Source organism: Mytilus trossulus, unplaced genomic scaffold (assembly GCF_036588685.1).
Source record: "Mytilus trossulus isolate FHL-02 unplaced genomic scaffold, PNRI_Mtr1.1.1.hap1 h1tg000211l__unscaffolded, whole genome shotgun sequence".
In the NCBI taxonomy this organism is placed as follows: Eukaryota; Metazoa; Mollusca; class Bivalvia; order Mytilida; family Mytilidae; genus Mytilus; species Mytilus trossulus.
This window is the reverse complement of record NW_026963311.1, coordinates 719567-780514: the sequence shown is the minus strand read 5'-3', so window position 1 is coordinate 780514 and position 60948 is coordinate 719567. Positions and strand designations below refer to the sequence as shown.

At 33.0% G+C, this 60948-nt stretch overlaps 1 protein-coding gene across 1 annotated transcript; it reads left to right on the top strand.

Moving 5' to 3' along the window:
• Nucleotides 1-9604: 9604 nt before the first annotated feature.
• Nucleotides 9605-25592, top strand: LOC134701030 (uncharacterized). The gene is made up of 6 exons (XM_063562173.1): nucleotides 9605-9847; nucleotides 22610-22728; nucleotides 23070-23124; nucleotides 23854-24040; nucleotides 24525-24633; nucleotides 25310-25592. The coding sequence occupies exons 1-6, from the start codon at nucleotides 9724-9726 to the stop codon at nucleotides 25475-25477; spliced, it is 762 nt and encodes a 253-aa protein (XP_063418243.1). The 5' UTR covers nucleotides 9605-9723; the 3' UTR covers nucleotides 25478-25592.
• Nucleotides 25593-60948: the final 35356 nt, after the last annotated feature.

Here is a 60948-nt window from a genome sequence, read left to right as displayed (position 1 = left end):
ACAGGGCTCCGGTACTATAGACAGACCCTGGGATTTTATGGAACACCCTCTAGAAGAAACATGTTGAACAAACAACAGAGGATCCTATGGACCGACCCGGGGTTCCCAAAGAATTCCCTATAGCAGATGCGCGATTATTAAACAATACGGGGTCCTATAGACCGCCCAGGGGATCCTATAAAACAACCTGTTATATATTCATGATTAACAACCAACAGGGCATCCTATAGAACGCCCAATACATATATACAACTATTAAACCACAGGGGGTCATATCGACCGCCCATGGGAGCATATATATAACTCCCTGTAATAGATACATGATGAAAAAACTACAGGGCTCCCATAGACCGACCCTGAGGTTTATGGAACACCCTCTACAAGAAACATGTTGAACAAACAACAGGGGATCATATAGCAGATACACGATTATAACATAACAGGTTATCCTATAGACACAACAGGGGATCAATTAAAACGCTCTCTAGTAGATAAATCTAGTGAATACATGATAACCAAACAATGGGATCCTATAGACCGCCCCGGGGATCCTATAGAACGCCCTATACAGATACACAACTATTAAACCACAGGGCTCCTATATAGACCGACCCTAGCATTTTATAAAACACCCTCTGGAAGAAACATGTTTAACAAACAACAGGAATCATATTCACCGACCTGGGGATCCTATAGAATAACCTGTTATAGATACATGATGAACAACCAACAAGGGATCCTATAGACCGCCCCAAGGATCCAATAGAACGCCCTATAGCAGATACATAATTATTAAACCACAAGGGATCTTATAGAACGCCCTCTAATAGATACATGGTGCACAAACAACAAGGCTCCTATAGACCGACCCGGTTATCCCAAAGAATGTCCTTCGGAGATTCTACATGGAACGCCCTATAGCAGATACACAACTATTAACCTATCCCGAAGACCGACCCTTGGATGTTCAGGGGATCATGTAGAACTCCCCGTAATATATACATGAAAAACAAACAACAGTCTAACCTATATAGAACGTCCCATAGTAGATGTATAATATTCAAACAAGAGGGGACCCTGTATAGCGTCCTTTAGTAAATATATGTTCAGACAACAGGGGATTCTGTAGACCGCCCAGGGGATCCTGTAGAACGCCCCTTAGTATATACACGATAAATAAACAATAGGGGATCATATAGAACGTTCTATAGTAGATATATAATGTTCAGACAACAGGGGATCCTATACATAATAAACAAACAATATATGGAATTCTATAAAACGTTTTATAGTAGATATATAATGTTCAGACAAAAGAGTATACTGTAGAACGCCCTATAAAATAAACACGAACAACACCAGCAGGGGATCCTATTTTAGATATTTAACGTTGAGAAAAAAGGAGATCCTGCAGACCGCTCAAGGGATCATAAAAGCCTTATAGTATATACATGAAAAACAAACTACAGAGGGACCTACAGAATTTCCTATCTCAGATGGATTATTTTAAACAAAAGAGGATCCTGTAGAACGACCTGTAGTATAAACATGAAAAACAATCGATAGGGGCTCTTATAGGACGTCCTTTAGTAAATGTATAATGTTCAGACAACAGGGGATTGTGTAGACCGCCAAGTGAATGAACAACAAACAACAGGGGATCCTATAGACCGTCGTATAGTAGATAAATAATGCTGAGAAAAGAGGGTATCCCGCACACCGCCCAGAGGATACTGTAGAACGCCCTATAGTATAAACACGAACAACAAACAACAGGGAGATCATAGAACGTCATATAGTACATATATAATGTTGAGAAAACAGGGGATCCTGCAGAACAACCAAGTGGTCCTGTAGAAAGCCTAATAGTATATACATGATAAATAAACAACAGGGGAACCTCTAGAATGTCCTATCTTAATTGCATAATTTTCATAAACAACAGGGGACCCTGTAGACCGTGCAATGGAATCATGTAGAACGCCCTATAGTATAGCCTTGAAAAACAGTCTTCTGAACGTCCTATAGTAGATATATGATGTTAAGACAACAAGGGATCCTGTAGAACGCCCTATAGTATATACTTGAAAATAAACAACAGGGGATCCTAAAGAACGTCTTATAGTACATAACTAATGTTGAGAAAACAGGGGATCCTGTAGACCGCCCAAGGGAAACTGTATAACGCCCTATAGTATAAACATGAACAACAAAAATAAACAACAGGGGGTCTTATAGAACGTCCTATAGTAGATATATAATGTTAAGACAACAGGGGTTCCTGCAGACCGCCCTAGTGATCCTGTAGAACGCCCTTTAGTATATACTTGATTATAAAAAAAGGGGGATCCTATAGAACGTCTTATAGTAGATAATTAATGTTGAGAAAACAGGGGATCCTGCAGACCGCCCGGGGGATACTGTAGAACGCCATATAGTATAAAGATGAACAACAAACAACAGAGGACCCTTTAGAACGTCCTATAGTAGATATATATATATATAATGTTGAGAAAACAGGGGATCCTGCAGACCGCCTATGGGATCCTGTAGAACGCCCTATACATAGTATACACTTGAAAAACAAACAACAGGGAATCCTGTAGATCGTCTTACAGTAAATAAATAATGTAAAGAAGACAGGGGATCCTGCAGAACACCCAGGGGATACTGTAGAACGCCCTATAGTATAAACACGAACAATAAACAACAGGGGATCCTGCAGACCGCCCAAAGGATCCTGTAGACTGCCCTTTAGTATATACTTGATTAACAAAAAAAGGGGATTCTATAGAACGTCTTATAGTTGATAATTAATGTTGAGAAAACAGGGGATCCTGCAGACAACCCGGGGGATACTGTAGAACGCCCTGTAGTATAAAGATGAACAACAAACAACAGAGGACCCCATAGAACGTCCTTTAGTAGATATATAATGTTGAGAAAACAGGGGATCCTGCAGACCGCCTAGGGGATCCTGTAGAACGCCCTCACATAGTATACGCTTGAAAAACAAACAACAGGGAATCCTGTAGATCGTCTTACAGTAAATAAATAATGTTGAGAAAACAGGGGATCCTGCAGACCGCCCAGGGGATACTGTAGAACGCCCTATAGTATAAACACGAACAATAAACAACTGGGGATCCTGCAGATCGCCCAAGGGATCCTGTAAAACGCCCTTTAGTATATACTTGATTAGCAAAAAAGGGGATCCTATTGAACGTCTTATAGTTGATAATTAATGTTGAAAAAACAGGGGATCCTGTAGACCGCCCAGGGGAAACTGTAGAACGCCCTTTAGTATATACTTGATTAACAAAAAAGGGGATCCTATTGAACATCTTATAGTTGATAATTAATGTTGAAAAAACAGGGGATCCTGTAGACCGCCCAGGGGAAACTGTAGAACGCCCTATAGTATAAACATGAACAACAAAAATAAACAACAGGGGGTCTTATAGAACGTCCTATAGTAGATATATAATGTTAAGACAACAGGGGATCCTGCAGACCGCCCAAGTGATCCTGTAGAACGCCCTTTTATATATACTTGATTATAAAAAAAGGGGATCCTATAGAACGTCTTATAGTAGATAATTAATGTTGAGAAAACAGGGGATCCTGCAGACCGCCGGGGAATACTGTAGAACGCCATATAGTATAAAGATGAACAACAAACAACAGAGGACCCTATAGAACGTCCTATAGTAGATATATATATATATATATAATGTTGAGAAAACAGGGGATCCTGCAGAACCGCCTATGGGATCCTGTAGAACGCCCTAGACATAGTATACAATTGAAAAACAAACAACAGGGAATCCTGTAGATCGTCTTAAATTAAATAAATAATGTAAAGAAGACAGGGGATCCTGCAGAACACCCAGGGAATACTGTAGAACGCCCTATAGTTTAAACACGAACAATAAACAACAGGGGATCCTGCAGACCGCCCAAAGGATCCTGTGGAACGCCCTTAAGTATATACTTGATAAATTAAAAAAAGGGGATCCTATTGAACGTCTTATAGTTGATAATTAATGTTGAGAAAACAGGGGATCCTGCAGACCGCCTAGGGGATCCTGTAGAACGCCCTATAGTATAAACATGAACAACAAAAATAAACAACAGGGGGTCTTATAGAACGTCCTTTAGTAGATATATAATGTTAAGGCAACAGGGGATCCTGCAGACCACCCAAGGGATCCTGTAGAACGCCCTTTAGTATATACTTGATTAACAAAAAAGGGGATCCTATAGAACGTTTTATAGTAGATAATAAATGTTGAGAAAACAGGGGATCCTGTAGACCGCCCGGGGGATACTGTAGAACGCCCTGTAGTATAAAGATGAACAACAAACAACAGAGGACCCCATAGAACGTCCTATAGTAGATATATAATGTTGAGAAAACAGGGGATCCTGCAGACCGCCTAGGGGATCCTGTAGAACGCCCTATAGTATACGCTTGAAAAACAAACAACAGGGAATCCTGTAGATTGTTTTACAGTAAATAAATAATGTAAGAATAACAGGGGATCCTGCAGACCGCCCAAGGGATACTGTAGAACGCCCTATAGTATAAACACGAACAATAAATAACAGGGGATCCTGCAGATCGCCCAATGGATCCTGTAGAACGCCCTTTCGTATATACTTGATTAACAAAAAAAAGGGGATCCTATTGAACGTCTTATAGTAGATAATTAATGTTGAGAAAACAGGGGATCCTGCAGACCGCCTAGGGGATCCTGTAGAACGCCCTATATATAGTATACACTTGAAAAACAAACAACAGGGAATCCTGTAGATCGTCTTACAGTAAATAAATAATGTTGAGAAAACAGGGGATCCTGCAGACCGCCAAGGGGATACTGTAGAACGCCCTATAGTATCAACACGAACAATAAACAACAGGGGATCCTGCAGACCGCCCAAGGGATCCTGTAGAACGCCCTTTAGTATATACTTGATTAACAAAAAAAGGGGATCCTATAGAACGTCTTATAGTTGATAATTAATGTTGAGAAAACAGGGGATCCTGCAGACCGCCCGGGGGATACTGTAGAACGCCCTATAGTATAAAGATGAACAACAAACAACAGGGGAACTTGTAGAACGTCTTATAGTAAATAAATAATGTTGAGAAAACAGGGGATCCTGCAGACCGCCCAGGGGATACTGTAGAACGCCCTATAGTATAAACATATTAAACAAACAACAGGGGACCCTATAGAACGTCTTATAGTAGATATATAATGTTGAAAAAGAGAAGATCCTGTAGACCAACCAAGGGATTCTATAGAAAGCCTTATAGTATATACATGATAGGCAAACAACAGGGGAACCTATTGAAAGTACTATCTTAAATGCATAATTTTTATAAACAGGGTATCCTGTAGATCGCTCAGGTATTCTGTAGAACGCCCTATAGTATATACTTGAAAAACAAACAACAGGGGATCATATACGTCTTATAGTATATATATAATGTTGAGAAAACAAGGGATCCTGTAGACCGCCTATGGGATCCTGTAGAACGCCCTATAGTATACACTTGGAAAACAAACAACAGGGGATCCTGTAAAACGTTCTCTTGGCCTAGTAGATACACTAGAAACAAGCAATAGGGTATCCTATAGAACGTTCTATAGTTTATATATAATGTTGAGAAAACAGGGAATCCCAAAAGACCGACCAAGGGATCCTGTAGAGAGTCCTCTAGTATAAACATAATAAACAAACAACAGGGGATTCTTTAGAACGTTCTCTTAGCCTAGTAGATACATCAAAAACAAACAATAGGGTATCCTATAGAACGTTATATAGTTAATATATAATATTCAGACAACAGGGGATCTGGAGAACACGCCCTTTAGTATAATACATGATAAACAAACAATATGAGATCCTATATATATTTTTCTCCAAAATTACAGTGCCCATAAAGGGCATAAAATCAGATACAATTGATTTACATAATTGGTAACAACAACAGTAATAGAGGCGTACACATATATATTTGGAAAATGAGCATTGGTCAGAATCAAGCCAAAAACTAATAAAATTACATTATATAAATTATGTATTTATTCTCAAATTGTTTACTTGACTTAGTGTCAGAGTTCATACTTGATCTCCTTAATTCAAAACAGTCACCAATAGAACAGCCCAGTTTTTCCATAAGAGTAACATTTTTTGGGGTCAAGAGCCATAAAAATTTAGAAGATTTTAAATTTATAAAATTCTAACAATTGTTAGAAATGTCTTGGAAAAATCGTCCCTTTGAATATCATAAAGAGGGCATTCTAATAAAAAATGAAGCTCATCTTCACCTTTACTGAGTGAGCAATTAGAACAAAGACGCTCAATTCTTTCTATATGTTTTTTTTAATATCTGTTTGTCTCAATTTTTAAAGAGTGAGCGTTTGTTCTTAATTTACAAATTGACTGTCTTTTTTTAAGGTCCTGTAATTCTAAATATTTTCTTTTTTAAAACAATTTTTCCCTTTTTCGGAGTTAATTGTTTGATACTTCAGTTTATTCCAAAATGTGAAATAACTTTTACATAGTTTATTTTTAACATACTGACATAAAGAACCAATTGTTTGGTCAAAAGGTAATTCAATCTCTCTCTGAATATAATCTATACTAGAATACCATAAGAACTATGTAACTGTATGTTTAAAACATATAAATGCATCAAATAATAATCTTTCTTTCCAACGTTCCAGTCTACAAATTTGTTTTTCGTTCATTTTTTTACATAAATAAGGCCGTTAGTTTTCTCGTTTGAATTGTTTTACATTGTCTTATCGGGCCCTTTTATATCTGACTATGCGGTATGGGCTTTGCTCGTTGTTGAAGGCCGTATGGTGACCTATAGTTGTTAATATTTGTTTCATTTTGGTCTCTGTGGATAGTTGTCTCATTGGCAATTATACCACATCTTCTTTTTTTTATTTTATGTATGACAATATTTTTACATTGATAAATTTATAGTAAAATACAAAGGAATTCTACGAATCTCTGACATTACAGTTATATTACTTGACTTTCTGTTTACACCAAGAATGTATTTCATAAATTTGGTATGAGCTTTTTCAGAAGAATCCTGACCAGAAACTTGTTCCTATAGAACGTTCTATACTATACTAGATATATATATATATATATAATATTCAGACAACAATGGATCCTGTAGACTGCCCAGGGGATCCTGTAGAACGTCCTTTAGTGTATACATGATAAACAAACAATATAAGGAATCCTATAGAACGTTCTGTAGTAAATATACAGGGTTCATACAACAGGGGATCATGTAGAACGCCCTCACATAGCTTTATTGTAAACAAGTAACAATGGTTCCTATAGAACGTCCCGCTATAGTAGAATGGTCAGACAACAGGGGGTCAGATTACAGATTCGTTTATTTAAACGCAGACCAGTTTAAACATCCTCTCACACTCCTGTAAAGCCTTAATTTAGTACGTGTAATATGTTTAACATGTGTAGGCTATATCTTTTTTTTCAATTTGCCTACATAAAAATACTCTTTTAAACGGATAATACAAATATTATTAATTCCATAGTACATCCAAAGCCATGGGACCACGTGCATGTGACATTTGCAGGTCTTTACAACATAATTAAGGCACTTTTAAAGTACTACTGTTTATCATATCTATATCAAATGTATCTATGTATTTTATAAAGGAATCTGTATATATATTTTTTCACAATGATATATGCTACTGTAATGCGGTACATTTTCCTTTTTTCATGTGATAAAAAATAAATAAAGCAAATTCACCGTGTTACATGAAAGATAATGATTTTGAGTCGTTTATTTTAATAGTTGTACATGTTGAGAATATTCTATTTTTAGAATAAGTATTTTCAGAATCGTTTATAAATAGCCTATAAATAGAATATGCATAATTCATGATTCGTGACGTAGGGCGGTCTACGGGATCCCTTCTTCCGCTTACCATACCTTACATGGCATATAAGAAAGAACTGGTTCCCGGAACTTCAGATGTACCAAAACATGTACTTCAGATCTGACAAACAGACAAAATGTACCCTCTTTTTAAAATTTTTTGCAGTTTTTTTAATATTCAGAATTAAAAGTCCAAAAGTGTCCTACAATGCTCACCAGTCCTTCAGCTTTTATTTGATACCAAAAATACCTAAATATTCTACATATTTTGAAAGTTACACTCATGCGTAGGAACTATTTTGTGTTAAATATGTACTACTTTCTGGTATGTGCTTTCTGGCCGGGCCTGAATTAGTGGTGTTACACCTATTTATGATAAATTAAATGTAAACCAGTGGAATTTGATTTGATGTGTTTTAACCTCACTTTAAGCACCGCTTTTGGGTTATTTCGTGGCGGCCAGTTTTGATTGGTGGGGTGACAATTCTAGTCAATTAAGATTGGAGTCGAGTGCACCCGCACGAGCGTAGTTCGAAGTCTCAACCTCAGTGCACGTGTTGACTGTCTAGTGATTTCAGGAGAAACTACTAAGACCACTAGGCTACCGAAGCCCCCTTACTGCAATGGATGAAAATATTCACATTTTTAAGATCTTGGAACATTATTACTATGGAAATAAATTCCGCCACAGCCGTACGGTGTTCTATAAATGCTTACATATTCATATTATACTATTTGATATCTAATGGTTCATAGTTGTTTCTTGATCCCTTCACTGACTCAATACTTAAACACAATAAACAATACATGCACATCTACAAAGTGAACAAAGTACTCAATCTACAATGATCGTTCTATATACCAAATCTGTACAAAGTTTCATTTTGTATGTTTCTTGATTGCTAAAAACTGAATGGCAAATATTGACTGCATACATTTGTATCTAGGACAACAAAAAACTGGAATAAAATTTAATGGCTAACAGTATTAGATATATTAAAAGGAAAAACACAATTTCGTACACATCAATTGTCACATAAACTATTAAAATATACCGACCACATGCATCTTGACTTCCTAAGAAGCCAGGTATCACCAGCAGACTTTTGGTTTTGATAACATGTCAGGGGTATGTATTTAATGTATTATACCGTACGGATTAATAAGGGTCTAAATGGGGTTAACAACACAAAAAGGATGGAAAAGTATGCCAAAACAAAAAAAGGATAGAGAATAATTACTAGTTACTTAACTTTAAAGAATAGAGAATAATGTAAAAAAGATAGAGAAAAATTGTTTTAAAAATCAGAATAAATAATTGAATTGGGGGGCCTCAGCCAGACCCTCTAAAAGTGCTTTGTTAAAATTCATATGAGGAACATAATAATATACATTTAAAAGAACGTAAAAATTTCCTACTTTTTCTTCCTGTATATTAATAATGCATACAAATTGACTTCCTCTTTTTTGTGATTTTTTTTTTATTATTTGGGAAAAATTACCTGAGTGAAGCGAGGAAGATCAACATATGATGATTCGCATATGACCTTTCTCGTTTAAGTGTAAAGAAATTGTGTTCTTATATATCTCAGTCATATAAAACCACATTGTCTTTTCCTTTACAGATTTTCTAAAGATAGAAGTATATAAAGTCATGATTGTACATAGTTTCATGATATTATTCGGTTTATCTTGACAGATAAGCAGGTGCGTGACTTTTAAAAGCTTGTTTTGGACATATTCAAGAAGGAAGCCTTGGACGAAAATCTGGAATAATGTTGTCGTTCGCTTTTGTATTTGTTTTTGTCGGCCTTGTGGCTGCTAATATAACGGGAACTAAACCCACCTCGGGTACATGCCTGTGCGTAGCTGGTTCCCATGTCAATGCCCATACGTCAGGTTAGTCTTAATCTCCTATTTATTTTGATCTTAAATGTGTTCAAACTAGATGTAGTTTTTAGCTCACCTGTCCCGAAGGGACAAGTGAGCTTATGCCATCACTTGGCGTCCGTCGTCGTCCGTCGTCTGTCGTCTGTCGTCCGTCGTCTGTCGTCGTCCGTCGTCGTCTGTCGTCGTCCGTCGTCGTCTGTCGTCGTAAACTATTTCAAGAATCTTCTCCTCTGAAACTACTGGGCCAAATACTTTCAAACTTTAACTGAATGTTCCTTAGGGTATCTAATTTATAAATTGTATCCGAAGTTTTGATCTATCAACAACCATGGTCGCCATTGCTAAAAATAGAACATAGGGGTCAAATGCAGTTTTTGGCTTATAACTCAAAAACCAAAGCATTTAGAGCAAATCTGACCTGGGCTTATATTGTTTATCAGGTCAAGATCTATCTGCCCTGAAATTTTCAGATGAATCAGACAACCCGTTGTTGGGTTGCTGCCCCTGAATTGGTAATTTTAAAGAAATTTTGCTGTTTTTGGTTATTATCTTGAATATTATTATAGATAGAGATAAACTGTAAACAGCAATAATGTTCAACAAAATAAGATTTACAAATAAGTCAACATGACGGAAATGGTCAGTTGACCCCTTTAGGAGTTATTGCCCTTTATAGTAAATTTTTAACCATTTTTCATAAATCTTAGTAATCTTTTACAAAAATCTTCTCCGCTGAAACTACTGGGCAAAATACTTCCAAACTTTAACTGAATGTTCCTTAGGGTATCTAGTTTGTAAATTGTATCCGAAGTTACGATCTATCAACAAACATGGTGATCATTGCTAAAAATAGAACATGGGGGTCAAATGCAGTTTTTGGCTTATAACTCAAAAACCAAAGCATTTAGAGCAAATCTGACCTGGGCTTATATTGTTTATCAGGTCAAGATCTATCTGCCCTGAAATTTTCAGATGAATCAGACAACCTGTTGTTGGGTTGCTGCCCCTGAATTGATAATTTTAAGGAAATTTTGCTGTTTTTGGTTATTATGTTGAATATTATTATAGATAGAGATAAACTGTAAACAGCAATAATGTTCAGCAAAGTAAGATTTACAAATAAGTCAACATGACGGAAATGGTCAGTTGACCCCTTTAGGAGTTATTGCCCTTTATAGTCAATTTTTAACCATTTTTCGTAAATCTTAGTAATCTTTTACAAAAATCTTCTCCGCTGAAACTACTGGGCAAAATACTTCCAAACTTTAACTGAATGTTCCTTAGGTTATCTAGTTTGTAAATTGTATCCGAAGTTATGATCTATCAACAAACATGGTGATCATTGCTAAAAATAGAACATGGGGGTCAAATGCAGTTTTTGGCTTATAACTCAAAAACCAAAGCATTTAGAGCAAATCTGACCTGGGCTTATATTGTTTATCAGGTCAAGATCTATCTGCCCTGAAATTTTCAGATGAATCAGACAACCTGTTGTTGGGTTGCTGCCCCTGAATTGATAATTTTAAGGAAATTTTGCTATTTTTGGTTATTATGTTGAATATTATTATAGATAGAGATAAACTGTAAACAGCAATAATGTTCAGCAAAATAAGATTTACAAATAAGTCAACATGACGGAAATGGTCAGTTGACCCCTTTAGGAGTTATTGCCCTTTATAGTCAATTTTTAACCATTTTTCGTAGATCTTAGTAATCTTTTACAAAAATCTTCTCCGCTGAAACTACTGGGCAAAATACTTCCAAACTTTAACTGAATGTTCCTTAGGGTATCTAGTTTGTAAATTGTATCCGAAGTTATGATCTATCAACAAACATGGTGATCATTGCTAAAAATAGAACATGGGGGTCAAATGCAGTTTTTGGCTTATAACTCAAAAACCAAAGCATTTAGAGCAAATCTGACCTGGGCTTATATTGTTTATCAGGTCAAGATCTATCTGCCCTGAAATTTTCAGATGAATCAGACAACCTGTTGTTGGGTTGCTGCCCCTGAATTGATAATTTTAAGGAAATTTTGCTATTTTTGGTTATTATGTTGAATATTATTATAGATAGAGATAAACTGTAAACAGCAATAATGTTCAGCAAAATAAGATTTACAAATAAGTCAACATGACGGAAATGGTCAGTTGACCCCTTTAGGAGTTATTGCCCTTTATAGTCAATTTTTAACCATTTTTCGTAGATCTTAGTAATCTTTTACAAAAATCTTCTCCGCTGAAACTACTGGGCAAAATACTTCCAAACTTTAACTGAATGTTCCTTAGGGTATCTAGTTTGTAAATTGTATCCGAAGTTATGATCTATCAACAAACATGGTGATCATTGCTAAAAATAGAACATGGGGGTCAAATGCAGTTTTTGGCTTATAACTCAAAAACCAAAGCATTTAGAGCAAATCTGACCTGGGCTTATATTGTTTATCAGGTCAAGATCTATCTGCCCTGAAATTTTCAGATGAATCAGACAACCTGTTGTTGGGTTGCTGCCCCTGAATTGATAATTTTAAGGAAATTTTGCTGTTTTTGGTTATTATGTTGAATATTATTATAGATAGAGATAAACTGTAAACAGCAATAATGTTCAGCAAAGTAAGATTTACAAATAGGTCAACATGACGGAAATGGTCAGTTGACCCCTTTAGGAGTTATTGCCCTTTATAGTAAATTTTTAACCATTTTTCGTAGATCTTAGTAATCTTTTACAAAAATCTTCTCCGCTGAAACTACTGGGCAAAATACTTCCAAACTTTAACTGAATGTTCCTTAGGGTATCTAGTTTGTAAATTGTATCCGAAGTTATGATCTATCAACAAACATGGTGATCATTGCTAAAAATAGAACATGGGGGTCAAATGCAGTTTTTGGCATATAACTCAAAAACCAAAGCATTTAGAGCAAATCTGACCTGGGCTTATATTGTTTATCAGGTCAAGATCTATCTGCCCTGAAATTTTCAGATGAATCAGACAACCTGTTGTTGGGTTGCTGCCCCTAAATTGATAATTTTAAGGAAATTTTGCTGTTTTTGGTTATTATGTTGAATATTATTAAAGATAGAGATAAACTGTAAACAGCAATAATGTTCAGCAAAATAAGATTTACAAATAAGTCAACATGACGGAAATGGTCAGTTGACCCCTTTAGGAGTTATTGCCCTTTATAGTAAATTTTTAACCATTTTTCATAAATCTTAGTAATCTTTTACAAAAATCTTCTCCGCTGAAACTACTGGGCAAAATACTTCCAAACTTTAACTGAATGTTCCTTAGGGTATCTAGTTTGTAAATTGTATCCGAAGTTACGATCTATCAACAAACATGGTGATCATTGCTAAAAATAGAACATGGGGGTCAAATGCAGTTTTTGGCTTATAACTCAAAAACCAAAGCATTTAGAGCAAATCTGACCTGGGCTTATATTGTTTATCAGGTCAAGATCTATCTGCCCTGAAATTTTCAGATGAATCAGACAACCTGTTGTTGGGTTGCTGCCCCTGAATTGATAATTTTAAGGAAATTTTGCTGTTTTTGGTTATTATGTTGAATATTATTATAGATAGAGATAAACTGTAAACAGCAATAATGTTCAGCAAAGTAAGATTTACAAATAAGTCAACATGACGGAAATGGTCAGTTGACCCCTTTAGGAGTTATTGCCCTTTATAGTCAATTTTTAACCATTTTTCGTAAATCTTAGTAATCTTTTACAAAAATCTTCTCCGCTGAAACTACTGGGCAAAATACTTCCAAACTTTAACTGAATGTTCCTTAGGGTATCTAGTTTGTAAATTGTATCCGAAGTTATGATCTATCAACAAACATGGTGATCATTGCTAAAAATAGAACATGGGGGTCAAATGCAGTTTTTGGCTTATAACTCAAAAACCAAAGCATTTAGAGCAAATCTGACCTGGGCTTATATTGTTTATCAGGTCAAGATCTATCTGCCCTGAAATTTTCAGATGAATCAGACAACCTGTTGTTGGGTTGCTGCCCCTGAATTGATAATTTTAAGGAAATTTTGCTGTTTTTGGTTATTATGTTGAATATTATTATAGATAGAGATAAACTGTAAACAGCAATAATGTTCAGCAAAGTAAGATTTACAAATAGGTCAACATGACGGAAATGGTCAGTTGACCCCTTTAGGAGTTATTGCCCTTTATAGTCAATTTTTAACCATTTTTCGTAGATCTTAGTAATCTTTTACAAAAATCTTCTCCGCTGAAACTACTGGGCAAAATACTTCCAAACTTTAACTGAATGTTCCTTAGGGTATCTAGTTTGTAAATTGTATCCGAAGTTATGATCTATCAACAAACATGGTGATCATTGCTAAAAATAGAACATGGGGGTCAAATGCAGTTTTTGGCATATAACTCAAAAACCAAAGCATTTAGAGCAAATCTGACCTGGGCTTATATTGTTTATCAGGTCAAGATCTATCTGCCCTGAAATTTTCAGATGAATCAGACAACCTGTTGTTGGGTTGCTGCCCCTAAATTGATAATTTTAAGGAAATTTTGCTGTTTTTGGTTATTATGTTGAATATTATTAAAGATAGAGATAAACTGTAAACAGCAATAATGTTCAGCAAAATAAGATTTACAAATAAGTCAACATGACGGAAATGGTCAGTTGACCCCTTTAGGAGTTATTGCCCTTTATAGTAAATTTTTAACCATTTTTCATAAATCTTAGTAATCTTTTACAAAAATCTTCTCCGCTGAAACTACTGGGCAAAATACTTCCAAACTTTAACTGAATGTTCCTTAGGGTATCTAGTTTGTAAATTGTATCCGAAGTTACGATCTATCAACAAACATGGTGATCATTGCTAAAAATAGAACATGGGGGTCAAATGCAGTTTTTGGCTTATAACTCAAAAACCAAAGCATTTAGAGCAAATCTGACCTGGGCTTATATTGTTTATCAGGTCAAGATCTATCTGCCCTGAAATTTTCAGATGAATCAGACAACCTGTTGTTGGGTTGCTGCCCCTGAATTGATAATTTTAAGGAAATTTTGCTGTTTTTGGTTATTATGTTGAATATTATTATAGATAGAGATAAACTGTAAACAGCAATAATGTTCAGCAAAGTAAGATTTACAAATAAGTCAACATGACGGAAATGGTCAGTTGACCCCTTTAGGAGTTATTGCCCTTTATAGTCAATTTTTAACCATTTTTCGTAAATCTTAGTAATCTTTTACAAAAATCTTCTCCGCTGAAACTACTGGGCAAAATACTTCCAAACTTTAACTGAATGTTCCTTAGGGTATCTAGTTTGTAAATTGTATCCGAAGTTATGATCTATCAACAAACATGGTGATCATTGCTAAAAATAGAACATGGGGGTCAAATGCAGTTTTTGGCTTATAACTCAAAAACCAAAGCATTTAGAGCAAATCTGACCTGGGCTTATATTGTTTATCAGGTCAAGATCTATCTGCCCTGAAATTTTCAGATGAATCAGACAACCTGTTGTTGGGTTGCTGCCCCTAAATTGATAATTTTAAGGAAATTTTGCTGTTTTTGGTTATTATGTTGAATATTATTAAAGATAGAGATAAACTGTAAACAGCAATAATGTTCAGCAAAATAAGATTTACAAATAAGTCAACATGACGGAAATGGTCAGTTGACCCCTTTAGGAGTTATTGCCCTTTATAGTCAATTTTTAACCATTTTTCGTAGATCTTAGTAATCTTTTACAAAAATCTTCTCCGCTGAAACTACTGGGCAAAATACTTCCAAACTTTAACTGAATGTTCCTTAGGGTATCTAGTTTGTAAATTGTATCCGAAGTTATGATCTATCAACAAACATGGTGATCATTGCTAAAAATAGAACATGGGGGTCAAATGCAGTTTTTGGCTTATAACTCAAAAACCAAAGCATTTAGAGCAAATCTGACCTGGGCTTATATTGTTTATCAGGTCAAGATCTATCTGCCCTGAAATTTTCAGATGAATCAGACAACCTGTTGTTGGGTTGCTGCCCCTGAATTGATAATTTTAAGGAAATTTTGCTATTTTTGGTTATTATGTTGAATATTATTATAGATAGAGATAAACTGTAAACAGCAATAATGTTCAGCAAAATAAGATTTACAAATAAGTCAACATGACGGAAATGGTCAGTTGACCCCTTTAGGAGTTATTGCCCTTTATAGTCAATTTTTAACCATTTTTCGTAGATCTTAGTAATCTTTTACAAAAATCTTCTCCGCTGAAACTACTGGGCAAAATACTTCCAAACTTTAACTGAATGTTCCTTAGGGTATCTAGTTTGTAAATTGTATCCGAAGTTATGATCTATCAACAAACATGGTGATCATTGCTAAAAATAGAACATGGGGGTCAAATGCAGTTTTTGGCTTATAACTCAAAAAACAAAGCATTTAGAGCAAATCTGACCTGGGCTTATATTGTTTATCAGGTCAAGATCTATCTGCCCTGAAATTTTCAGATGAATCAGACAACCTGTTGTTGGGTTGCTGCCCCTGAATTGATAATTTTAAGGAAATTTTGCTGTTTTTGGTTATTATGTTGAATATTATTATAGATAGAGATAAACTGTAAACAGCAATAATGTTCAGCAAAGTAAGATTTACAAATAGGTCAACATGACGGAAATGGTCAGTTGACCCCTTTAGGAGTTATTGCCCTTTATAGTCAATTTTTAACCATTTTTCGTAGATCTTAGTAATCTTTTACAAAAATCTTCTCCGCTGAAACTACTGGGCAAAATACTTCCAAACTTTAACTGAATGTTCCTTAGGGTATCTAGTTTGTAAATTGTATCCGAAGTTATGATCTATCAACAAACATGGTGATCATTGCTAAAAATAGAACATGGGGGTCAAATGCAGTTTTTGGCATATAACTCAAAAACCAAAGCATTTAGAGCAAATCTGACCTGGGCTTATATTGTTTATCAGGTCAAGATCTATCTGCCCTGAAATTTTCAGATGAATCAGACAACCTGTTGTTGGGTTGCTGCCCCTAAATTGATAATTTTAAGGAAATTTTGCTGTTTTTGGTTATTATGTTGAATATTATTAAAGATAGAGATAAACTGTAAACAGCAATAATGTTCAGCAAAATAAGATTTACAAATAAGTCAACATGACGGAAATGGTCAGTTGACCCCTTTAGGAGTTATTGCCCTTTATAGTCAATTTTTAACCATTTTTCGTAGATCTTAGTAATCTTTTACAAAAATCTTCTCCGCTGAAACTACTGGGCAAAATACTTCCAAACTTTAACTGAATGTTCCTTAGGGTATCTAGTTTGTAAATTGTATCCGAAGTTATGATCTATCAACAAACATGGTGATCATTGCTAAAAATAGAACATGGGGGTCAAATGCAGTTTTTGGCATATAACTCAAAAACCAAAGCATTTAGAGCAAATCTGACCTGGGCTTATATTGTTTATCAGGTCAAGATCTATCTGCCCTGAAATTTTCAGATGAATCAGACAACCTGTTGTTGGGTTGCTGCCCCTGAATTGATAATTTTAAGGAAATTTTGCTGTTTTTGGTTATTATGTTGAATATTATTATAGATAGAGATAAACTGTAAACAGCAATAATGTTCAGCAAAGTAAGATTTACAAATAAGTCAACATGACGGAAATGGTCAGTTGACCCCTTTAGGGGTTATTGCCCTTTATAGTCAATTTTTAACCATTTTTCGTAAATCTTAGTAATCTTTTACAAAAATCTTCTCCGCTGAAACTACTGGGCAAAATACTTCCAAACTTTAACTGAATGTTCCTTAGGGTATCTAGTTTGTAAATTGTATCCGAAGTTATGATCTATCAACAAACATGGACGCCATTGCTAAAAATAGAACATGGGGGTCAAATGCAGTTTTTGGCTTATAACTCAAAAACCAAAGCATTTAGAGCAAATATGACCTGGGGTTATATTGTTTATCAGGTCAAGATCTATCTGCCCTGAAATTTTCAGATGAATCAGACAACTGTTGTTGGGTTGCTGCCCCTGAATTGATAATTTTAAGGAAATTTTGCTGTTTTTGGTTATTATGTTGAATATTATTATAGATAGAGATAAACTGTAAACAGCAATAATGTTCCGCAAAGTAAGATTTACAAATAAGTCAACATGACGGAAATGATCAGTTGACCCCTTTAGGAGTTATTGCCCTTTAAAGACTTTTTTCACAATTTGTTCATCATGTTGACTTACTTTAAAAAATCTTCTCCTTTGAAACTGCTGTATCAATTTCAGCCAAACTTAGGCTAAATGAGTTTCAGAGTATCTAGTATAAATTTTATATTTTATTTCCTTGTATGTCAAGAAACATAGCTACTATGGCTAAAATAGAACATAGGAGAAAATGATTATTTTTTTTGGCTTTTGAAGAAAATAGGACGATCCAAAAAACATTTAAATAAATTGAAAAGCCAAAATAATCATTGATGAGAGATTTAACCAAAAGAATTAAGGTGAGCGATTCAGGCTCTTGAGAGCCTCTTGTTAAAGATTTTATTTTGTTTTGGATTTTTGTATTGACATTTTTTTTAAAGGGCGCACATCAGGGAATTTCAATATTAACTTTGGTATTATGATAGACTGTCCTTGCGCACATACATATTTTATAAGCAATCCAAGGCTATCCGAATAAGAACTATGGCATTAAGACCCTGCTTTTGGACAAAAGTTTGATGTTAATCTAAAGAAAATCAAAATACACAGCTTCACAAGTATGACGGAGGTTTAAAATGAAATAATTTTAAAACTCCATCCAAAATGAGAATTATATATTCAATTTGTTAAAATGCTTAGATTTTCCTTAATATTATTTTTTAGACCTTTTACCAGAAAAAGTAAACGTATGGGCGATGAACATATTGGCTTTGGTATCGTACACCTTCGCTTAATTTTTTTTTAATGTGGTGATTTCGGAAAACGAAACTATGAGAATTATTTTCTCTGTTCGCTGAGAGCCCTTACATCAAAACTTTTGGTTGACCTGTTCACGGTGGGTATGGTTGTCCTGCGAGAGAACGTACTGTGCTGGTGATTTGGTCCTGACGGGTGCTGGTGGGTCCTGATTCTGTGCTGGTGGGTTTGTTTACATTGTATCAGAACGGCAATAAAACGACTGTTTTGTTGCTAAATTTTTCTCTGATGTGTCATAAGTACCATGCAAAGTATATTACAACAATATTATATTGCAAAAGTCGTGCAAGTGCGTTAAACGGAATTGTCCTGACGCTGTGCTGGTGATAAGAAAAACGGTCCTGGTTCTGTGCTCATATGTCCTGGTTCTGTGCTTTTATATTTTAGTTAAAAGTGGCATATATTCAAGATCATTGATGCTGTACTGTTATTGACTTATTAGCTGTTGTCTGCTTTCTTGAAATTGACATTGTTGTGAATCTGTTTACTGTTATTATGAAAGAAAAAATACCCCTATTTTTCAATTTTTTTTTTAAACTAACTGTAATCTTATTTTTTGGCCTGTTAATGGAACCCTTCTTGCCCCCTTTGAAGATAAGAAAATATGTTTACGACTTTCGGGATTACGATCATTTTGCAAGATCACCAAAATACGTTGTAATTTATACAATACTTATATAAAGTAGATGATGTGGTATGTTTGTTGTCAATGGACAAATTTCCATAAGAAACCAAAGGAAGTATGTGTTAACAACCATACGTCATCATACGACCTTCAACAATAACCCATAAAATAAAAATGTAAAAGGTTTTGCATAAAAATGGAGAGCAAAAATATAGAACAAAGAACTTTCTTAGCGTTTGAATCATGTCTTAAGCAGCTTAAAACACATTTGTTTGTGAACAATTGAGTGCTGACTATAAGAATGACAATAGTATTGCGGGTTTGTTTGTTTGGTGTTTTTTTTGGTTTTTTTTGGGGGGGATGGGGATAAGTTAGAGCGAGGTTACAGTGAAAGCTTGGAATAGTTTCCCGTAAGATTTAAAAGTTGTATTGTAAAAGAAAAATGTATCTTAAGCTATTTTTTCGAAAGTTCGATAGAACACTAAAAAAAAAATCACTATTTTATGAAAGGGCAGGCTAGAATATGTCAGAGAATGAAGAAGAGATAACCTAGAGAACACTTATAAAATTTCTTAGCTTTATTCATTTCAAAATAAATATGTTTGATAAAGAATTACGGGGGAGGGAGTGAACAATGGGTCCTTCTTTTCTATATATAAATATTTTTTATGAATAAAAATAAAATGTGCCTTGATTATAATTGAAAATGAGTAAATGGAAAAAATACTCAACTAAAATACACTTTTATTTTAATATTGGTAAGTTTTTAAGTTTTGTGTGTCAAACACACCATCTCTGTAGTAATGACTCCTTACTAAGATATTTCACTTCATTCATTTTTTTTCCTGCATTTTTTGATATTGTGAATTCATAGAATTATTATATTAAAATGTAGCCTTAATTTATATTTAAAAAAAAACTGAATCTAAAGCCAGATATATCAAACATTTTTGTTTCCATTTATCCGTTTTCAGGACTTTAACAATCAACAATAACACGCCTGGAAAGTAAAATGCCTTCTCGGCTGTCTGTAATCGACCATTTTTAGACACCCCAGGCTCCTAAAAAAACAAGCCGGGGTGGGGGTTCAAAGATGCAAATTAAGTACTTATATCAATATTTTATCTTTTCGTGTACGGTTTATGACCCCTCCTGTGGCCTGTCAATTCCGAAATGTGCAAACTGCAATAGTATCAAAACAGCACAAACAATGAATAATAGAGATATAATTTTGTACATATATCAAGGGGAAACTTCTTGCAAAGCATTGTTATTTATAGTTCATTATTGTATTTAGTAGAAAAAGAGAATTTAGTGAAAAATAAAATCACTATTTTTGTAGAAAATTCACAGACGTTTGTACAGAGATTTTTGTTATGTTTAGCCTGGGATCAACACAGTGGTTCATTACCGAGTAAAAAAAAATCAAAATGTCTATCTACCTTGCACATTTCAGAAAATTCAGATCAGATAACGAAACTGGTTCCAGCAACATTTATAAGCAATTTAAGATTGTGACCCTCACAGTTTCCATTCACCACAAATATTCTCGTTACAACGAATCATTGTAAATACATAAATACGTGTTGCATGCAGCCTTTTGTTTATCTATTAATATATGTATACGGATAAAGTTATAAAAGGCAGCAGGGTCATCAGGGTGAGGAGTCCATGTCATCTGAAATAAATGCTAAGCATAGATCTAGAAAGCGACATATAATCATGACATTAAAAAAAGTCTCTTCTTTTCGACTTTTTTCGAACAAATTAACGCATAAAATGAAATATATAGTATTGTGAAATTTTTTAACTTATTTTAGATACTATATATATTATTGTTATCTGATATTGGACGAAAGATGTTGCCCTTTTAAGTTATTATGTAATACAAGTTCAGATCATTTGAAAACACATTTTAAACAGCCAAATGGATGCACAAGAACTAAAATAGGTGTCATAGATCCTGTTGGCAACACTTATCTGGCTAATTTTATTGATTTTGTAACATTTGTTTCAAATATGACCAACTTCTAATCCAAAATCACCAGCACCGTATCAGGACCCACCAGCACAATGACAGGACCCACCAGCACAGTATCAGGACATGAATAAATTGAGAAAATGCTAAATTTTAATAAATTGCAATGTTTTTTCACAAAATAGTTTTGTCGTGTGGATTGCAGTATAGAAAGCGGACTCTATGAGCATTTTTGTTTTATTTTTTCAGTTCGAGATTTTCTGAAAATGAGCATTTTTGTGTTACGCTTACTGAAACAGTTTAGAGGGTAATTTTTTTAATGGTTTATATATGAACCCATAAGAAACGAAATTGAAAAATCTCAACTGATTTCTTCCATTTTTTATGAGTGAAAACATCATTTTCGTCTTTGTTTACATTTTTTCATTGATCACCAGCACCCGTCAGGACCGAATCACCAGCACAGTACGTTCTCTCGCAGGACAACCATACCCACCGTGTGTTGCAAGGCAAAATGTCTGTCTCGATCCAATATAAAATATCCTCATTCCCCCTAACCTCAACCAGAACGACCTCTATTACAGGACCTACCAGTTGCATTGTAAATTTGTTATCGTCTTGAATCTGCATGAAATATTTGCCACTGGACGCTTAACAACCAACAATACAAAAAATCCCAGCACAAGAAAGAATACATAAACCAGATTATGAAACACAAAACTCATTAGGTTGAAAGTCAACTACTAATACGGTGTTTAGGAAAGTTCGACGTTTGTCATATTCATAATATTTTATTATTTGATACATGTAGGAGATCGACTCACGATAAAAGTACTTGATTTATGTAGGAAAAGAAAGACAACTCTAATATTTTTTGTTCATTTAAAAAGAGAGCGCTGTATATTTTAGCTGTTGCATATCTTGATCATGTTATTTATGTGTTGTTATTTTTTAGATACTCAATTTTGTCCAATAGTATTTTATTTTAAAACTGTTAATATTTTATATATGCATGTATGATATTGCACCAATATTTGATTTCTCTAAACAAAATGATCTAGGAATATCTACATCGCACAACCACTTTATTTTTCTTGAAGCTTTCATGGACTGATAATGTCATAAATATCACTTTCTTAAAGACATCATTAGACAACACTTAATATCATGTATCTAGTATTTTTCATTTACTTTACATTTGCACCTTTCAGCTGGAACTCATACAGCCGTGCATGCCTCTCTTAATACTGGCGACTGTTACAAATTCCATGGTGGAATCCATACTACAAGCGGGTATACTTTTTATCAGCTTCAGAATGTACATGGCGAGGTTAGTTACTTTTAAACGTAATCATCCATTTCCACTCGAAAAAAGTCATTTCCATTTTTAAAGCTTTGAAGAAACTCGAATTAGTTATTTTTTTTTTAAATATTTACAATGCATGTGCAGATCCAAGATTTTGAAACAGTGGGAGCCCTGACAAGCCAACATTTATTTGGAGTGATACTTTTAATATATATATATGCATTTATGATATGAAACTCTATAATGGATTCCTGTGTCCCCATGCCAAACTCATTCCTACTCCCTAGGCTAATTCTGCCTTTGTATTGATGCAGATAGAAAATGTTGAAACAAATTTTTCTATTATGATATAATATTTTTTTCAGAACTTATGGGTTGCTGGAAACTACCTCAACACAGCAACATCAGGTCACTGTACAAGTATGTATAAAACAATTACTATAGAAAGAAGGTGTTGTATGGCTTGGAATGACCAAATGACATGGACACATGTTTCTGAATGAAAATAGATTTATTGTCTACGGCAATGACATTATGGTAACAACCCAGCCTTACACATACATGTAACACCGAAACACATTTTAAGGAACACATGTTTACATGTACATTGTAAGTACAGTCTTCGACAAAGTTCAACTGCGTACACAATAAGTTAAGAGTTAATCGCAGGTGAAGACATGAGGCGAAGTTAAGACTATTGGAAAATGTAATTATTAATAAGATCTTGCTTTGTTTTATCGGCTGCAATTTCCTCGCATACATTTGAAATACAAGACGTATATTTAAGGTTGAATTTAATTATAAAAAGAAGATTTTTTAGACTAAGTAAATACTATGTAGACTTTTAAACACCAATGATTAGATTATAGCAATATACTCCTGGTCAGACCAGTTGTTTAAAGGTAATAATAAAACGAAATGAGACATTGAGAGCAAATAAATGAAAATGAAATAAAAAAAAAACTACTGCTAGTAAATGTATATCATAGTAAAATCGCGTGTAGAAGTATGTATTACTATTTAATAAAAAAAAAAACATTTGTATATAGGGTAGGGTATTAAGATATGAATTCTTTCTGGGGAAATTCATTTCACATGTATAGGATTTTGTTATAAACATTTGTTACATAACCAGTAACTATTTTAAAGCAACACATTCAACTGGCACAACGTGTAGCGATGCAGTAGCAAAGGATTATGCTTGTAAAATATTGGCCCTCCACAATGCTGGTAAGATCCATCTTTGGAACAAACACCCTTCCGGAGAACATGACAACGCATACGCCTTCAACAACATCAACGACGCATGTCATGGACTTGCTGCATCCCGATCTCAGTAAGTAAGGGAAAGGGCCTCTATCTTTAATTTTACACATTATTGACGCTAATAGTATCCTAAATCACTTCCGCTGCTAGTAGATACCGGTAAAAAAACCTTGTAACATCGTTTTAGAAAAGAGAAGAAAGTCATACGTCAAAAATAAACTGTCACCGTCATTGAAAAAACAAGGACTAGGAAAATCAAAACAATTTATAGAAAACTAAAGTATAAGCAACACAAACACATCTATAACGGGTGATTCGGAAGGTAATCATATCCTGCCCCACTAGTGACACATGTCATGTCGCTCATGGTAATTATATATTCGATGATACGTCTCATTCGTTGATGACACAATTGAGGAAAAGAAGACCACTTTATAATTAATCAGTGAATAATCAGTATAAATGAATGAATAAATAATTAATTAATGAAAAAAAGAAAAAAAAAACCACTTTTGTTTATTCGTCCTACGTACATGTAACATCGTTTTTTTCAGTTACACGTGTGGTGAATGCAGAAACCCAGGTGCTCCCGGAGGTCACGTGTGTCTGGACCGTAAACTTCTTCAATACATCCATGACATAGGATCATCAGGATATATACATGTAAGTTGTAAAAAAAACATAAATTTCTCTGGTTTGATCGCGTTGAGAAAGATAACATAGAAATAGATATATCGTTTGTACTTTAAAGGACTATGGAAATTCGCACTGAATCTGTTTCATATTTGGATCATTTGAAAAAAAAATCTTTCAATTTTGTATAAATTTCACAGGTATGAATTTCGATTTTAGCTTCAACCGAAATTTGTGGTGTACAGCCTTGCAGTTCTGTACTTGTCATCAATTTTAAAAGTCTAATTAAGGATAATAGATTTAACTTTCAGCAAATTTCTTGTGAATATCGCTCATCATGAGTAACAAAAACGAGATTCCTAATGCAAACGAAGAACTCTATCGACAGCAAAGCTATACTGCTTCTTTGAGATACTATTAATTCTTTTTAGTCATAGATATTCTTGTACTTTAATTCAAAATTTTCTAAATTTCTAAAATAAAACAGTCTATCGAAACTGGTTGTATTTCTGAAGAGGACCTAAAATCAAACTATTTCTTATTGATAAATTATTTGGAGACGACAGGCAACACACGTCTTCCTTGAGAAACTCTAACATTTCAATAATTATCCAAGGTTAGAATGAATAAATACAAGAAACATACAGAAATAAAGTTTTCAAAGCCAAATATTTATGACAATATCTTACCTTCTATTTTGTTGTAGGTTAATGAAATAGCAGGTGCTTGTCACAGCTGTCACAGCCGTCATTACAATGGCAAAGCAGTTGACCTCGATAACGGCAGGAACAGCCTCTTTCTGTCAAAGTGCAGAGAATATGGTGGAGTTGAACCATTAAACGAAGGAAATCATATCCATTGTGGTTTCGCTTAGGCTGTGGAAAGCAAATCTTTTGTTTCGCTGACACATTCAACATTTTTATTAAATCTATGTTTAATTTTGAATGTTATTTTAAGCAATCAAGACAGATAATAAAGTTATTCTTCATTATTAGTTATAATTGTTCCAATTAAAAAAAGTCAAAGAGAAACAAAACATTTGTTTTTAATGCCCAAGTTGACTATTTTGTTAAAATTTTAACCATAAACAATAAATCGTAACGTATTCAATAATGTTGAACTATAAAATACTACTTCTAGTGACTCGCTAACATACTAATAAACACACACAATGTAACCTCCAATAATTTGATAACCACAATCAAATTGATATAATTGTTTTGTTAATTTTTCGTTTTATATTAATTATTAAACTTCATTTAATATCCAATACTGCAACACCACCAGGCAACATTATTTCGACATCATGGTTCGACTGTATATATAAAAAAGATGTGGTATGATTGTCAATGAGACAACTCTTCACAAGAGACCAAATGACAAAGACATTATTTGACAGTCATCATTCAGTTTGTAAATCATGCGATGATCGTCATTATTTTCTTACCCGTAACTTACTGTATTTGTTTTTCGTTCATTTTTTTGTTCATAAATTGGGCCGTTTGTTTTCTTATTTGATTTGTTTTACATTATTCTCATTTCCTACCTGATCATGACAACATCCTTAACTAAAAAACAAGAAACTAAAATAGAATAATACAAGACTAACAAAAACCAGAGGCTCCAGGCTTGGAACGGGCGCAAAAATGCCGCGTAGTTGAACATGTTTATGAGATCTCAACCCTCCCCTTATACCTCTAGCCAACGTAGAAAAGTAAACGCATAACAATACGCACATTTAAAATTCAGTTCAAGAGAAGTCCGAGTCTGATGTCAGAAGATTTAACCAAAGAAAGTTAACAAAATGACAATTATACATAAATAACAACAGACTACTAGCAGTTAACTGACATGCCAGCTCCAGACTTCAATTAAACTGAATAACAGATTATGATTTCATCATATGAATATCAGGCACAATCCTTCCCGTTAGGGGTTAAGTATCATACCATCATAACATATATGAGAAGAACATAACCTGGATAGATTTTTCAGAACACACAATGGCTGAACAAATAATACAGGTGACAGAACAACCCTCCTACATACGGAAGCTATAAATGAGGAAACTATTTGAATTAGTGGAACTAAAAAAAACCTAAAACATACATGTAGTCAAAATGTATGCATTTATTATTCTTTTAAGTTTAAAGTTTAAGCTCTTTGAAAGAGTTCAATTTTGTTAGAGAAGTGTACATAACAAATGTGACAAATTGAATGTGTTAAACGTTTAATGTGTATTCTACGTACACATGCTATGTATGGATTTACTTATTCTTAGAAATGTAGACGACATAGTAGAAAAAATAATCTATACAAAATGCTCCAATAGTTATCAAAGGTACAAGCATTATAATTTAGTACGCCAGACGCGCGTTTCGTCTTCATAAGACTCGTCAGTGACGTTCATATCAAAATATTTATAAAGCCAAACAAGTATAAAGTTGAAGAGCATTGAGGATCCAAAATTCCAAAAAGTTGTGCCAAATACGGCTAAGGTAATCCTATCCTGGGATAAGAAAGTCCTGAGTTTTTCGAAAAAAATAAAAGTTTTGCAAACGGGATATTTACATAAATGAACACATCATTGTTATTCATGCCAACACCGAAGTGTTGACTAGTGGGCTATACCCTCGAGGACTAAACGTCCACCAGCAGTGGCATCGACCCAGTGGTGTACATAGTTATCAAAGGTACCATGATTATAATTTAGTACGACAGATAGCGTTTCGTCTAGACAAGACGCACCAGTGACGCTCATATCAAAATATGTATAAAGCCAAACATGTACAAAGTTGAAGAGCATTGAGAATCTAAAGTTCCAAAAAGTTGTGCCAAATACGGCTAAGGTAATCTATGCCTGGGATAAGAAAGTCCTTAGTTTTTCGAAAAAATCAAAGTTTTGCAAACAGGAAAATTTAGTAAATGACCACATTATTGATATTCATGCCAACACCAGTGTGACTACTGGGCTGGTGATACCCTCGGGGACGAAACGACCAAAACTATTGAAACGAACAGTAAATACGCATGTCTAAAACAAAATTTTGATTATCCGTTTTGTATCTTTCTGCTACTTTAATATGACACCCTTCGTGCTTCTGACGATAGTCAACCACATTATAGATTTTTTTTGGTCGAACCTTATATATATTTGTTCATATAAAAGTCAAACGCCCATGTTTATTTTGTGTGGTGCTAATTTGAAATGTGAAAGTGCCAATGAAGGTACGAAAAATAAAATACTAGAGCATAATAAATACCTTGTCATGTCCAGTCTGTTTTGATGTTACTTTTATTTTTGTTTCTCATCCATCTGACGAGAGAAGTAATTTTCAACTGATTTTTGTCGAGCCTGCAACTTTTGTTGCAGAAAGCTCGACATAGGGATAGTGATCCGGCGGCGGCGGCGGCGGCGTTAGCTAACTTCTTAAAAGCTTTATATTTTAGAAGGTAGAAGACCTGGATGCTTCATACTTTGTATATAGATGCCTCATGTTACGAACTTTCCGTCAGTCACATGTCCCTTGTCCTTGATCTCATTTTCATGGTTCAGTGACTATTTGAAAAAAAAGTTAAGAATTTTTGTAATGTTAAATTCTCTCTTATTATAAGTAATTAGATAACTATATTTATTATGTGCGTACTTTACAAGGTCCTCATGCCCGTCATACAGTTTTCACTTGACCTTGACCTCAATTCGTGGACCAGTGAACAAGGTTAAGTTTTGGTGGTCTAGTCAATATCTCAGATACTATAAGCAATAGGTCTAGTATATTCGGTGTATGGAAGGACTGTAAGGTGTACATGTCCAACTGGTAGGTGTCATATGACCTTGACCTCATTTTCATGGTTCAGTGGTTATATTTAAGTTTTTTTGTTTTGGTCTGTTTTTCTTATACTATATGCAATAGGTCTTCTATATTTGGTGTATAGACTGATTGTAAGGTGTAAACGTCTAGCTGACAGGTGTCATCTGACCTTGACCTCATTTTCATGGTTCAGTGGTCAAAGTTAGGTTTTTGAGTTTTGGTCTATTTTTCTAAAACTCTATGCATTAGGTCAACTTTATTTGGTGTATGGAGATATTTTATGATCTATATGTCTGTTACGCAGGTTTTATTTGACCTTGACCTCATTTTCACGGCTTATTGCTCAGTGTTAAGTTCTGGTGTTTTGGTCTCTTTTTTCTGAATTTAAAAGCAATAAGTCAACTATATTTGTTATATTGAAGAATTGTTAGCTGTACATGTCAGCTTGACATGGTTCATCTGACCTTGACCTCAATTTCATGGTTCATTGATCAATGTTTTGTTTTCTTGGTTAATGTTGAGTTTATGTGACAGTTGTAATAAAGCCTTGTATTTGGTCTATGCACATAATATCTATGATTAGTAAAGAAGGCGACACATTTCAGCGTGTGCACTCTTGTTATAGTTTGTTCTTATGTTGTGCTGTTAAACCACTGTCCTAGATTAAGGAAGTGTTGGTGCATGCAATCACGTTAAACCCGCCACATTATGTATGTGTCGGTACCATGTCATGATATAGTTAATCAGTGGTTGTGATACATGTATGTTGCTGAATATCATATATATTTATTTTCAGTTTATTGTGTTATAAATCAAGCCGTTAGTGGTCTCGTTTTAATTGGTTTACATTTTGTTATAATATGGGGACGTTTTATTTGTGGTGTGACGATCTATGGTTGATAACTTCCGTATTATTTAGTCTTTTGTGGAGTGTTGTGTCATTTTGGATTATACCATATACTTTTTTTTTAAAAAGAAAACACACCAAATACTAAAAGAAATCAAAACGAAAGTATAAAAGCGTCGTTAAGTCGCGTTTACTTAAAGTGTCAAAAAGAAGAAAGGAATTGTGATTGAGACAAATGAAACATTACAATTACTGAAGTCAACTGAGACATATGTCACAATCAAGAAAGTCGAATCACTGAATTTATAATATTATTTTTTTATGTTTCCGTACATTTGAGATACCTTTAATTAAACTGTTAAATTCTTTATATATTGAAAATAGTTTTTTGTAAATCATACGAAGTGTTTCGAAATATGATATTTGAACGGTTCTGGATAAAAATTAACCGTCTTTTGTCGTGTTTTTACGTCCCAGAAAATTAGAAATTGTGCATTGTGCGGCAAATGGTCGAATATTTATAAAAGAGGGACGAAAGATACCAAAGGGACAGTCAAACTCATAAATCTAAAACAACGCCATGGCTAAAAATGAAAAAAAGACAAACAGAAAAACAATAGTACACATGACACAACATAGAAAACTAAAGAATAAACAACACGAAAGGTATTTAAAACTGATATTATAATCAGCTCCTGTTATCTTTTAATGACATCCTCTTTGATATAACATTTTTGCGTTGACAATGAAATGATTGAACACGTCCTTATGAATTACACGTTTAATGAAAGGCAGGAACTTACAAACGCTTATTTTGGTGATAAATCATTTTTGCTTTCAAAGAAGAATTTTAATATCAATGTATGTATTTGATCGATAATCATGTGCTCGGAAGAATTCGAAATTCACACGAGCCATTTATCCATAAAACTATCGAAAACAAATGAGAAGAATAACAACTTAAAATGTTGAATGGTGGCACAAGTTGAATTCCTTCAAAACTAAAGATTGTCGTTCAAAATGTTCAGTCTGCTTAAATGAGAAACAAAAAACTTTTTCAAGTCACTTATGAATTCTTAAAATGTACTGGATCTTAGGCTAAGAAAATAAACTCATCATCTATACCAGGATTACATTGAGTTTTTACGGCTGACGCGCGTTTCGTCTAAAAAACACTAATCAATGACGCCAGAATAAAAAAAAACAGCTAAAAAGGCCAAATAAAGAACGAAGTTGAGCATTTAGGACCAAGATTCCTAAAAGTTTTGCCAAATACAGCTTAGGTAATCTATTCCTGAGATAGAAAAGCTTTAGTAATTAAAAAAATCTAAAGTTTTGTAAACAGTTAATTTATAAATATGACTATAATTATCAGTGATAATTCGGACCGTTTGTTTAGTTGAAATAACATTCTACCCCTGAATAGTCTTGCTGAAATACATAAGAATTGGACTAATACTTCATATATGTATAGTTAATTGTTCATACAAATCAAAATGCAACGTATAAAGTAACCAACAAGTTTTAAAAATTAGAATATACTTGAAAGTCAGGTTACATCTCACTAAAGATACCACGCTTATAATGGTGGTAAACTAGTTACTCTTTAATTTAGGTTTGATATGTAAGTTAAATTGTTTTCTTATTTTTAGATTATGATTTACACTAAAAGGTTATAAAATCCCCCAAAAAAACGAACTCCTAGGAAATGTCAAAACGGAAAGTTACCAAATCAAAAGCCCAAAACACGTCAAACGAATGGATATATGTAACATCTGTCATATTCATGACTTGACACATGCAAATATATTAAATAATCAATGCTTTTAGGTTTATAATTTTGACCAACATTATTAAGAAGAGATAAAGTTACGATACTGTTGTCAGGCCATTACAGATTGCATATTTTGGCGTTAATATTGATTCACTTATAGGGTCTTTGCATCGGAACTTAATACATTTATTCAAAAAACAGTTGTTGGCATGACACAGGTTATGTTCTTCTCATATACGTTATGATGGTATGATACTAAACCCCCAACGGGAAGGATTGTGCCTGATGTTTATATGATTAAATCATAATCCTTCAGTCAGTTTAATTGAAGTCTGAAGCTGGCATGGCAGTTGACTGCTAGTAGTCTGTTGTTATTTATGTATTATTGCCATTTTGTTTATTTTCTTTGGTTGCATCTTCTGACATCTGACTCGGACTTCTCATCAACTGAATTTTAATGTGCGTATTGTTATGCGTTTAATTTTCTACATTGGCTAGAGGTATAGGGGGAGGGTTGAGATCTCACAAACCTGTTTAACCCCGCCTCATGTTTGTGCCTGTCCCAAGTCAGGAGCCTCTGGCCTTTGTTAGTCTTGTAATATTTCAATTTTAGTTTCTTGTGTACAATTCGGAAATTAGCATGGCGTTCATTATCACTGAACTAGTATATATTTGTTTGGGGGCCAGCTGAAGGACGCCTCCGGGTGCGGGAATTTCTCGCTACATTGAAGACCTGTTGGTGACCTTGTTTTTTCTATGGTCGGGTTGTTGTCTCTTTGACACATTCCCCATTTCCATTCTCAATTTTATTCATAGAAAAAGGATTGAGATCTCACAAAACGTATTTAATCACGCTGTATTTTTGCGCCTGTAACAAGTCAGGAGCCTATGTCCATTGTAATAGTCATCAAACATATTCTTGAATAAATCTAAGCTTGACTAAGGTACAAGGTATTCAGAAAATAAAAACAACTTTCAATTTAAAAGAAAACCAGCCATAACTGAATTTGCATATTTTGTAAAATTTCTTGATTTTTCATGTTTTTCAAGTCCTTAAAATTTAGATTTTAGTATTTTGTTTTGGATGCCTTAAGAGCTTGCTGTCTTTTTTTCTTTTTTCAGAAATTTTCGTGCGATTGTTTGCCTAATTTCCTTATATTTTATTTGTAATCGTCTTCTCTATTAAGATTACACAGACCTTTTCTTTGTTAAGGTTACAATTTTTTATGAACATCAAATGACGTATGGATTGTGTTTCCCTAATTGAAGGGCATTTATATCGAGCACTATTTTAAATACACTACAACACAATACATGTACAATGTCGGTTTAAAAAGTGTTCTTAAATGATCTAATTCTAAATATTGATTCTTTTGAAAGATAAAAGATACTTCCTGTTGGCATTTGATTATTTACTTTTATTCTTGAGAAAACCCGATATTAATTCTTGTGAAAGCTTAAGATAGTAGAAAATCACCATTTATCATGTTATGTAGTGAGTGAACATTTTAAGTACGATGGTGTTTGTGACTAAATGTATTATTTCATAGTGGTGTGTTTTTAATTCATAATAACTAAGTCTATATAATGAGGTTTAAGTATGATAGGATGTAATTGATATATATTTAAATTATGTTGTATTTATATTTAGTGGATTTTTTTTCTGATTTACTTCATTTAATTAGTTCTACTGTTCCTTCCTTTCTCTTGTGTAATTTTTTGGTTTGTTTCGGTTGATTCTAATGATTTTTTTATGTATTTTGCATTTAATTATTTAATCATTTTCAATCAATTTCCACCATCTTATGAGTTTAAAGCTACTATAACGCACGTGATTATCTGAATCCTCATATTTTTATATTCTAGCACTGAATTGGTTGGAGTTAATACCACAATATGACATCAACTAAAATGTTCATAGCATTGCTTTTTTCCACATCTGTTGTGTCGACAGTTACAGCACAAAGTAAGTTGTTCAAGTTTTGCCAATTATGAGTGTTTTTTTTTTATATTTTAATATTTCTGTAACGAAGTAAAGTTATTATGTCATTACTAATATTCGTGTACAATGTAACAACTTTAAATCTAAATAAAATTTTGGATGCAAATTTCGAATTTCGGATTGAAACTTTAACCAATGATTCAATATTATTAAGACAGTAGGTAGTTGAACGAATTCACGTTTGATTTGATATCCATGCGCTTATCTATTTGTTCTCGAATTATCCTCTTTAGGTTCGATTTAGACAACAGTTTGTAAAGGACACATATATAAAATACATTTGATAGCATTAAAACTCATGCAAACCATTCAGCCTTTTGTAGGATTAAACTTGCCGGTCCGAGGGAGTTGCCTCCTTTGTTTTTTGCAGTATTTTTAACCGTGTATTTTATACCAACAACTCGTTTAAATATGACTCAAAAACATTAAGTTGATGAATAGTATATACCATATCAAGGGTATTACATTCTTAAATGTTTTGTAATTTAATATTACTGTGTTTACGTTTTGATTGAATTATCTAGAAAATGATGGTTTCCTTATGTCAAAAATGTTGTGCAAACTGAATATCACGCATAGCGGTTTATTTAAAAGATTGCTCACTATTTATAATGTTATTTTGAATAGACATAAACAAAATATATTACTATCATTCCTTATGATTTAATTCTACACTCAATTAAAAACCGGAGTAAATCAAGGGCAAACGTTAATTGTGTCATGATCAAATGACAAAATTTTGGCTTGAGCTGATAGACAAAACACTGTCCGCCAATCAGAAGACGCATTACATCCAACATTAAATCACTTTGCTATGTTATTTAATCTATTAAAGTTTGTAGGTCTTAGATGAAACATCGAATACAACAGTTGAGAACACTGTGTAAAAGATTTCCAAAGTCCGTATTCAAAGCTGAAAACGAAGCTGCGAAATTTCTATTTTATCTTCGCAAAAAATATGTTGTTGTTCCTGCAGTCAAAATTGCAAATACTGTTGTTTTTCTATGCAAATCGTAATAATACGGATGTCTTGTTAAAACATAGAATTAAATTATTGAAGGAATTGTACATACATTAATATCTCATTTGACAAGGATGGGATTTTGGCATGTTGGCGAATCATAAGACCTTCATGGCTTCAATAAGCGTTATTGGAAACTAAATATAAGAATTTTCTTTGTTGTATTGAATACCTAAGCTTCACAATTATATAACGTAGACAGTACTCTGAGAAGTTTACCATAACCTATGCATGCTGAATTTTGAAAAAAAAGTTTTTTTCGCTCTTAATATTGTTTTATAACGTTGTTTTTTTTGCATTTTTTATTTACTTTTTTAATTTTCCATATTTTTGTTATACCTTTTTTTTACTCTGAAAGAATCGGTTTCAAATTATCGTTTAAAATAGTTATTAAAGATAGCCTTGTGGTACTGGGAAGGACATATATATTTTTTTCCGCCAACATTTAGCATGTTTAGAGTGTTCATGACGACAGCATCATATTCAGAAAAGTTTCTCTGATTTTACAAGAAGATTGAAAATATTTGATCGATACTAAGAAGTATTTGCTTTTAAAAAACAGTGAACCTGACACCATTTGGCAAAGCTACACAAGGACCAATGTTTGGTACTAAAGGTAAACCAGAAAATGCTGTTAACCCACCAATATCAAATAAATATAATGAAGATATGTGTACTAAAAGTTGGACAGTTCTAAGTAGTACGCCAGCCTGGTGGATGTTCGAGTTTTCGACCGGTATGGCATACGTGACAGACATAATGATATACTACAGAGAAAACTGTAAGTACATTGATAATATAATTAAAAGCAATATCTGTGTTCATATATAAAAGTATGTTTGTCACAATGTTTAGAACATTTTCTGGTTGATTTATTTTTATTATTAGCTCACCTGGCCCAAAGGGCCAAGTGAGCTTTTCTCATCACTTTGCGTCCGGCGTCTGTCGTCGTCCGTCGTCGTCGTCGTCCGTCGTCGTCGTCCTGCGTTAACTTTTACAAAAATCTTCTCCTCTGAAACTACTAGGCCAAATTAAACCAAACTTGGCCACAATCATCATTGGGGTATCTAGTTTAAAAATTGTGTCCGGTGACCCGGTCAACAAACCAAGATGGCCGCCATGGCTAAAAATAGAACATAGGGGTAAAATGCAGTTTTTGGCTTATAACTCAAAAACCAAAGCATTTAGAGCAATTCTGACATGGGGTAAAATTGTTTATCAGGTCAAGATCTATCTGCCCTGAAAATTTCAGATGAATCGAACAACCTGTTGTTGGGTTGCTACCCCTAAATTGGTAATTTTAAGGAAATTTTGCTGTTTTTGGTTATTATCTTGAAAAATATTATAGATAGAGATAAACTGTAAACAGCAATAATGTTCAGCAAAATAAGATTTACAAATAAGTCAACATTACCGAAATGGTCAAATGACCCCTTTAGGAGTTATTGCCCTTTATAGTCAATTTTTAACCATTTTTCGTAAATCTTAGTTATCTTTTACAAAAATCTTCTCCTCTGAAACTACTGCGCCATATTAAACCAAACTTGGCCACAATCATCATTGGGGTATCTAGTTTAAAAATTGTGTCCGGTGACCCGGTCAACAAACCAAGATGGCCGCCATGGCTAAAAATAGAACATAGGGGTAAAATGCAGTTTTTGGCTTATAACTCAAAGACCAAAGCATTTAGAGCAATTCTGACATGGGGTAAAATTGTTTATTAGGTCAAGATCTATCTGCCCTGAAATTTTCAGATGAATCGAACAACCTGTTGTTGGGTTGCTACCCCTAAATTGGTAATTTTAAGGAAATTTTGTTGTTTTTGGTTATTATCTTGAAAAATATTATAGATAGAGATAAACTGTAAACAGCAATAATGTTCAGCAAAATAAGATTTACAAATAAGTCAACATTACCGAAATGGTCAAATGACCCCTTTAGGAGTTATTGCCCTTTATAGTCAATTTTTAACCATTTTTCGTAAATCTTAGTTATCTTTTACAAAAATCTTCTCCTCTGAAACTACTGCGCCATATTAAACCAAACTTGGCCACAATCATCATTGGGGTATCTAGTTTAAAAATTGTGTCCGGTGACCTGGTCAACCTACCAAGATGGCTGCCATGGCTAAAAATAGAACATGGGATAAAATGCAGTTTTTGGCTTATAACTCAAAAACAAAAGCATTAAGAGCAAAACTGGCACGGGTTAAATTGTTTATCAGGTCAAGATCTATCTGCCCTGAAAATTTCAGACGAATCGATAGTCAATTTTTAACAATTTTCATAAAATTTGTAAATTTTTACTAACACTTTTAACTGAAACTACTGGGCCAATCATTATAGATGGGGATATATGTACGCAGCAAGAATGTTCAGTAAAGTTAGATCTACAAACATATCACCATCACCAAAACACAATTTTGTCACGAATCCATCTGTGTCCTTTGTTGAATATTCACATATACAAATGTACCAAGGTGAGCGACACAGGCTCTTTAGAGCCTCTAGTTTTTTTTGGTCTTTTTCGCAATATCACAAAACAATGTACTATTTAGACAGATCTCTAAATATTTCCAAAAAAATACATTTCTTTGAATTGACTCAAACTCGTAACTTTTTATTTATGACACGATTTTAGGATGATCAAGTCCTGCTGGAAACAAGAAATCATCATATATACAAAAAAATATGAACATGTTTTAAACTGGATGTTGTCTAAATAAGTGTTGACTCGACACTCGAAAATTGCATATTGACATTTGTCATCGATTTAACTTTAAAAAAAGGTTAAACATTAACTAGAAGTTATAACAGCGGGAACAAAACTATAATGCTTAATTACTTGTTATTGATATCAAAATATAATGCAAATTAACTTATCTTAAAATTTTGTACTCCATACACGAGTTCCGTTTATAAACAAATGTGACTATCAAATTAAAAAAAAAACCTAACCAAAAGCCAAATAAAGTACGAATATAAAGAGAAGTTCAAGAAAAAGATGGTCTTCACGAGGCCGAATCATTGCCACGATTCTTTCAGCGGGAATTTGATCTTATTTTGGTAAAATTGAACTAAACTGTCTGCTGTGAACGAGTATTTTTTGAATATTTTAATTCTTTTAATATTTGAAGCAAAACAAAAACTTTATAATGCTTCAATGAATACTTTAACGTCACAATCTACACATCTTCAAAGAGAAGCAAGGACTTTAAGCAATACAAACTAAGTTAAGATACAAGTTAGAAATGAGGTTATTTTTGTGCCGATGACGAAACATATTTCAGCAAATACTTTTACTGTGACATAGCTTTTTTAATTTTTTTTCCACTGGCAATTATTGAAACGCACACACGTACCTGATCAGCTGTGAAAGTGGTCTATACTTTTCCTTGTTTGTCCTTACATTTGGATTATTTGGAAGTTATTTTCATGCAGTGTGCTTTTCCTGAGATTGAAGGAATGGTATTTACCAAAAGAGGTATATATAAGATAAATAAGTGAGATATTGACACTGTAGGGTATTAAGTAGTCCTCTCTAGGACCTATCAAATATAATTCGTATCATTTCATTACTTAATATAAATTTATTTACTTACATTGCAGATGGAATTCGGATGAGTGGATTTCAATTATATGTGACCAATACATCAACCACTCCACCAGCTGACGACTATCTCTGTTATGAAGATCATTATTCTACTCGGCCTCCTTTTCCAAATACCACTCAGAAGATACCTTGCAATCGGTTAGGACAATATGTCATTTATTACGATAGTAAAGGATCTGATGAAGGAACACATGTTGATGAAGCTATTGTTGAGTTATGTTACGTAGCCATTAATGGTAAGTGTGATATTAATTATAATATATTTTTTTTTATTTCGTTCATTGTTTTTAAATAAAACAGGCTGTTAGTTTTCTCGTTAAAATTTTTCATTTCCGATCCTTTTAAAGCTAACTATGCAGTATGGGTTTTGTTCATTGTTGAAGGTCGTACGATGACCTATAGTTGTTACCTTCTATGTTATTTTGTCTCTTTTAGAGGAGTGTCGCATTGGAAGTTATACCACATCGTCTTATGTTTATAAGTATTATATAAATGTGAATAATCTATCTCTCTTTCAGAACAGAAATCAGTCCCCCTAATTCGGGACTTATGATATCATGATATACATGTTACCTTGATGAGCCCTTAACAACAAAACAAAAGTGTTTGTTTTAAATCTTAAATTGTTAACGCTCAATAATTCTGGACGATATAAAGTTTATCGCATTGGATAAACTCTTCTTTTGTTGAATCTAGTATATCTATTTTTTAATGTATTTATGTTTTTATTGTGATACTAAGCTGCTTTGCCATTGCTGTACATGCATTTGTAACATAATGTATTTAACGCGAGAATAACCAAATTGCACCTCTTTTATGAGTTTTTTGGATCATCTAGGTTTATTGATAATCCAGACAAAATTGACAATGTTGTTATCATTTTGTTAATGTATTTATTTATACTAAAATGCATTAAAATATGGATTTGAACCAACCTTGAAATACCCCTTGATTCTGTAATGAGAAGTAAACAAATTACATCCATGCTAAAAAAAACACAGCCATAAAAATCATAATTAATGTCGAATTAAATAATTAGTTGTTGTTATGTCTCTTTGAAAATTTGTAAGAATTCAACTTCAATTTTTTGGTTTTTGTTGCAATTTAAATACTGTTACGTTCAGTTTTAAAAAAATCACTGATAGAAACTTCGCATTTCAGTATATGGCATTGCTTTTAATTAGGAAACTGTCCGCTATAGTTTTAGATTCTTTGAATTATACCATATGTAACTCTAACCCAAATGTTAATTTGACGACATCCCGTCGATACTTCACAAATATCAAACATGTCCAAGAACAGTATAATAACTAAAATACCGAACTCAAAGAAAACTTTAAATACAAATGCACTGAACAAATTGCAAAATCAAAAGCTAAAAAAATACTGTAATGTCCCTGATTTGGAACAGGCATTCCCATGTATAGTAAATGATGGATTCGATCTGGTGTTATAGCTAGTTAAACCTATTCCTTGTATGACAGTCGCACACAAGTCCAGTATGTTGACAACTATGTGTGAATAACTCATAAAGTAGGAAATGCATATCAGTCTACATGATAAACTGTGTTTTCGGTAATATCTCTGAATGTACCGGTCAAGGATATTTAAGGCCGTTCAGGACAAACAAAGGACACCATGGAAACCGTTTATCGATGTCAATCCTCGAGTCTATTACCGATAAATGTGTTGGATCAGACCATTCATTAGGACAATAAATACATCAGCTGCAAATAAAAGGTTTGGGATACTTATGTGTTGGTTTTTTTCTTGTTTTTTTTGTTTTTTTTTTTCTCATTCGAAAGATTTAAAGAAAAAATTACAAAGAACTTTAACTATGTGGAGCTTTGAAATACCATGACAGTTTGATTATGCAAATCAGAATTGGATTATTTTTCTACAAAACAGTAATTCTAATCAACTGTGAACCCATAAAAATGTGTACATAAAACAGTGCTTCAAAAAACTTGTACAGTCAGGCAATGCATTTACAATAACAAAAACCGAAGTTTCCATTATTCAAATTTCATCTTTTTTTAATCATCAAACATTCAAGTGTTTGAGCTTTTAATATTAACAATGGACAACGGACTTTACGTATGAATTTTCCTCGGAGTTCGGTATTTTTTTGTTATTTTTACCTGTTTTCAATAGAGAGCAAAATAATTTTTTTTAAGGTTGTCCCAAAACATTTTGGGGGAATACCTGCAAAATGACCTGTCCGAAAAGTTGTATAGAGCAGCATTGTTTTCCTGAAAATGGGTCCTGCATTTTGGGAGGATGTAGCGATGAACACTGTTTGAACCGTAATTGCGATAGAGATTCTGCTATTTGTTACGATGGCTGTAAAGAAAATCGAACAGGACCCTTTTGTAACAAATGTAAGTATTCATAAAATGTGTGTAATGCTTAGTTATGGTACAATGGCATTTGAGTCAATCGTGAATGTATAAAATGGTTACATGTAAATAGTAATGGATGAAACCAGCATTAATGAAAGACGCTGTTTTTAATCTTTTTGAGTTTTATGTGTGCTTTTCATTTATAAGATGATCGTCATATTGTTTCTATATTTTTTTAAACCCCACTTTTAACGTTAGTGGGTTTTAATTAAAGCTTTATATTTTGAATATCAATAAATATCCAAGCCTCAAAACAGTTATGTCATTAGTTTAATTAATTTGCAGTAAATCTTTTTAATTTAATTACAGATAACATTGCATTTAACAGTTCAATCCTGTTACATTCAAATGTTAATAAACAAACTAGTCTCGTCAGTGATGGAAATACGACATCATGTGTCATAACACAGGGATCTGACATATGGGTACAGGTTGACATTAAAGAAATTAGTATCGTTACGGAAATTTACCTTAAAATACATGGTATGTTATTTTAGAGTTCGTTGATATACTAGTATATCATTATTAACAAACTTACTACAATATGTATAGAAATCCCAATAATTTATAAATGGAAAATATAAACCACTGGTCATTATGAACGGCAAAATTGCTACAGCCAGTCATTACAAAATCTCAGTCATTGGGTCCTTAATGCTCTTCGACGTTATTCTTGTTTGTCTTTCTAACTATTTTAATCTGAGCGTCACTAATGAGTCTTATGTAGACGAAACGCGAGTCTGGCGTATCAAATTATAAGCCTGGTACCTTTGAACTATCATGCATTAAGAAATCCGAGCCATACATAACGAACAGATGAAACAGAACATTGATTAAATTAAAATGTCGTTTATTTCTAGAAATAAGTGACGATTTTGTTTGTTTTTGTTTAAATTACTGTTAGTAATGTCATAACATAAATGATGTTTTGTGTTTTCTTACGTCTTGAAATAGAGTTCGACTTTCGATTAGTATCACTATTTCATTTTCATTGATCAAGAATTAGGACGCAGGATACACAAGAGTAAGAATAGTTAAAATGTCTTATTCATTCTTCCCAGCTACTTTATATGTGCTTGATAAAATGAATTGTAATAGCATAATATGAAGTACATAAATGAGAAATCAGAAATTACATCTGACAATGTTGACCAAATATGCATTGTTAATGCGAAAAAAACAAGTTCAGCTATGAATTTCGGTATCTTCTTCACTCTAGCTTAGCTTAATCGAAGAATTCAAATCATTTAATGAAAGTGTTATGAAAAATGACTGTTTCTGTATTGACCCTATTATAGATTTGTGGTTAGCAGTATTTGAAACTGAGACTTGAAAACTGTTCTTGAATAAAGTTGGTTAATAAAAGTGTCACTATATAAACTTTTCATATTAGCCCTGTAACATGTCCTTGATATTAATAATGGCCTAGGACAGTTGTGATGGCCCTCAGCGTTGCCCTGTGGCAATTACAACTATCCTGTGTCATTATTAATATCTCGGGCATGTTACAGGGCCAATATGAAAATGTCAATACATACTATATCAAAACAAACTATATATCATATAATATATTATTTCATATCTGTTTCTCCGAATAAAACTTGTCTCCTAATTTCTTTTTACAAGAACAACACGACGGGTCCTACACGTTCAGCTGGATCTACTTACCCTTTCTCAGATCACAAAATCACCACCATTTTTTTTTTATAGGTTTCAATCATTTATCAACCTTTGCTTAGTATCTTGATACTATAGTGTCGATCCTTTGTAGAGACAGATCGGGTGCACGCCACTCCTAAAGTACGACATCGAGCTCTATTTACAAATCAGTTAATTATGGATCTTGCTTTAGATATAGAAAGATGGGGTATGAGTGCCAATGAGACAAATCTCCATCCGGATAATAATTTATAAAAGTAAACCATTATAGGTCAATGTACGGCCTTCGACACTGCAAATCAAGCTGTTAAGGGCCCCTGGTATATATGATGAGTTTATTTAAAGAGGGGAGTGATGCGATTTGTTCCATAGACTCGAAATAATTTTGTTATGTATGCAACTGAAAGGGCCATAGTTTAGCAAGACTTATAGTAGTTTCGGTACACAAAAACCAGTACAAAAATAAATTGGCTTTGAAAACAAAATAATTATAACAGAGGTCGTCAAATGTGTATATAAATTATCCAATATATATATTATACCGTTGTTTCCCCGTTTGAATGGTTTTACACGTTTAGTAATTTTGGGGCCCTTAATAGCTTGTTTTTCAGTGTCGAAGGCCGTACATTGACCTATAATGGTTTACTTTCATAAATTATTGTTTAGATGGAGAGTTGTCTCATTGGCACTCATACCACATCTTCCTATATCTAAAGCAAGATCCTGAATTAATTGATTTGTAAATAGAGCTCGATGTCGTACTTTAGGAGTGGCGTGCACCCGATCTGTCTCTACTCGACATTCATATTCCTTACAGTGGTCTATTGTATATGCACACCTATATAAGATACACCGATCCGTTAACCTTTTGCAACAACAAAAAATAGTCCTTTTTTTCTGCACAACTAAGTTTGTTGCATGTGTGCCTTTTATTTTTGATATGGGTCACTTATCGTTTGTTTGACAGTGCGACTATATAACTGTCATTATGAAATGTATTTCCGTCGAGGCGATGAACTTGTATTTGTTGGTTGGTTGTAATCTCGTAGATATTTATTATATGTCTAAATTAAAGCTGTATAATAGAGGCCAAAGATACCAGAGGGACAATCAAACTCATAAGTCGAAAATAAGCTGACAACGTCATGACGAAAAAAACACCAACAGACACATATTAGTACACAAAACACGACTAAAAACAACAGCACAACACGAACCAAAGCAAAACTTTTGGCATTTTTTATGTTGGGATTGTTATTACGACAATGAGAACATATCCGTTATTTTCTGTGAAACGGATATTTCATAACGGTCAACCATTAACATGTGACGGCGTCCGTAAAACAAACGAAAGGATGATTTTAACTTCACCACTTGGGAGTCTATGTTTAACTAATTCCTTGTAAGCAGCAGCCGTTAATTAGGGAAACCATTATAGGAAAATACAAGTCCAGGAATATCGTTTCAACTGTGAGATATATACTCCGTATACAGGCATGTATATGAGGATGCGTTTGTGTTTATCATCCCCATGGAATTGAAATGAGATTTTTACACGTTTGCTGGTGTTATCATCTTATGGATATCATAAATGTACGAATGATTTGTCCAGTAAGACAACAGTAAAACAATAAAAAAAAAGTCCCTAATCAAATCGCAAAAAAAAGGCTAAAACACATTAAACGAATGGAAGAACACAACTTTCATAATCCTGGCTTGGTACAAGCATTTCCTTATGTAGAAAATGTAAAACCTGGTTTTAGCACTAGCTAAGTCTCTCATTTGTCTGACAATTGACATAGTGAATTGCGTTTGCTATAGTGTGATCAAAATCTGTTCTTCTAGATATCACAGCTTTTTAACTATTTTTCCTCACAGTACAAATGCAATAAGGAAGTTTCTTTGTCTACAAACATATTGACATTCCCCGTTGACGTACTCATTTACAAAAATAATTGTGAGTTTTGCAAGAACTTTGTTCAAATGTTATTGGTTCCAACATGAGACGTACTATAAGTCTCAGTTTAAACAGTTTTAAGGCATGCTTGAACAATTCCCGCACACATGTGTGTAATCGTGGTTAACAGTGCCAACGTATTGGACGTTAGAATATTTTAAACTACTTATCTTAAGTTATTGTCCATTCGTTTTAATGCGTTTTGTTATTTGATTTTGCCATGTGATTATGGACTTTCCGGATTGATTTTCCTCTGAGGTCAGTATTTTTGTGATTTTATTTTTTTATATACATGTTTCATTTTCTGTTCGTACGTAGCTTTTTTAATTAAAAAAAAAAGATCCATACAGACGCATTTAGGTTTCAAAGATCCAAAACTAATTCGGTATAAAGAATTTTGTTTTGGTAGAAAAAGAAACACCATTTGGTGAATGCTTGGTAATACAAATGCCAGGATTCAATTCGTGTAAACATGATGCACGTTTCGTCTTCAAATTACCAGACAGATGCTCGAGTACAAAAGTGAAAAAGTCTAAATGGAATTCTAATTTTGAGTATAATTTTGAACGTTAAAAATATATACCTCATGTTTATTCTGATTTTACATAGATTCTGTAAATACTCAGTCAATTTGTTCACTTACTATTTTTCGTTTTAGTGCACACTATAAACACAGGAAATCATACGTTTTACGCATCAAATACAAGTGATTTATCAGAGCATAGCACTGTTTTATATAGCGATCAGCCAATACCATCTGCCATCAAAGTCACAACTCATTTTAGATACTTGATGTATGTGCCTCTAATTAACGACAAGTCTTCACTTGAAATATGTGAAATTGGAATTGTTGGTGAGAGTTTTTATCCTTTTAAAAATAAATATTTGAGAGATTCATACATTAGCAGGGAATGACACCGATTAGTAAATTTAAAAAAAAGACTGAATATACAAAAGGGATACTCAAAAGTTTTCGACGAAAAACCGACACACCACTATTTTAAAAATGGTTTCAATAATAACAATAAGTAAATCAATAGTGTAAAAACACTATAGACCGCTGAAACTGGTGCAACATGAATTCGCTACAAAACAGTAAAATGTAGGTGATGATCACATGTCAGCCAGATGGGTGAGCAGAACTTGCTTCACTCAAGACAAATATCTTGATTCTCAGGGTACAATGTAATATAATAAATTCAAAATAAAAATTGTCTAGATATAAATCAAAATAGCTTTCAATTGAAAAGTACTCCAGTTTCTGTTAAAAAAAAAGAACTATCCTGTTGATTTGTTTGTATCTTTGAAGTAACAAAAAACAATAACACTGTCCTTACAGTTTTTACTTGTTTTTCGAATTATGAAAAATGATATATGCAATATAAAATATGATGGCTGATAATGGGGCATTGATCATTTGGAAATTCAAATTCACTTTTTATGTTATTTCTTGCTCTGCAAGGCCAAATATGCACCAAACTCTCCCTTTTCAACAATATGTTTCTATTGAGTTCCAGCAAATTTTTAAGTCTCATATGAAGCTGCAACTATAAAAATGACAGAAAATTTCGTCTTTGCAATTTTTTTTTAATTTTTTTTTGAATTTGTTACTTTTTAGGGTGTCCTCCTGCATATTATTCCAAATTGTGTACTAAAATGTGTCCAGTAAACTGTAAGGGACCGTGCGATTTAGTAACTGGAACCTGCAAATATGGATGTATAAGTGGATGGATTGGAGATACTTGTAACATAGGTATTATAAATGCCCATTTGCCTTTTGTATTATTGTGTTTCTCTGTCATCGAATATTCCACATTTTAAAATCATATGGATATATGTATGTTAAGTATTTCTTTAACTTTATTTAATTGACAATTTGAAAAATGAAGCAAAATCTTAATATACTGATATGATATTATACAAATATTAGATTTATTCACATTACTCGTTCACATTGTACTAATAACGTTTATATGTTGAAAGAATTTCAGCCTATCCGTTGTATCTCAAACAATCTATTCAAATTTCAAATTATAAACAGCCAACTTAGGTTTCAGCTCCGTCAAGCAAAGTAGACCTAAGATGGATTTTACTCTTTTTAGGTTCTTTTTTTTTTTAATTTTATACCTCTTCAACTGTTTCAATTTCCTAATTATAATCAATCGTGGAAAGCGATTCGGACGAATGCAATTTTTAAAGTGTTTTCATTTTGTTTCAGTGAGCCTGACGGTAGAAACTTAACAGACTGTGTATTACAGTTCTCATTTTGTCATAAATCATAAACCCTTACAGATTCACTAAAAAGATAATCCGTCTGTTACAGTATTAGTTTCGTTTTGTTATAATATTAAGATGAGCCATTGTGAATCTTTAAATTTTCATTCTGAAAGAAATATTATAAAACTTTTTTTGTCCAATTGCACGTTGTATAGTTTTATTTTACAGTACGATGTAAACAAACACCGAAAATAAGTTCATTTTTTACAACATATACGTGACGAATATCAAAACATGTATGTATTTTTATTAGTGTTAATAATATAGAAACACCAAAACGAATATCACCCCTAGTTTTTGGTGGGGTTCGTGTTGTTTATTATTTAGTTTTCTATGTTGTGTCATGTTTACTATTGTTTGTCTGTTTGTCCTTTTCATTTTTAGCCATGGCGTTGTCAGTTTATTTTTCGATTTGTGAGTTTGACTGTCCCTCTGGTATCCTTCGTCCCTCTTTTACTTTCGGTTCTAAATGTCCCGTTCACACTAGAATCAATGATTAATTAGAAAAACTATGGTGGTTCTCTTTTCATGCCTTATTTGACAGAGGTTGAGGAGAATCATTTGATTTCTCACATGTTTTGACCATGTTTTAAAGTATGTAAAAATAATGCACAAATTATTTGAATTTCATTGGTATGTGTGTTTAACATGTTTCAGATGCTGATTGTGTGATCGACCCAGAACATTCAATCGTAGTTTGCAGTCCAAAAATTTATGAGGTAGGGCTTTCTAACAAAAGTCAAATATTTTTTTTTAATTTCGAATTTATTTATGACGTATTCATTGCCTTTCATTTGATTTTGAATGCACTTATTACACAGCTATATATTTTGCCTTCCTGACGTGTTTTTTTTTCTCTTTATTTTAGGTTTATCCATCTAGTGGACCCGTGAACGGCGGTACATTGTTAACGATAACTGGAAAATACATTGGAAATGTTAACGATAGTATCTATGTTGAAGTCAGTGGAGTAAGATGTCACAACGTTATAGTTGCAACACCTGGAATCAAGTAATGTTGGAAATGTTCCTTACGAATACCTTTAGCTTACTGAATTTTATGGGACTTTGATACAAGTGAAAGGTTGAGCTATCTATGAAACCAGGTTTAGTACTTCATTTTCTACATAAGAAAATGCCTGTACCAAGTAAGGAATATGACTGTTGTTATCCATTCGTTTGGTGTGTTTGAGCTTTTGGTTTTGCCCTTTGATTACGAACTTCCCGTTTAGAATTTTCCTCGGAGTTCAGTATTTTTGTAATTTTATTTTTATGCATACATATAAGCTTTAACACGATGCTAAAACGAACATATAAAACAAAAACTGTACATAGTAGTTTTAAGAACACACAATGCATAACTTCATCGTCCTTAAAGCAAATTCTACAGGAATTAGTTTAGGTACTGATTTATATGAACCTATGTTTACAATAGGTTCAATACACAATACTTAATTATAAACTCCTCTTAAAATATTGTTTATAACTACTGGTCACATCAGGACTTCGTACTGTTAGTACAAAAAGGTAATCAGTTTAATTTGCACTTTTGTTTGATCTATTTGCGCAGCTTTACGTGCATTATTGGAGAAGGCAATACCAACAAGACCGAGGGGATATTCGTGTCAGTAAATGCAAATAACTTCAGCGATTCAAATATCACTTACTTCAGTTTTAAGGTATTTACTAAAAGACGTACCGGTATTATGTATCTATTTCTTTTCTTTTTGAACCAAAAGTAAAATTTATCCAATGAAACAATGGTCATGTCTAAGATTTATTATTGTTTCATTCAATCATTAATCAAATTTGTTTATGGTTAAATAATTGTACATATGTCTTATTTATCTATCAGACAGTTTTTCGACAAGAGTTAACAAAAAAATAGTAAAATATCAATGTTACAGTGGATCAACCTTAATTATATTTTTATCGATTTATTAGTTGCCTATATTTACAATAAATAATTCATCTTAGAAACGAGTAAATTTATTATTTTACTAGATGTTATTATTAAGTTCAATATTATAAAAAGAAAACAGAAATATAAAAACTAAATGATACTACCAGCATTACGAATTTAATTGTTAGACTATCATTGTTAAAGGTGATATATATTGGAAGGACACTTATTGGAATTGTTGTTATTTTCATTTCAGAAACCTATGATCCTAGAATTCTCACCAAAAAAAGGAATCATTGCTGGTGGCACAACTGTATCAGTAAGAGGTGTTGATATTGGTTTCGAAGGACAAAATCGATACAATATTTCATTTTGTGACAATGAGATTTGCATAGAATGCAGGTATTGTGAAAAAAAATATCGCATCTTCGTGTTGCCAATTCAATCAAGAAATACGTTTATTTGTAGTTTTTTCTATGCCGATCAGTATAATTTGACCGCTTCCCTATGAATTAATAGTCAGTACCCGTTGTTGAATTTCAGTTATAAGGCAGGAAATGACTGTATTATGAAAATAATTCAGCTTAAAAGTGAGATAATAATTCAGTCAAAAAAAAAGTCAACTTTAAACCTAACTTATTACTAGAATTTTGTTTATAAACAACTGTTTGTATGTACTAAGGGATAACAGCATGAATCACTAAAAAAACCGTAGCAAACAACATCCCTCATCAACCAATCAATTGCAATAAAAGGCAGAAATAGCGATTACATCATATTTTTTCAAAATAATATATTATAAATTCAGTGGTTCCAGGACATTTCTGGGTTCATCTTCATCAGGAACGCCATGACCATACATTTGAAAGCTTAAACATGTGAAGAGTTTTATGATAAACATGACCTAAAATGAATAATCTAATACATTTAAGATCATCTTCTCCTAAGGTAATTGGTGCCTTAGTACTAACTAAATATTTTTTTATGAACGGGACAAAAGATTATAGGTTCATGTCAGTAATGAAATACTCACTTTTGATTTGCTGACACCCTCCAGAACTAACAGTCCACCAGCAGTGTATCGAACACACTTCTTCATTTATCTTAATACATCATGGATCGACTTTTACTAAGAGATTCTAAACATTAAGTATAATTTTATGTAAACTGATAAAGATTGATAACAAACATGGATTTTAAAAGAAAAGCCAAATCCATCTCATGTTAATGGGTTTTTTTTAATTGGATTTTTGGTTTCTTAAAGATAATTTCTAATAAATACAATGGATAATAATAACATATGTTATAAACCATGTAGTAAATATAAATAAGAATATGTAATATGAGAGCCAAGGAGAAAAATCTCCACATTATTCACAACGTATAAAAAAACCAAATAAAGGTAAAAGTACGGCATTCAAACCAAGCAGCAAGCTGTAGAGGGCTCATCAAAGACACAATTAAAACAAGAAAACCAATAGTCTAATCTTACTTAAATAACCGAGAATCACTTACAAACCACACCAACCCGAGATAGGTAAACCAAACGTACATGTAAACATCGACTTGTCATCCAGATAAACTATATCTTATTGTACCTGTTAAACATGCTTATCTGAATATCCATGCGTCTTTGTTGATTGTTTACAAACGATGATAATAGTTGAACTTCGGCTTAAAAACACGACCATTTATTAGCTGCCATGTTTTCACAACAGCACTGACCGATGGAAATATTTTTTGACGATTATACGAAGTTTATGCGAAAAAAATGATAAAATCGTGCACAGAAGACCAAGTTTATTATATATGTATGCATTGGTTCAAGAATTGGATTAACATTATTTTCACCTGTCACTCGTTTCATATGACTTTAAGCATGGATTTCTAAAATGTGAACTTCAAAAGAGCATTCAGGATACAATAATTAAAAGAAAACCATGATAGTTATATACATTTACATGAACATGTAAATTGGCACATACAATCTTGGATTTTAAAATTATTTTTCCAAACTGGACGATGCAATGTTTCTTTACAAAAAGGGTTACTCAGCTTCTTCGCATACATTCCTAGTTATGATGTAGTGGTGAGGGCATCTGACTACTAGCACAAAGATTCCTGGTTCCTGGGAGAAAATTTGTCTCTTGACATCATCTGCGAGTATTGTCCTGATAAACGATGATAGTCCGTCTGAAGGGGATAAATGGCTGACCCGTGATAAAAGAGAGCAATATCTCTTGCACGTAAAAGACACCCATGTAGATTTCGGAAAAGAGCGAGATAATGCCACTTCAAGGCAGAAATCGCAACCGCAAAGTTGACAGGGATTTATATAAGTTACAATACCTTCTCTCCCAATCAACTATAAATAAATATGTTTAAACTAAACTAAACTACACAACCAGTCTCATTGTATTTATTTGCCTCTGTGTACTTTTTACAAGTGATGTCTGCAAACAGAGTATATACAGGATAAGATGTAAAATGTTTATTATCTCAATTTATCATATTAGTCTCGAATTTGTAAATGAACTGACACGTTCGTATATGTCAAAAATATATTCATTGTCAGTGATGTTTGCCCAGCAAAAATTGAATATTTAATAACAATTATCATGATGATCATTATCTTGTAAAATACTATATACATTTATATATAATTGTGCATGTTTATTGCAGTGCATATCAAAATACCTTCAATTCAGCGTTCATCAGTTTCAAAACTGGAAAATCGGGGAAACCTAGAAATATAACGCTGCTACACGTGGTGATTGACGACTTGACGATTATCACACATACCGATATGTTTCTATATTTACCAGATCCAAAGTTCGATGTTTCTAATGAATCCCAGAAAGCCTTACAGAGGTATAAAAACTTATAGATAATCAAAATGAAGTGAGATATGCAAGTAGTGATTAGTGATTAATAAGAAATTGAAACAATTTCGTTTTGAAGTTGTGTTTTAATTGACACAATAATAGAAGACAGAAGAGACAATAACAATCATAAGTCGAGGAAAAACTAACAATATCATGACAAAAACGAAATACAACGAAAAACAGCGAAATTGTTTAGACAACTTAGATCAACCATTTGACAATTTCCCTCAAAATGATCAATCCACGTCTTGTAGAATTTAATGCCCTTAATGACAAATGATACCCTTGCTTGCATGATTACTTATTATCTGGAGAAGTATTACGTGTATTATAAATACCTAGAAACTTACATTAGAAAATCAAAAATAGGACAAGATCTTCAAAGAACATTGAAAACATTTGTTTTTATAAGTTTTATATCCAAACTCATATCATATCAAAACTACAATGGACAGATAGAAACTTCATCGAAAAAAAGAGCAACAGATTTAAATCTTCAAATAGGTTGAATTTCAGAGATCGTCAGTTGACTCCCCATAGGAGTTAATGTCCTTAAATTACTAGTAATTACATTCTTTTTTATAACTTGAATATTTCATCTATTAATATTAATTAATAGTGAGAACCTTTAGAGTACACATGATAAACAAATCAAAATATGCAATAAGTCATGCATTGCCTTCTAGGATTAACTGTACTTATATCACCATTTGGAATTTTTCCTATCATGTGACAAACTATAATAGCCGGTTAGAAACATTTACAAGACAAAAAGAATATAAGCAGAATAAAACCAGCACATATGTCAACATACCAATTCCTTATAGGAGGTATAGCCTTTACAAAAAAATATTTAATGATGAGTTGTTTTCCATGATGACAGTACTATAAACGGCAAAATAATCAGCTAGAAAAAAAATTCAATTATTAAAAAAATGTGGGTATTCTTATGGGTATCAATTATGCACCTTCAAAAGCTTACTTGCTCTTGTATTGTTAAGATTCGCAGTCTCTATCCAAACTTAGTAAAGACTCGTTTCAATGCCTATTGACAAATTCAACAGTAGTTACCGTTATTTGCTAATTTTTAGAAAAATAATCAGAATTATCATCATATCGAAATATACCTTCAATAAATCAACTAGAAAAAAAGGCAACCGTAGTATACCGCTGTTCGAAATTCATAAATCGATTGAGAAAACAAAAACAAATCCGGGTTACAAACTAAAATTGAGGGAAACACATCAAATATAAGAGGAGAACTACGACTCAACAGAATCACAATACTAAAATGTAACACACACAAAAACGAACTATAATATAACAATAGCCAGTTTCCTGACTTGGTACAGGACGTTTTTAGAAAAACAATTGTGGGTTGAACCTGGTTTTGTGGCATGTCAACCATCCCGCTTTTACGGCAATGTTGAATTACATGACAGGACTACAATACAAATAAATGGGAGAACAAACTAACATCAATTAAAAAGAGGCTAAAAAAAAAAACGGGATATTTAAACTCTCAAGTCGAATATAAACTGTTAACGCCATTTAAAAAAAAATACCAAATGACCAAATGACCAACAACGATAAATAGAACACAACAGAGAAAAATAAAGACTGAGCAAAACAAAAGTCAGATTTAAAAAATTATGTTATAAACAGGTGACTTTATTCAAAGAAAAGAACGATTTCTCGTTCTCTAATGTTAATTTTCTTTTTTGGACACTGATGTCCTTTGCAGAATCTTACGGTGTTTCTATTTAATAATTATTTAGCTACTTGTATACACCGTGTCTACACTGATTTTTGATTTTAATTAAAGTAATCTATTGTTATATTGAATGATGTTTTAACACTTTCTGGTAGCATGTATATGCTTTTTAGAAGATATTCCTATTGTCTGGCAGCACCAACTGCTAAGATAATTTGTTCAAAAACATTATAATCATATAACTTGTAACTTGTATAAATGCGTCCTTTAAGAATAATAATTTCATGCTTTTTTTTTCTTTAGTGGAGGCCCATTTTCCATTTTTGGGGAAGGGTTCGGTATTGTAGGAAATGTAACTGTTAGAGGAATGGTAAGTACAAATACGATCATCACTGAGATAATCATAATATTACGTGTATACGTTGAGGATAAAGCTTATAACACATGGCAAAGGGATGGAAGGGCTATTTCGACACACTAAAATTAAAACAATTGAAAGGAATATAAATATAATATATATTTCCAATCCCTTTAAGATTATTTGAAAAAAGAATTGCAATATAGATACCTAACTATTTAATAGCACACAAGCGTTACGGGTATTCATGATTAGTAACGTGTTCTTAGCCTGTAAGTAAGAAAGTAAACGTTATTCTGTTACACATTTATGCTTTATATGTATTGATGCTGTAACTCACATGTTCGCTATTTAGATGATAATGCAGCACTAAATAGATCAAAATGTGTTAACAATATCGAATGCATCTAACTATTCGAACTTTAGATAAAGAATACAACTGATACAATTAATTCAGTCTTATATATTGACTGACATCTAAAATTCACGATGAGGACCGGTTAAGAACAAAACGTTACGACAAAATAGAGGATTTCGGTTGGTGGAATGCCGACTCCAGACTTCAATTAAACTAATTGAAAGATTATGTCTTCGTCCTATAACAATCAACCGTAATGCCCCCAGTTAGGGGTTAAGTATAATGCCATCATAACAAATACGAGAAGAATACATCCGGTATGATGCCAAAAACTGGTTTCATTGTGTTTAATCCCGCTACAAAGACCATATGTGCGAATAAATATTAGTTAAACAAATCTGTAATGACTTGAAAACAGTATCATAACTATATCCTTCGTGAATAAGTATCCCTGGTGAATAAGTCTTTTGACAGGTTTGTTTATCTTATGAGGTAAATGACTGACGATGAGGAATTAAAAAACACACAACAAAACGCACAGTCACAATATGTTAAAAAGATGCCTGAATCAGATGTTAGAATGGGTAACAAGTGAAACTGAGCAAAATGAAAATGATACAGTTTACACGAATTGCATACTATTTGTTTTTGCTGGAGGAGTTTGAAGTTTAGTTTCTTTGAAACACATTACAAATCATTAAAAGTATTTAAAGAAGATTGTATATAGAGAAAATGTCACAAAAAAATGAAAACATCGCGTTTTAAATTATATGCGTTCGAAACCCTTTTTTTATTTACCCTCATCAGGAACACTCAAGATATAAAGCTTATCAAATTAATACATCAAGCATTTGTGTAAACGTTTTCGCACTCGATAATCTTTAATTTGGAATTATGAATTAACATAAAGTAAGCATCTTCTATTTGCATGTTTGCATGCACCAGCCACATGCAAAATTTTCTAGAGGCATCATGTAGGAGAAATCCCTTTGAATAAAATCTTAATAATGCGAACACCCGTTATGATATAATTTAATGATACGCCGACAGTTTCAATGCATATGTTTCAATTTTTCATCAATTTTGATTGTTATTAAAATGTTTCACTGAAGAAAAATTTAATATTGAATGGGGCCTCTGGCTAAGAGGATAATATACCGTGAATGTTACCTGTTTATATCGTATTTTGAAACCCTTAACTCTTCAAACATGTACCTCGTCTAATCTTTTTTAAATAAATTATTTTAGGGTGAGATTTGCTATATAAAATCAGATACTTACGCTGTTTGTGAAATACTGCCAAGAAAACAGAATGAGTCTTATAACCAAACACTGTTTGTTCATTTTGATGGCGCTATATTCCATATCACAATAGAATATGTGGAAGATCCTACATTTGAACACTTTAAAACTGTAATTGAGTATGATAAGGAGTCGACTATCCAAATCAAAGTAAGTAAATTGTGTATTTTTAAAAATGTATGCATACTCATATAATGTCCTTTCAGGATTTTTAAATTTGAAAAATTCAAACACTTTTTTCAAATAAAGATGATATTTGGATAGCATTTAATAGTACAAGTGTGACAGGAAAAACCTCCGGCACACACTCTTTTTATAAGGAAAAGCTTGGAAGGCCAATTAAATGGACCGATTGAAAGTGGATAATGGCAAATAAGAAATTCGGAACAATATCAAAATAACATGTTTTTTTCACAAAAACAAACAACAAAAATCAAAGTATAGTATGCTACAATCGTTTACAGAAAGACAAAAACTTTCACCCAGATTTCGATATAGCTTCAAGGTGGCTGAGTTTGACATACATTGCGTATATTTCCTTTTATTGAATAAATGAAAAAACTTTGGTAACAATACTACAAATAATTTGGCTGACTTCACAAAGGAATTTCTTAGGATGAAAAATTAGAAGTAAGCAATATCCTTTAACTCTACTTTCCGCTATAAAGATGATATATTCTCACACTAATTAAGTCAAAATTTGGTGACTATGTTAAACGCATCGATCTCATCGAACTAGAGATAGAGGACACAGGGAAGCAATTGAACTAAGAGTTCCAAATGGTGACGTGTAAATCACCCCTTCGTAAATTTTACGGACGCCATCACGAATTGGTTGACCGTTATGGAATAACCGTTTTCAGAGATACCAACTTCAATCGCCCTCATCTTTTTATGAATGTGACCTATTAAATTAGACTATTTACCGGGTTTGTAATAACATGAGCAACACGATAGGTGCCACATGTGAACCAGGATCTGCTTTCCATTCCAGAGCATCTGAGATCACCCCCCGTAGTTTGGATGGGTTCGTCTTGCGCAGTCTTTAGTTTTCTATGTTGTTTCTTGTGTACTATTATATAGATATAGGAAGATGTGGTGTGAGTGCCAATGAGACAACTCTCCATCCAAATAACAATTTAAAAAGTAAACCATTATAGGTTAAAGTACGGCCTTCAACACGGAGCCTTGGCTCACACCGAACAACAAGCTATAAAGGGCCCCAAAATTACTAGTGTAAAACCATTCAAACGGGAGAACCAACGGTCTAATCTATATAAACAAAACGAGAAACGAGAAACACGTATATATTACATAAACAAACGACAACTACTGTACATCAGATTCCTGACTTAGGACAGGTGCAAACATTTGCAGCGGGATTAAACGTTTTAATGGATCCAAACCTTCTCCCTTTTTCTGAAACAGTAGCATAACATCACAATATTGAAAAACATACGATAAAATATCAATTGGCAGACTTAACTCAATCAAAAAACGTATGATTACACAATGAACGAATAAATTTGATCTGCGATATCTGAATACAAATGCACAGTTAATTAAATATTAGAGACAAACATTCATGACCAAAAAGCTAACAAACAAATTCAAACACACTGAGAAATATTTAACCAATCAATGTTCACTTTAGAAAAAAACCGTTTTTATATGTCTGTTTTTGTTTTATTTTAAAACCTTTGATTATTCAACTCTTTATACCACCATTCCACATACTAAACTTAAAGCTCTACTGAAAGAACTCGTCAGCTTATGTTTCTTTAACAAAAAGGGCACTAGACGTTATATAAATATTTAGTTTTGGGCATGAATTCAGCTTACTTTGTGAAACATCATGCAGAGTCAAGGAAACAATACACCGAAGAGGATATCACTGCCATGCTGGACTTTTTAATTGACAACATATTTGTTGCATTTGGAGGCAGTGGCGTAGCTTGCATGTATGCTCGGATGCTCAAGCATCCACATCATTTTGACAAAAATAAAATAAAAATAGCAGCAGTTTAACTCGGAAGTATCCAAATGTAACAAGGCTGAGCATATGAGGATAACGTCCAGTCCTTTTCGAAGCAGTATGCCTGGTCTTTCATTTAAGATAATTGAGTTTATGTAAGCAAGATAATTGAATCGCAGAATAGTGTTCCAAGTTAACTTTTGTTCGTAAAAAGGTCTACGTCATCGGCTAAGGCAAGCGGAAAGGACTGATACACAGACACATGGACATGTTTCATCTAAAAATCATGAACCTAGTGGAGTGATGGCTTCTCATTTGACTATAGCAACTAACAAATAAAACACCATATCATGATATCGTTTCTTGCGACATGGTAAACGACGTAATAAAAATAAAATCAATTTGGAATAGATCGTGATAAGTCCGAGGCTTATGAATTCCAGTTTCTATCTAGGTTCAAATTCTAATTTTATTTTCAATCAGTAAAGAACAAAGATCCAATGTTCCCCGCCATGCACAGTGCATGTCATATTTTATCTATCAAAGGACAAGGAACAATGCATAACTAAAAAAGCACTTTTTTCTTCTTTTTTTTTCCTTTTCAATATCTTAAAGAAATAAAAGCTTCACAGCAAATGAAATGTGATTTCCATTACAATTCATATTTCAAAGGGTCATGACTGGTTAAAAATATTTGAATACGACTTTTTTCCAAATTGTCATAGACATTGCTTAAGATATGAGTTTCACTTAATCTAACAAGAATTGTACACATGAGAGTGCTAACAAGACCAGACGATCGGACGCCCGGTATTTTTATGTCTTCTGCAAGGCGTTTAGCTCAGTAATCAAAAATCAAAAACCCAAGGTTGCAGACTCAAATTCATGGAAAGAGAAGTCACTTCAGTTTCTATATTCAGAAGTTCCTAAATTATACAAAAGTGCCGCTGCAATGGGGCCCGTTTTTGATATGTCAAATATAAGATTGGGTGGGAAACTTTACATCAAATATTTATGAATTGAATGATGGTAGTTTCGAGGAAACAATAAAACAATTGGTTAAAAATATAAATATATGAATTCGTGGGTATTTTGAATTTAAACAAAAATTTAACTAGTGTCGGATTCTGGAGAAATACATTGTACATGTGCTTAAATAAAAAATATTTGTCTGCATAAAAAGGTCAAAAAACAATTTCGTCTTGTTTCGCTCGGCGAAACATCCACATCATTTAAACCCTGGCTACGCCACTGGGAGGTATGGTCTTTCAATAGACTATAGGAATCCCAATGGATACCAATTGCGCTCCTCTACTTGCAGATTTGTTTTTGCATTCCTATGAAGCAGAATTTATCCAAGGGCTTGAAATTAATGATACTACCGACACAGATAAATTTGCTTCATATTTAGACTTTTTCTCGAAATGACTACTGATGGTAGATTGAATACCAAAATTTATGACAAACGCGATGATTTCAATTTTGCTATAGTCAACTTTTCATTTCTGTGTAGCAACATCCCAGCGGCACCAGCATATGGAGTATATGAACTCTAGCGGTGCAGGAAATGATTACCCTTCAGGAGCACCTGATTTTACCCCCGGTTTTTAGTGGAGTTCGTGTTGTTTCTTATTAATAACTGTTGATGTAAATGTCCTTTGGTTTTCTGAGTCTTTGTTTACTCCTTGGTTTTGATTTTTATTGCCTTTAGCCATGGCGTTGTTAGTTTATTTTCAATTTATGAATTTGACTGTTCGTCTGGTATCTTTCGCCATTCTTTGAATTCAAACTTTTTTTTCTCCTTTCTTGAATGTTATAAAATGTATGTGACTAGTACTTTAGTAATTGATGACAATGCCCTGTCGTAAGCTTACTTTACTAGTATTTTATTATCAAGATTTATCTTAAAACGTCAATACTATAAGTCTTTATTTTTTTGTTTTTCTACAATTTATTCATAGGGTCAACATATTTTGACTGTAGCACGGCGTGAAGACTACAGTGTACATATTGGGCTGGATGGAAAATGTATCATAACTAATATTGCCATGACATTTATCACATGTTTGCCACCTAAATCAGTACCTCGGACTTATAACACAGATAAAAACACTGTTGGTGTTACTGTAAGTAGAATTTTCATTCCCCCTCCCACAAGTTATATAGTTATAATAGTGTAAAAAATGTTATTATATACAAAATCGTAATAGATGTTCATTTTCCCCTTCGGCTTGGATTCAATTAGTAAACGTGAAATTCGAATTTCTAGTTTAAAAACATCCAAAATGTAAAGACGTCATGAACTACCACTAGGAAAAATATTAAGATATAGAATAAACCTGCCAAAATTGCTAGACTTTGTAGGTAATTGACAAAACGCCATTAAAGAAGTGTGTACAAGGGAAACACGCAGATTGTCAATGAGCTACATATAAGAATATTTTTGGTACAAAATGATAAAGCATATTTATTTGTATCTTATCCTAAGTTAACATTTGTTTGGCGCATCTCAAACCTCTATGAACAATCAAACTGAATAAAAAAAGACATATTTCTCTCAAGAAAAATGCATCTTATCGCTATTTGGAAATCTGCGCAGCTTGAATTATTGACGTTATACATCAATCACCTTTCCATTGTGGCGTCAGATATTGTCATTATGACGTCAAAACCTACGGGAACCTTTGTGATGTCCATTAATGGCGGACAAATAGCGTTATTTTTCATTTTCCGTAGGATACTAGTGGTAAATCATATTCATTTACTCAGAGTTTTTACAAACTAAAAAAATGGGATACAGTTATAGTTAATTGAAATGTCAGTGTTGCGTAACAGCCAAAACAATATATATGCATAGCATGTGTCCAAAATTTCAATATGTTTTCTACACTTTGTTAAACATTAATAAGATTTTGTTTTACATCACTGGATAAACTTTTGATTCAAAGTAATTCCAAACTACGACTATTTTAATAATGTGATATAATTATAAACATTGATTACCTTTACCACGAACCTAATATGTAAAACTACTATCTAGATACCAAGAATTTCAAATGCAACTTATATGAATACTTACTTTTAACATGTTTGAATTACATAGGTAGAAGTTATAAAGATCATGGCGTACATCGGTGACTTACAGTATACAGAATCTTACAATAATTTTTCTCTAATTATTGGACTAACTGCTGGATTGGTAGCATGTGTTATTATAGGCATTTTTGCAATACTAATTTTTAGAAGGTATAAGAGAAGAGCTGTCACAAAATGCAAAATGAAAATGAGCAAAGGTAAGGAAGGCAAAATTACAAAACCAAGAAATGTAAGTTTGCTGCCCATGAATGTGTAAATGTCAATTTGTTTGCTGTCTTCATTTAAAGCAAATTGAACAAATGAATACATAGTGTTCACAACCCCATTTTGCTATTCTCATTTTACAAGTATTGTTGATTTATTACGAGAAATATTCTCATGGAAATTTTGAGCAAATTTATTGGTTTAAATGTTCTAATCAAGATTAGTTATGAAACGACAGTCTAAATCTAATCAACTAAAGCCAGGATGTGTGTTGTGCACTTTTATTATAGCAAAGACATTGTATGTAGGGGACATAGGATAATTAAGATACCAAGAAATACAAAATTTGCATGTATCATGTGTATCTAAAAACGATCCTGTTATTTTACAGTGGTGTTTTCACGAATTGATAGCCTTAACAATATTCCTGTTTTGTCATAATTCTTTTCTCTTCTGCTCGATCATTAAATTTCATTCGCGTATTTAAGTAACACATGATTCATAATATTCAGTTTTCTGAATTATTGATGTTACACTTCATTGAAGAGAATTAACAAAATATAACTGAAGACATTTACCCATACAAACATAACCGTAAAAGATAATTACAATAATTCAGCTGAACCATAAAAACTTATTGCCGAATTAATCGTTTTCGAAAAATAACTAAAATTAAAGTAAAGAACACCAGCTTAAATATAGTTGTAAGGGGTGAATGTACATAAACATGTATATACAATGTATCTATAAGGATACGCTGCTTTAATTACTTTACACTGCAACTAGTTGGTTTATTTCCTGAATATATTAGCATAGATATATTTTGTTTTAATGTTCATCATGGAACACTTTCTCCACATTCAGGGGTTCACTAAGGGATGAAATTAAGTTTGACAATTGTGTTTTTATTTAAAAAGCTATCAACGTATTTGTTTAAGTTGCAGTATAAAAACAATATTAGGTCAATGTAATAAAAATGTTAACTTTTTTGTACTCGGCGCAAAACTGTCGAAGGGCTCGGTAGAACCGCGCCCTCTCCCAGTTATCAGTCTCATACAAAAAAGTTAATATTGTTCTTTAGTTAACCCAATATTGTATATGCATATACCAGCCAAAGATGAAAAACAAGTATATTTTAAACAGTTAATGTGTGTGTGTTTCAGATTTGGCCGAAAAGAAAGCAAACTT

Bases quoted from the DNA above. Each gene is read 5' to 3' on its own strand.
- LOC134701030 (XM_063562173.1), top strand. From the start codon at position 9,724: ATGTTGTCGTTCGCTTTTGTATTTGTTTTTGTCGGCCTTGTGGCTGCT. The intron at 24,041-24,524 runs GTAAGTAAGGGA...CGTTTTTTTCAG, and splicing joins CTTGCTGCATCCCGATCTCA to TTACACGTGTGGTGAATGCA. The intron at 24,634-25,309 runs GTAAGTTGTAAA...ATTTTGTTGTAG, and splicing joins GATCATCAGGATATATACAT to GTTAATGAAATAGCAGGTGC.